We start from the raw sequence: 72,089 nt of genomic DNA on the forward strand, positions 1-72,089 counted from the left end.
GCAAATGTCTAATCCAAATGAGTGTGTTTGCCTTATTGGCCAGCACATTAATGTAGACAGCGAGAAGCAGAGAGTAGGACACTGTTTTGGAGCACCAGAAGTAACGTATTTTATAATTAGTTAATCACTTGTAATTAGAGTAAGATCCTTGTTACCACCAATCAAAATTACGTGCTGCCAGAAAAATGCAGAGAACCAAGTCTTTCTTGTCTGGCGCGCACTGCAGAGAGTTACTTTTCAGACAGGTGGCTCATTCAGACAGTCAGAACTGTGCGCTGCCAGAAATCTAGAGAGGCAGACTTTTCCGGCAGGCGACGTGATGGGCAGGTTTCATTTCGGAGACTAGACGCCTCATGCAGCTGACCTGAAGTTATATGTAGACGCAAGATGTTGGTACATAGCCAATGAATGATTTTGCAACCATGTTAGCGGCCACTTGTAGATTACGGGTTTGGTGAGATCGAGCCGCAACAGCGACTCGAACTTTAGAGACAGAGGAGGCATTTTTAACGATATTCACTACTTTCACTTTTGATTCAGAAGACGTTTCTGCCGTAAGAGGTACAACATGTGTCCAACTCCGGCCATAGATGCAAAACGGATAGGCTGTTGTAGTACTTCATTTCTTTATAACGCAAACTTCGGCAATCACAGTATCACTTATCTTGATATGCGTTCACCTGAACCACATTCCAGATGCCTTGTCCAGGGCAAGACATTAGCTTATTATTGTCAGTGATTCATAAACCTTTTTTTTTTTTTTTTTTTTTTTTTTTGCACTTTCGTGTAATAAACTGAGTTCACTGAAACCCGTCTTTAATTAAGTAGTAGCGATTTACTTATGTCATATATACGGGGCCACATTAATAAATTCAGTTAAAGGTTCAAGTTAAAGCAGCTCCACCCCCACCCCACTCTCCCCACAAGCGGTAACCTACAGGAGCTTCAACACAGCAGAATGATGGGATCCCCTCACAGATATACTGGGTAACTCCGGAAAGGAAGGCCAGGGTTGGGTTGTTTGGGAAAGGAGACCAGACAGCGAGGTCATCGGTCTCATCTGATTAGGGAAGGAAGTCGGCCGTGCCCTTTCAAAGGAACCATTCCGGCATTTGCCTGGAGCGATTTAGGGAAATCACGGAAAACCTAAATCAGGACGGCTGGACGCGGGATTGAACCATCGTCCTCCCGAATGCGAGTCCAGTGTCTAACCACTGCGCCACCTCGCTCGGTGGAAGGCCAGTGTCAGCTCTTTTGCGTGCCTGGTGCTGTCGTCTGAGGACTGGGCGATGCTCTACCGGCGTGTATCGGGCACAACAAGTGCAGCCGTCTGCAAATCGTGGCTCACGCGAGCACGACTTGACGCCTTCCATCTGTGTAGTGGCTTACACGGTTCTTACACGAAACTGGCTCAATTCGTGAAGACAGGAGGACGTGCACTAGAGCTGGAAGTTGAGCCTATCGGTTTGCATAATCGTTTGTGGAACGGACCGCGGGGCTCATCTTTCGTGTAGTTTTACCATCTTTATCGGATGCAGAAATATTGGACGCCTCGTAATAGGTCACGCTGCTGTAACACCACAGTACTTGTCTTGGTAAATGTGTGTTTTTTAAACCTCGCCAAATGCGTGGAATATTATGTTCTGATATCGGAAAGAGGATGTCGTTGGGGTTGGAACCCAACAGGTTAGCCGAGAGCGCTAATGCGCTGCTTCCTGAACTCGGGTAGGCGCGCCGGCAGCGGGTCGAATCCGCCCGGCGGTTTACCGGCGGCGGCCGGTGTGTCGGCCATCCTGGATGTGGTTTTTAGGCGGTTTTTCACATCCCGCTAGGTGCATACCAGGCTGGTCCCCACGTTCCGCCTCAGTTACACGACTCGCCGACATCTGAACACGTTCGCACTATTCCATGGATTACACCAGCCGCAGACAGTTGGGGTACACTAATTCCGTCCTGGGGGGTACGGGGTGGCGGCAGGAAGGGCATTCTGCCACCCCTTAAAACTAACCTTGCCAAATCGATTCCTAGCCGTGCCGACCCTGCGGAACCGCCTTACAAGACACCAGCAAAAGAAAGAAAGAAAGACGTCGTTGGAGTTGGATTGGGTAGTTTGGGGGAAGAGACCAAACAGCGAGCACCTGTCTCATCGGATTGGGGAAGGAAGTCGGCCGTTCCCTATCAAAGGAATCATCCCGGCATTTGCTTGGAGCGATTTAGGGAAATCACGAAAACCTAAATGAGGATGGCCAGACGCAGGATTGAATCGTCGTCCTCCCGAATGGGAGTCCAGTGTGCTGAATACGTCGTCTTCGTCATTAATTACAGGTTGCAGTGTTCCTCATGTAAGAGTGGAGTACGGAAATGTAAATACAGTTTCAGTTACTGCAGAGATGTCCATGGACATACACTCCTTGAAATGGAAAAAAGAACACATTGACACCGGTGTGTCAGACCCACCATACTTGCTCCGGACACTGCGAGAGGGCTGTACAAGCAATGATCATACGCACGGCACAGCGGACACACCAGGAACGGCGGTGTTGGCCGTAGAATGGCGCTAGCTGCGCAGCATTTGTGCACCGCCGCCGTCAGTGTCAGCCAGTTTGCCGTGGCATACGGAGCTCCATCGCAGTCTTTAACACTGGTAGCATGCCGCGACAGCGTGGACGTGAACTGTATGTGCAGCTGACAGACTTTCAGCGAGGGCGTATAGTGGGCATGCGGGAGGCCGGGTGGACGTACCGCCGAATTGCTCATTACGTGGGGCGTGAGGTCTCCACAGTACATCGATGTTGTCGCCAGTGGTCGGCGGAAGGTGCACGTGCCCGTCGACCTGGGACCGGACCGCAGCGACGCACGGATGCACGCCAAGACCGTAGGATCCTACGCAGTGCCGTAGGGGACTGCACCGCCACTTCCCAGCAAATTAGGAACACTGTTGCTCCTGGGGTATCGGCGAGGACCATTCGCAACCGTCTCCATGAAGCTGGGCTACGGTCCCGCACACCGTTAGGCCGCCTTCCGCTCACGCCCCAACATCGTGCAGACCGCCTCCAGTGGTGTCGCGACAGGCGTGAATGGAGGGACGAATGGAGACGTGTCGTCTTCAGCGATGAGAGTCGCTTCTGCCTTGGTGCCAATGATGGTCGTATGCGTGTTTGGCGTAGTGCAGGTGAGCGCCACAATCAGGACTGCATACGACCGAGGCACACAGGGCCAACACCCGGCATCATGGTGTGGGGAGCGATCTCCTACACTGGCCGTACACCACTGGTGATCGTCGAGGGGACACTGAATAGTCCACGGTACATCCAAACCGTCATCGAACCCATCGTTCTACCATTCCTAGACCGGCAAGGGAACTTGCTGTTCCAACAGGACAATGCACGTCCGCATGTATCCCGTGCCACCCAACGTGCTCTAGAGGGTGTAAGTCAACTACCCTGGCCAGCAAGATCTCCGGATCTGTCCCCCATTGAGCATGTTTGGGACTGGATGAAGCGTCGTCTCACGCGGTCTGCACGTCCAGCACGAGCGCTGGTCCAACTGAGGCGCCAGGTGGAAATGGCATGGCAAGCCGTTCCACAGGACTACATCCAGCATCTCTACGATCGTTTCCATGGGATAATAGCAGCCTGCATTGCTGCGTAAGGTGGATATACACTGTACTAGTGCCGACATTGTGCATGCTCTGTTGCCTGTGTCTATGTGTCTGTGGTTCTGTCAGTGTGATCATGTGATGTATCTGACCCCAGGAATGTGTCAATAAAGTTTCCCCTTCCTGGGACAATGAATTCACGGTGTTCTTATTTCAATTTCCAGGAGTGTATTCTCTCAGATAAAAGGCAGTAATGTTAACATAGTCCTAGGAACTGAGTGCTGGTAGTCTCCAGAAATTAAAATCAACTGGACTGTATACCACAAAGACTGATTACGCCACATATTGGAGGCATATTTATAGCCAGAAATAAAAATACTGAGGGTAGTACAGATTCCGAAGAACAAATTTTCAGGCAAAGATCGGTGGTAAGTTGGGCGAAACTAAGTAATCGGGTGTTTCTATAAAACCTATGCTACAAGAGGCTTTGTGCTCAAAACTTCGACAACATCACGTGTGAATCTGCTGGTCATGTTTTAGTAGGGGGAGCCGGCAGTCGACTAGTAGGCTGAAGTGATTAAGTTGGTTAATAAATACATGGCTATCTATATATTGTTTTAAACGCTTTATGCGAGAAGAACGCTGCAGGTAACTACGGGCCGATCAATGTACAAAGCAACTGGGATGAACCGCCTTGTCTCAACAGCGCGTTCTAAAGCAAAGAGAGGTACACCACGTAGCCGAACTTCGCAGACAGAAACTGAACGGATCAGTATGAGCTTAATGAATGGTAGAAAGGTATCTGTCCCATCACTCGGAGGCCAAACTGGCACCGAAACGGAGGATGACATACAGAAGTCGGTAATAACAAATTCTGTTTTCTGAAATGATTTTTCTGAGAAAGATCGTGCAGCGGTTTCTATTTTCAATCGTCGCATGGACACGAAAATGACATCCACCGCGAAAAGTGACTGCTGTACTAAAATAGCTCAACAGAAGAAAAGCGACTGCATCCTAAAGAACATCGGCAGATTCTACGTAGAGTATGCTACACAGTGTGATTCCTATTAAAGCTTAAAAACCCCGAAGCAACGTGGATAATTGTAGGATAAGTAATTTAATATGAGGCACACGGGTTCGCAAATGTCGGGAAATACCTCAAAAGTGGATGAAAAATGTTTAACATGTGACGTTACCAGACGCTCATCGCACATGCAGCGGTTGGGCTTGACGCTCTTACTCTCGCTGGTAGGGGGCCGTGCTACACGTTGCTCCGCTAGAATTCTCTGTACTCGTTCTTGCTTTATCTGATGTTATGCCTTACTACTCGCGGTAGTGGTAATCCGGTGCTACAACGGATCTGTTTGCATTTATGAAAACAGAGTAGCCTAGAGAAGTTAGGCGTAGGAGTGCCACCTACCAGCGAGAGAACGATCGGCAAGGCCTCCAATGCATGGGCAATGAGGTACGTCATCTGGTGATGTCACATGTTTTTGGGTATTTTCAGACCTATGCGGCCCCATGAGGCTTACATTAAATTACGTCTCTCGGCGTCATCTACGTCGTTTCGGGTATTTTTAAACGTTAGTAAGAATCACCCTATACCACTTGGTGGTCTGTATAATGTAGATGGATTCCGTGTGACTGCGAAAATGTGTAGGTTATCTCTCTTTTGAAGAAGGGTCGTTGAACAGATGGACACCACTTAGATCTACAGTGCTGACGACAATATGTTGTAGTATGTTGGAATATGCTTTACTCTTCTTTATAGTGACTCTTCTGGATAACCAGAAACTTCTCTTCAGGAATCAACGAGGATTCCACAAACAGCAAGAGTGTTGTATCAGATTGTTCTGTACGTACACAGATACAGAAGATAGTACTTCCATTCCCTTAGGTTTATCCCGTGTTCCTTGACTTCTGGAAGACTTTAGAAATTCGATGTTCCGCACCGTTGTCTAGAACACAAAATACGATCGCATGGAACATCATAACAGTCTTTATAACCGCATTCATAAGATCCTCGAAACACAACAGGGCATTTCATTTTGTACGTAGGAAAGTGATTAGACATAAATCTAACTTCATGTGTACCCTTAGGATGTGTTATTGGACTATTACTGTTTATAGTCATAGTAAATGACCTACTGCAAATGATTCACGGCCGATTCTGTAGTATTCAGCATCCTTAAGCGCTAGAAAATTGTAACGGGATGTTGAAGATCCCCTGGGCATCCACTCTTGATGCAAGGATTAATGGATCACCTTCAATACAAAGATATGAAGTTACTGTGCCAAAATGAGCAATAGGAAGCGTCAGTGTTCGATTGCGCGGTTAGTGATCAGTCACTGCAAACAGTCTCATGCGTATAGTCATCAGTATGCTAATGGGGAGACTTCAGTAAGATTATTTTGTATTAATCACAATTCTATTACATTTTTATCTTCGGACGAAGGCTCTCTTGGTTACAAGCCTTTTATATATTTTTTAATAGCATATGGAGACTGAAGGATATGGTGATCTCATTAACCGACGGTGTTATAAAATAAAGGAAAAATTTAGCGATCAAAGCCTTGCTTGATTCTCACAAATAGCTGAGTGGCGCCAAAGCAGCTAACCGATAGCAAATTGAAATATTTACCCAAACTACAGGAATTTCTTTGCGGAACAGCTAATTCATAGAAAAAATTATTTAAAAAATTGTACTGTTCGTTGATTACAATAATTACAAGCTTTTTTATGTTATTAAACTAAGTGGTGTGATGTCTTACGTTAACTCCTTTGCGAACGGATGGACTGCAGAAATATTTACTTAATATGTATGTCAATAATCGGTTAACTGATTTGTTCCACGTCATTGCGATCTATGGTATAAGGCCTGACTCTTTCCTTGTTGCACTCACACACGCAAGCACATGGGCAAAAAACAGTGAAAAGCACGCAAGTGTGTATGTACCTTCCCGTGTCCACATGTTGCCTCACTGCGCTAGCAGTCTGCTATGCATCCAATTCTTTGCTCGTGTGTTTGTACTGCACTTGTTGAGATGAAAAGGCGATAGGAAAAGAAAATTTTGAATAATGAAGAAACCGAGAACAAAAAAACTCAAAGGCGACTATGAGTAAAAAATTATCTAAATAACATGTATTAGAAATACCAAGTGAAGGCGACGTTTTGTTTCGAAATATCAGGATGAAGTCTCAACCGTACAACTGCGTGAGGAATTGCAGCGGTAGAGGTGATAATAGCATTTCGTTGCCTGGTAACCGGCGACTTGTATAACAGTTTTAACTAATTATTTTGGATTTTAAAACGTAGCAGTTGCATTATTAGTCCTGAAACTGAGAAATACTTAACGGAGGTTTTTGGCCTTTACTTGATCGTTAATCAACTTTCAGTACGTCATTTGTATTTTACTTCACAAAATATTTATTTACTCAATTTTAATCATAGAAGATGATATACATTATGATATCTTCAGACTTGGCAAATTCAGGATGCCGCAGATCCAAGAATCCACTAGAGTTGAGGTCACTTTTCAAATTTTGAACTTTTTGTATCACCAGTGTTGTTGATCTTAGATTCAAGTTGTTTGTCGAGTAGCTACAGACGCCCGCTCAGTGTCCTTTTTTTTCCAGATGTCAGACTCATCAGTTGCTGCAGGTACATTTACACTGGTGCATCTTGCGGCTAATCGCCGTGTGTCTGTGCTTGCCATTGCAAGAAGAGGCACGTGTCCGTATCCCCGTGCGGTATGGGGTCGCGCCAGCGCCTGCGAACTGTGTCCTGTGCGCACAGTTCAAATGCATGTGTGACTTTGTACCGGTGGATGAGCCTCCTTGCCTGTTTGTACAACGGCTAGGCGCGTCTAACGATCATGGAAAGCCGCACAGGTGTAAACGCACCTTACGTCACCATAGCACCAGTGTTCTTCCAGAGTTTTCATACACTCGTTTCATAAATGCCCCATCTTCTAAATTTTCTACTTCGAGACTTGTAGTATTCTTTACGGTAATGTGATCGGTACCTTACAATATTTAACGCTCAGGGCATCACATCTCAAGATTTTATTCAAATAATCTTCAGATGCAGCTTTGCTAATTAATGGCTTCTCTTTGTCTGTAATCTTCTATAAATTCCAGGGACATAATTGCACATAAATCACGTTAAAGCATTACCTCAACATATTACACAACAAAACATAAAGAGGACCGAGTTGCCTGTCGCCTGATAAACAGCGCAACAATTACCGACAACAGTCAGAGAATTAATGCGTAATTTCGCACGGCCTCCTTTCAGAGGAAACTGTGCGCCACGATAAACACTCTAGATAAATACCCTGATGCCAAATCGACCACAGACGTCGGACGAATAGCAGCGACCGATGTAAAAAAGAATACACAGGGAAATGATAATCGACAGTAATAGCATCGTTCTGAAATTACTTCCTACATTCAGATAGAGAAAACTTTACTACAGATAATGGAACTGCTAATGCGCCGGTCAGCTATGGCAAGGGGAAGTACAATTCTCGTATTTTAGCACAAGAACATTAAAAAGGTAACTCTTGCTGACCACAATGTGGGCTGTACGACATGTAAGAACCTGACAAGAGAGAGGAATGAGCGACACAAGGAGTATCCATTGAGGAGCAAATATTTGGTGTACTCTCGAGTTGTGGGGAACTGCAAAGCGCACGAATTATACTTTCTTTCAGGAAGTTGACTGAAACCTATAGTAAAAATGAACTGCTCAGAGATACTGGAAAAGCTACTGAAGCAGCAAAAACTTTGGCCCTACGAGTTATTGGAAGCTTTTTGTAAATTTTGTCTCTCTTGTTTAAATTAGTTTGTTTGGATATTTTCTGTATTCTGATGCCTTGAACAATAAAAAGAAACAATAGTTTAGTTGTGTCTACAACCACTTCATTTCTTTCTTGATGCAAACATTTGCCGAATTGGATTAAAATTTCCATTTATTTTGCAATCGCTATTGTGCTGTTTCATGCGATTCTGCTGTATAATCCAAGTACGGCAGTTTGATTGGTTATGCTACACAATGTCTTAAAAATGCCTACACAGCCGAAACTGTACAATAATAAATATAATATAAAAGATATTTTTAATCCAGTTTTACACAAATTTGTCATTCTTATAAAAAGAAGCAGATCGTGAGAAGTTAGTTAAGTCAATGTTGAGTAACAGATACGAGTATACTATTTAAAGCGCGTTTCTCGTAACAGAGAAAACGACACGTTGACAGGTGTACTGTGGGCAGAGGACACGCGATTTACGGATTGGATGTATTTCCAACTTCTTACTTGTTCCGCTAGCTGGTGCGCGGTAATCAACACATCACTCAGCGGTGAAAACAAGGCAAACATGAAGAACAGTTTAATCAAGAAAAGTCACGCCACGCCGACGAAAGTGGATGACTGCAGGATTTACGGCTGTCGACCAGACAGGCAGACACACTCCCCCCCCCCCCCCCCCCCCCCCCACACGCACACACAAACACACACACAACAACACACACACACAGTAGCAGTGTGAAACAGTGCGCCATGTCAGTCTAAAATTGATTTAGAGTAATTTCTAATAAAAGAAAACGTTTCCTTCCAACTGTTGACACTCACTTTCAAGCAGTACTGTTACTACATTCCATTTAAACCCTTGCCGGCCAATGGCATTTGAGTAACATTAGACTGTTTGCCCTGGTACTAGTGGAATAATAAGAATTTTTAATGTGTCGCAAAAAGACAGGTACAGAGCCGCAACTAACATGGATGTTTATTTAGTTGGTGGCTGGTTTGAGAACGGTCACAGCCCGAAACTAGCCACCGACTAATTAAGCATCTATTTTAGTTGCAACTTTGGATGTTTCTTTTAGAATCTAAATTAGCTGCTGCCGCCTTTTTCCAGCACCGGTGGAACTATGAGAAAATTTTATCTGTTTAGTACTATGAAATAAGGACTTTGCATATGAGAACAGACGCATCCATGGTTCATTTTATTGTGTCACACTTTTCATTTCCTGTCTGTACCCACCAATGAGATTTTGATTGCTTGAAGTTTGAATGAAATGGGATACAAAAAGGTGAGGCACTGACCAAAGATAGTGGATGTCAGGTGGATACAGGCAGTAAGAGGCCTTCCCCTGCAAGTAGTTTGAGCAAAGAGATGTTCTCTCTGGAAGTCCGCCAATTTTCGACACTGTTAGGCTGATCTGGGGTATGGACGCTCTTCTGGAGCTCTTATCGGTATGGCGAAAAAAGAGGTGTAAAAATGAGTTGTACCATCGTCAATAATATTTGTATTGTGGCCTCCAGAGTTAATCTAATTGGGGAATTGTTAGAAAACGGCTAAACTCTCATACTTTTGATGATATATGGGTAATGGACCAAACCGTGGTTGTGACCTTCCGGACTGGCTGTTGGCCATCAGCTCTTCACTCTATTTTCTGAATAATTGCCGTGAAATTTGTTCATTTGAGAGAACGTGTGAGACTGTCGCATTTTAAATATAGTTTTAGTAGTCAAAATTTGCATTTGATGCAAGTTTCTTTGTAACGTGGCCCTGAGCACACGTTTGAACCAATTCTCGGAGTACAACTGAAGTTTCGCGTTTCTTCAATCAGTTAAATGTTGGCTGAAATAAACGGAAGCGATGCCAGAACATCATTATTCACTTACTTTATGCATTTAGTTTCCTTTCATTGTGAGTTTCACTGGATCTACAGAGCTCACCACGTGTGCATGTGAATCTGCTTTAGTGTCTTCTAAAAGTGATCGAGAGAAATATGAAACCCCTTTTGTGAGAATTTTAGTTTAAGCTTAAATTGTTTCTTTGTAAGATCTGACAATGTGTACGGCAGTATTGGTAACAAAATCGAAATCAACTCAGATGTTGTTTACCTTGTAGCGCCGTATGCGTGATTTTCACGCGCTTGCGCGAAGAGTAGTTTTGTGCAGTGACGGTGCAGTGTCGTGTATGTATAGCAAATGAATCGCTATCGAGTTGTTCCGCGCCTGGCCACCAGGAACGCACATGTTATTGGTTTCTCTATGAGCTCGTTTACTCTTAGAGTCAGATTCTTTTCTATAGTTGTTCTATTGAACTACTCTCTGACACCGTGCTACGAAGTTTTCCAGCGTCCTTTGTGATAAAAAATTGTGATTATGTAAAGAGACTAACGCTTCAGTTGAGTTATTTTTGGTTTCAACTGGAGAGCAACCTTACGTATTGGAATTGATAAAATCTGTTCTTCCCTCGTTGAATCTATTCCCGTCAGTGCAGTAAACGTCCAGCAAGAGTCGAAATGGTTCAAATGGCTCTGAGCACTATGGGACTTAACATCTGAGGTCATCAGTACCCTAGACTTAGAACTACTTAAACCTAACTAACCTAAGCACGTCACTCACATCCATTCCCGAGGCAGGATTCGAACCTGCGACCATAGCAGCAGCGCGGTTCGGGACTGAAGCACCTAGAACGGCTTGGCCACAGCGGCCGGCAAGCAAGAGTCGGGCAGCTCTTCTCCTGAAAGTCCCGACAAATTTCTTGAAACTCGAAATAATGATTTTTATAACCTTCTGCACGTTTTAGGGAATAATGTGATGATTTTCGGCGATTTTTGTGAATGCTAATGGACTCCTTATGTTATCACCATTGTTTTACTTCCCGCATGCTTGTTCATGTAGTGTGCTTCAATCTTGTAGCATGAAGTAATGACCAGTCAAAGTCAAATTCATTAATGTAATTCAGATTTTAAGTTTCGCATTACATTTTATTTGTTGAGTCTATCCGTACCAGCTTCCTTTGCGAGATACGGCGGCCCATCGTTATAGTCCGATCATTTTGTATCTGCCCATTCGTCTAATATAGAGTGTCTAGGAAGCTGCTTTGTCGGATCACTAGACAACAATTCAAGCAAATCGAATTGATGGAGTTTATTGCGTATTCACAAAGGTGTGTCGCTAGCAGATGGCGACCTGCTAATAATCAGTGTCCTTCGGGATACACAATTTCATTGCAGGCAAAAAATTCAGTTCATAAGACACTGAAATAGTGCTTGCCTGATGGCTCGTTCAGTCCGGCCGCGGCTAGGTGGCACGGCGCTTTTATTGTCTACTCATGTAGATACCGCTCAAGTCTTGGTGGCGTCCTAGTCATTGTACTACTGGCTTACATCGTCTCAAAGCCCCCTCTGGTCTTCCTTTCTTGCTCGTTGTGCCAGGGCTTGTCGTTACGCCAGAACAAAACATAATTTGGGTATTCGTCAATGTGCAGATCCATATGTTCCCCAGGAATCCCTATGTCGATCCTTTTCCGATAGTGTAAGCTGGCGCAGTTGGAATATCAAGCACGCTCAGCCCCCCCCCCCCCCCCCCGCCCGACCCCCCTCCACCGCTCTTGTAGTTTTCACGTATTCATGTGTGAATGTTATGCAGCGTACTGATACGATGCACAATGTGGAATTTAATTCATGCAGCTATCGTAGTGTGGTACTGAGGTCTTTTTTTGTACGTATGAGAGCAAATGAGGAAAAGGTCTTAACTGTTTCCATTATTTTAAACATGGTCCCATGCCATTTGTAAGGTATCAAACAAATAACACACCTTACATTGAATTCCCGAAACAGTTCTGGTTAAATTGATGTCTCATACGACATGGTTACATGAAAATGTATGAATCTTATTGACATGCAACTCAAATAAGGAAGTGATTATAAAACACAAACACTCACACCAGTAATTGCATGCAAGTAATTTTCCAGACCCGAGCTACGAGATGCAGCTCTGAGGGAAGGAGAATTCTATGACAGCAACGCCTGTCCCAGTGTTAGGCCGAAACCATCACAGTGGAACATCTATCGGACACAATGAGACGCCGGAGCCACTGCACAGGTGGTCAGCAAGCCACGCTTGTCCCTGCTTTTGACGACGACCCTTCGGAAACCACTTCTAAAGGAACACGGCTGGAGATGGCAGACAAACGTCTGGACAAATCCAACTCAAAACACTGATGACTCATTGTAGCCACCTGCGTAAAAACCCGCATGTAAAGAAGCTGTCTATCTCAGTGTTATCAGTCTGAAGTGAAAGCCGGACCTACGAAAGAAACGACGCCTGCGACAGGCTACAGAAACTCTAGTGGGTGGAGTTATAACAAGTACGAATGCCCTGATTGGCCGGAAAAATAAAGCGTGGTCACTAGCTGTGATATAGGCAAATTGCAGTGTTTGAGTATGGTGAGTCGCGCTGCACTAAGACGATTGCGAGAGTAATTATGTGAACACTTGGTCACAAGCTCGTCTGATCTCTTAAGGAATTGAACTGCAAGGTCTCCTAGTATGAAGAATCGTACAGAGCACTGACAGTTGACGCTTGTGAGCGATTTGAGGGCAACGACGAATGTACCATTCCAGCCAAATAGTGTATACCATGCCAATTAACTTAGCTAGAGAATAACTAGGAGTATTGGCTTCACCGAAGAAGTGGGAAATGCATCAGACTGGTGTTTAACAGTCAAGAGAGATTTAGAACAGACTCTCAGGTTCACGGCTCACACCGACAGCAGTCACTGCCGCCGACGACGAAAGGTAAACACGCCCATCGCGCTGTGCCAGCAAGTGATATTCATTTGACACTCAGAACTGGCAATGTCTCCATTTTTCCTATTTTTTATTTTTTTGTACTTTCAGCCATGACCTGCAGTAAAACAGATTCACAATTTTCGGCATTAATGCAGAAACGCGAGATATCCAAACTAACGGAAAGAATTGATCACCCATTGTAGAGTCCTTTATACCCTGAAGTTATGAAATTGTTTTAATTGCGTACTTCTTTCTGATTGCTCTTTACCGACCATCATCCATTAATTGGTCATTTTAACTGTGCAATTTTAGAGTAATTGATATATCTGGCCGCAACTGCATTTAATTTGTTTGTATTTTATCGAACCCTGCATGGTCATCTACCATCATACTATTGAAACGTCCCCTTTGGAAACTTACGTATTACTGCGCTGTTATACCTCTTACGTTATTTGTTTTTCAAACAGCTGAGCAAAACTGAACGTACTCAAACATTTCTCTCTTTACTTATTCTGACCATCACTAAACTGACACGTAATATTTTTAGCGCAACGCAGTCTGACTTTCGATAATCCCCAGAAATGGATGACCCTGACTAGCATTAACCTATACCTTTCACGAATCACTTACCTCACAAAAATCTTCGTTACTCGAACTACTGCAATACAGCGAGCGCCAATACTGCCAGCTAAATGAAAGATTCTAACTACTGAAGGCACTAACTGCTGATAGGCATAGTTAACAAATGAAAGATTTTGATAGAGAACAGACAATGTATTTACCTTAATAGTGTTCAAAAATCATACATATATATATATATATATATATATATATATATATATCAATTCATGTCATCCATCTTTACAAATTTCCTTTTTCTAGCGGAAAAACGTCCAGATCGTCCGTTCTCAAAACTCTGGCACCTCTCTCTCCACATCTACCACTGCTGGCCGCTCACCTCCAACTGCCCAACGCTACGTGCTGTTCACATCCAACTGCTCAACACTACACAAGCGAATATTTCAACAATGACAACCAGCCACAGACTGCACACAGCACAATTAGTGACTTTCATACAAAGTGATACGTGGCGTTACCAACATAAAAACCTTAACGGCCTACTTACACTATTAGAGAACCTTAGAACAGTTAGGAACTTCGCTTCACAGTTGTGAACACCCAATGTCAATATTTTACCATACTGTACGTATTATAATTATGTTTATGGAGTCATTCTTAGAGTAAAAACAAATCTTAATAACGAAAATCTAACACTTTTATTTGTTCTATCATATAGATACGCCTGAACAGCTACACTAATTTCGGTTAACGATAACGTTTCCTTTACAGGGAGTGTAGTTGAACCAACATTGAGATCATTGATTATATTGCTGTCTGTACTGCTGCACTCTTCTGAACTCTGCATGCGTGAGATGGTATCTCCCCATCTTGCAGGCTGTAGGTTCAACAAAACTTCCTAAGACACTCACAGGGTATCCTTGCACAACTGTGGTACGAAGACAGATCAGAGCCAGTCTCTCACTTATTAGACATTGTAGCTGTGTTTGCCATATCAACAATATGTTTTATAGAACCCAATATTGAAAGTTATTTACCCAACAATAAAAAGAGATAACTCCAAAGAATCACGTATTGCAGTCAATGTAATCAAATTTCCGGTGCCCTTTCTCATTCAATGCACATTGTGTTCTGAATACATCTAACAGTGTCAGAATAGTAGGAAGTGATCGTAAGCAGATAATCAAATACAAAACTTTCAAAAGCTTTCTATATATTGTTTCAATTTCACCTAACATTTTTTAACCAAGTGGTGACCAGTTTCATCAGCTTAACTATCATCTCCAGATCACATTATTACAAATGCACTTGGAGTGTACAACACCGGTCCATCGTGCCTAACATTCTTATTTTAAATCTTCATGTAAAATGTGGTATTTTCAGCCACGCTGTGACAGCAATTGAAAGGAAAAGCCTGTACAGCGCCATAATTTTTGTTTGTACTTTCAAACGTCCACAAAATTATTATCGTTGTGATCAACAACTGCAAACAGAGATTTACGATGTAAGCTCTACTTATGATCTTGCAAGTTAGCCAGAAATACATACACATGGAGGGAATTGCTCTGCAGCTTGCAGGGAGAGAGGGAAAACGAAATGTGATATTGTTGAAATCTGATGTTTGTTGTGAGGGGGGAAAGGCGGAGAAAGACGATGCAGGTAGAGATGTAGAGTGAGTGAGAGAGAGGGAGAAATGTAAGAGAGAAGAAACAGCAGTACATCATGCGAATCTGGAGGCCCAGAAGACCAGCAAGTTGGAGCAGAATTATTTTGAAACCGAAAACGGGTCGCTGAGCACAGGATTCGCTGAGGGTTGCTCTCCGAGCGACACTGTACAGACGTTGCGCGAGATGGTGTTGCAGTAGGAGTGGAGGGCGAGGCGGGTTCTGGAAGGAGATGTCTGGCGCGGAGGCGCGCAGAACGTCTGCGGTAGTGGATTCCCTACTAGGCTGTGGGGTGGGGTGGGGTGGGGCCGAAATTGTAAAGCTCTGCGGGTGACGGCTGATGCTCGCCTGGATATGACAAATCGCCGAGGCGGACACCGGCGCACAATGGGCGCGGTGCGCCCGTAGAATACGGCCCGGGCTGGCTACTGCCTCGCCGACCGCGTCCTCTCCCGGACGATCCGCGGGGTCGTCTCGTCCCTCTTCTGCGGCTGCTGGCCACTCGCCTGTCATCCGTACACTCGCTGCTGCTTCTGGTTGACCACTTGCTCTCTGATAACGCTGCCAGAACAAACCAATTGCACACAAGTACGCTGTTAATAGTAAAGCAGTTCATTACATGGTTCTCCCTGTACTGGGGTCTACACTGTGTCATAGGGGCTACCTGTCCGTTTATATACTATCCGATCAAAAGTGTTCGTACACATAAGGTAGTATATATCAGTATAAAGGCAGGGTTCCAACGAAAGTAATGTACCATGTCCGATGCATACACTCATCGAATTTATTACGATAGTACTAGATACACGTAAGACCTAAACAGTCATGATGGAAATACATAGGTTCTTTCACGACACACGTAACAAAATAAGAAATAGATCTGTTAAGGGGGGTAGGACGTCAAACGGGCCGACTTGGAGCAGGAGAGGCACCACACGACATTTTAATTTCCACTGTCTATGCTTTTACAAATAAATTCATAAAACTTTGTCAACACAACCAGGAAGGATTCAGGGTTCAAACTCATAGCAATATAAGTTCAGAAGTATAACAAAATAAATCTTTTTTAGGTGTGAAACTTCATAATTTTAGCACTTACTATTGGCTGCATTTGTTGCTATAGGTACACTTTTCTTCACAAGTAAGAGAGATTCTTCGATGAATTTTGCACAGCATACAAACCATACTTACAGGTGTATGAAACTCTAGAATTTATTTAATTAATGAAAAACTGAATGAGCTGTTAGCGTTTTAAATTTCGTGTTTAGAAAAAACTCAAATTTTATGGTTAATTATCTAAATTTTTAGCACAGTTTTTAATAGATTTGGAAAATTCTAGAGTTTCAGACACCTGTAAGTATAGTTTGTATGCTGTGCAAAATTCATAAAAGAATTTCCCTTACTTATGAGGAAAAGTGTACCCATAGCAACGAATGCAGCCAATAGTAAGCGAAAAAATGATGACATTTCACATGTAAAAAAAATATATTTTTTTATATTTTCGAGCTTCCACTGCCATGAGCGTGAATACTGAATCCTTCCTGGTCATGCTGACAAAGTTTTATGAATTTATTTGTAAAAGCACAGTGGAAATTAAAATGTCCTGCGGTGCCTCTTCTGCTCCAAGTCGGCCAGTTTGACGTCCGACCCCCCCTTAAAAAGGAATTGCACTGTTAGTATTTTGTCCAACATCCATTCTTTCTGATTATCTCACAAATTCTCTTCCATATTGATTATATTAGTGTTTGTTATTCTTGCAGTGATATTGTCGTTCACCTTTCTCGTAACACTCTTTTCGGCTCACATACAGCCTCAAATTTCATTCGGTTGTCATAAACAGGCGTTTCAATTATTCTTCAAAGGGTTTCCACGGGGTGCAGATGCGGGTTATGTGCAGGCTAGGGGAAGACATCGGTCTCTTTATCTTCAAACCACTTTTTTGTTTTTCAGAAACCTGCACGAATGCATTATCTTGTTGAAGCATTACACTTGCGACCCCTAGGTCCTCAAACAGTGTAATCCATTCGTCTCTAGCATCTCAGTATAGTTATTAGGGTTCATTGTAGTGTTCATCCAAGCAATGTGTGATTCACCGTTAGTGCAGAACGCTTTCCGAATCACAACATTTCCATCATCAAAACATCTGTTCGTTCTTACGTGTCGCTCTGTTCTAATATCATGCCAATCGTACTGAAATCCACCCGGCCCATCTAAACTTAACGTCTTCTCGTCACTGAAGATCACTTTATCCCATTCTCAAGTCCATGACATATATTTTCAGGAAAATCCAGTCTAGCCTCCATATGTTTGTGTGTTTGAGCAGGCTTCTTCAGTTGTTTCTTGAATGCAGGATGTTTCATTTCAATAAATTTATCGTGCACGTCTGGCATTTACTGGCAGCCGCAAATCAGCAACAAGTTGAGAAGGACAACGTTTTCTGTCCTTAGCATTGCGCAAAAATGACCGTTTCGATGCCTCAGATCACTTTCTACTTTTCTCATATATTCCGTTCTGTCCACATCGTGCGCCTAAACTAACGAAATTATAAACGACTGTATTTGAACAGTTCAACGTCTTGGTGATTTGACTATCAGAGAGTCCCATTCACTTCTATGCACTGATTTTTGCTTCTTCATCACATGATAACTGTTTGCCATGTGGCTGTGTGACAATGGTGGTTTATGTGCACAATACGCAGTTTCACTAATGGTGTCCCTTTCCTATCTGCAGGAAAGGCACCTATACACACACTAACGCGGTACAGATCCGACTGCCTCAATGCCGTGTTCCATCATCTACCACCTGAATCGTTAATGTATTGTTATATATTGTACTGCTGACATCAATTCTGATAGCATTTAACTGCCTCTGTCAGTGTAGAGGGCGTCATACAACTGCATGTACACCGTGCAGAACTATACCAATGGACAATGTTAAATTTACTACAGATATCCATGCCATTACACTGATTTGCACTACTGTAGTACTGGAGAGGTGTATGTCTACCTCTAGCACTGAACATCCTCGGCATGAACACTACTGGGAACATTAGGTATCTAAATCTGTGTCGAGTAATGACGGCACTCCTGTTCAACAGGCGAAACCAGAGGAAGAAGTGATGATTGACATTGAGATGTGGATCGAGGTCGATGTTCTATCTTCTCTCATCGGTGGTTCACTGGTTTCAGGTCAGGACTATGTAGGCCACTCCATTTTAGAGATGTGGAAAGACGACCAGTTAAAACCGACACCGGCGCTGGTCTCTGCTATAACAGGTGTGTTTTTATTTTTTACAGATAACTGAGTAAAAAGACCAAAATATCCATTAACTATGGCACAGTGCTAAGATGTTTGGTTTCTATCTCTATACATAAAATTTTCATTCCTTTGAAATTCTGCGTTGTTATAGAAAATGGGAAAAGATTTCAACGCTATTTTAACAACAATGCCAACGGAAAAAAGCAACGAACACATGGCATAAGAATTGGAATGGCATCGCTGATACACATGATACCCCATTATTGCACTCGATTTGTAAAGAAAGACATTCCAGCACTGTGACCTTCCAGTGCCTTTTTTTTAATTGGGAATTTTTTAAATTTTATTTGAATGCTTTTCTTAGTATTATAAAAGTGTGAATGTAACATTTATATTACATCTCTTAAGCCATAGGAAAAGTTCTAACACGCCAAATTTCAAAATCTATGGTTCAGATTTCTTTTTGTTCAGAGGTACCAATGTGGTCTATTGGTGCATACCATGACAAGTGAAGCACTGCCTGTTATCATGTTGCATGACCAACTGGCTTTCTCATGTACGTACAGAGTACGAGATTTGCCCCGTCTGGTCTATGTGGTAGCTTTCTCGCTGATGCCATTGGACATTAGCTGTGTTGCAGGATGGTAACATTCTCAGTCTGGAAGTATTTTACATAGTACAAGGAGATTATTGTAGTAGGTTCTGGCCCCCTTGACGCAGTTCTGACAAACACCAAAACTGAGCCAAGCTACCCAAAAACCTACAAAGTATTCTATCATGACCCCATTTTCAAGTCTAACCCATCTATTTTCTTATCAGTTTATTATAAAAATGTCTTCTTTCATAAATGGTGAATGTAACAAAATTATTTGTTTTTACAAAAAGGTGAATGTAAGGAAATAAAATTCAATATTTCTGGAAAAAAGGTGAGTAAGAAAATAAGTAAATGAATTATGGTGAACATAAAAAGTATATAAATAAATATATTAATTATCAAAAAGTTCAAAAACCTTCAGCGCCATTTAAAGGAAATCCACAGAGGGAATTTTTCAACTTCTCTTTTTCCTGGTCTCTTCATTCTTCAGGGGTTGTTTTACAAGCCCTTCTCAGTGGCCCTCTAGCAGCTGCTGTACTTCTGTATACGTCACCCATCCTCTTTAATTGAGGGGATAGAGCTTCTTCAGGAGCTTCTAGATGTCAAATGATGCTCACTGCTTGGGTGGCCAGCCCAAACCCATCCTGGGCAACTAGGACTACAGGCAGTCATTTGCAGTTTGTATATACACACTGTATTCGACAGAAAAAGTTGGTTCAAATTTTGTCATCTTTGTATACTTATTTTGGATGTATATAAATTATTTTTGCCATATTTATGTAATTTATTTCGATGGGAAAAATGTACATTACATGTAATAACAATTATAATATTCAAATTAAGATTAGAAAAAATTATTCATGTTTAAAGTCAAGAATGTTCCCCAGTTAATTTAAATGGAATGAATACAAGTATCATCTGCTGACAGATTTTGTAGCTAATGTGCAGTCTGCCACATGAAAAATGAATTAACTGTCAACTTTGACACACATAATATATAACAGTTTTACAGTTAACACACGTAAAATGGGGCACCATACTCGATATCATTATAACTATTTTATTTTTACAGATAATTGAGTTGTGATTGCAATTTTGGATCAGACCATTACCTCTGAGAAACAACTATACACGATACACAGAAGTATGTAAGGTTGCATAACTCACAAGGGCAAAGGGCAAAAGTTTTTTGTTAATATCTCAACTAAATATTAATCAATTTCAAAAATTCAAAATGCTAACATAATCTAGATTAAAAATGCTATTCAGAAAATATATAATGAAGTAAACTGGATTTCATTTACTAACCGATGTAGTAAATTTTTCGGTTTTCATTTCCTCTGTCTTTCTGAAAATACTTTAAAATGAATTGCAAATATAACATTCAGATATCTATAACTTTTCTGATTATTTATTCATTTACATTATTTTAAATATTCAGTAAGTCTCCTGTGTTGTATATCACAACTTAAATTTGTTTTACCTTACATAACTATGTAAGAAGTGTATCATCTGTAAGCTTATTGTTGAAAGCTGCACAAAGTTTCATAGTCGTTTTCTGTTAAGTTATAACATTCTTTCTACAAGTCATGTCAGTCAAATAGATCAGATAATCAGTTATGAAGTTATATGGAGTAATATCTACATCTCTTTTTAGTAGTATAAGTCGTTTAAAATCTAGAGATGCATCATATGCTCTGAGAAATTTAGTTTGTAGCTTCATATTCCACATCTCCTGTGGGAAAATTTCGTTTCTTACACTTTTAAAGCATATATTCTTTAGAATAAAGTGGTCGAATAATGAAGCATCAAGTAATTAATTAATTCAACTATTTGTCTGAAAGGTAACAAATACAAATTATGACATATAAAATTCTGCATATTATAAAAATTTGTGATATGTAGTTCGAAAGTTTTCCTGCCACTCAATCCTGCAACTTCCACTGTTTATTGTTCATAAAAAAATATTGGAACTTTTTGATTATTCATTATACTGTCTCATTGTTGTAACTCGTAAGTAGCTTCATATTTAACGATTGGTACACAAATTTATATCGATTCTATTATAATTTTTCCCTCCTTAGGAAGTGTATCTCTAATTTCAACTCCAGCATATCAGGCCATCTCAGAATTGTATCCCCAGAACTAGAATACCTTGTTAAAATTACAGTTAAATCTTCCTCCCACATAATTTGTTTAGAACATTTGAGAAATCTATGAAGTAGTCCAAGTGGATATAGTACCTCGTTTTCCTTACTCCTTATTTATCCATTATAAAGAATATGTGATTCCAAGCGTAAGTTATGAGCATCAGATGAAGTAAAATATAACACAGTTATTGGTAAAATGAAAGGATGATCGATTCTAGATAAAACATTATCCCCTTTCTTTCTGGTCACAAAACCAAACAGTTTTGCCACATATTTATCGATTAATTTTTTATTGGATTCCTGTTATATGCTGGATAATCTGGCTTCTGATCTATGTGGATCAGCTATAACAGTTCTGAGGCTCATGTATAACTGAGCATGATTTGGATGAATCTCTGTGAACCATCTGGGTGCACTTAAATTGATTTTTGTTTCCTCATTCACAGGGTATGAGTGAAACTGATAACCCTCGAATTTGTTATTGATTTATTGAGGATAAAATGTATGAAGACTTTTTAAAACAACTGTTACACAAGCACCAGTAAAATCATTTAGATTGTCACTTTCATGAGTTATAGTAATCTATAAAACTAGAATTACACCAAAAATAGGAATGGGTTTCATAAAATATTGTTTCCAAATTCAGCATTTTGTTTACATGAAGCAATGATATTAGTTTCTCTATGACAATGATGTTCAATAAACATTCCATCAGCTAGATTAAAATTTACATTTATTAATTTGGCCACTATAATTTTAGAAACATCATTACCAAAAGTCTTTTTACTACCTTCAATAATTCGATTATTGAATCATAGCACACATTTAATATCATCTTCTTTGAGATCCACATACAACTCAACATCACTCTCAAAATGTAATTATTTCAAATTTCATCACTTTAATTTCAATATATGGATTTTTCAAACATTTTAAAACTGTACAGACCCATAGGAATTTCTGTTGCTCTCCCATCATAGTATAGTTTATTATTTTTCGATTTAATATTTGGATTACAAAAAGTTTCATCAAAACCAATTAATGTAACTTTTATATAAGTTTCTCTTATTGCAACAGTTAACGTTTTTTTTCATAAGAACAGAGTCTTATAATTTAGTTGAAGTATTTTACCCATTTAAAGAAATAAAAATTTATTTAAATAAATGATAGATTGGGAAGCAAAAACAAGAATTCCAGGAAGGAAATAAAAAATTAACATATTAACTTTACCAAATTCTATTTGATAGGCAATCATAATACACAGTGGTTGTGGAAGAACTATATTAGACATCAACATTTATATTGTAGGTCCAGGATGGTTGAAATGGCATAAAGTTAATAATTTTTTCCTTTTGTCCTAGAAGTATACTTCAAACACAATATCAAGAATTTATGAAAGAATGTAAAAACTATTGAAGACAGGTACAATGAAAAAGTTACAGTGTCTACTGGAAACAATGATGAATTTATTCTATTAGATTAATGTTAGATAATTCAATAGTAGTATTTGATGTCTTCATTCTTGAAAATCAGAATATAGTTAGAGAGTACTTTAATAGGGCAAGACATAAAGGAGTAGATGGTTTTTCTTAGCTCCAACTTATTCAAAAATACCACAACAGTCAGTCAGAGATAATATTAATTTTTGAATATTTTCTAACAAAATGACACAAAATTACATTGTATGTATAGTGGGTTTGTTGGAGGTGATTTAAAATTTGATGATTTTAAAGAAATCTGTAGTAAATGTTGGAATGATCAATTTGCATTTTTTACAACAAACATCACTAGAAAACACTATGATAGTAAGTTCAGAAATAAAATATGGAATTTCATAATTACATAAAAGTTAAACATAAACATTAAATAGAAACATAAACACAAATGTTTAGTAACTTTTTTCATTTCTAATACATATTTACAAAATAAGATACAGAAGTTGTTAACAATTTAAATGAGATAGAAAGGGAGCTGAAGAACTGAAAGAAAAATTCAGACTTAAAAAAAACCACTAACAGAAATTGAAAAATTTAAAAACAAGACCAACACTATTGAACATGTTGAACAATGAATCAAAGGAGTATATGATAAGCAGTCTTTTGGTTGTTTTGTTGTCACATGTGTTAAAAGCTACTGAAGAAAATAGATAGTCTTAAACAAATGGATTACTAAACCTTAAAGACAGTTATGATGATATTTTACCTATTCCATCAACAATAGCATCACTTTTATTTGAGAAAAGCTTATTTCTTACTGAAGGTCTGTCACCATAAAGACAAAAAAGTCTTGGAGAAATGTTGGAAAAGGTAGAAGTAAATGAGAAAGATAAACAAATTTTACCTAAAACTACCTATATTCATCATGCAGTAGTTCCGTGTATTGGTGCTCGTAATGACAAAGTTTTTCGCTTCTGTTTTGAAAATGGTAAATATTATACTGGGAATTTAGAAGTGAAATTTAACAATGATGACATTTTTATCACAGATAAAAGTCACACAGCAAGCGATGATTTATTTAAACTATTGACTAACAGAGAGATTGTTTGATAAATATGAAGAAATATTAATATCAACACATGCTTATTTTTAAATAATGATCCTAGTACTAAAAAACCTAAATCTAGTAGAGGTTATAAATATGATAGATTAATCAAACCAATATCACAGAAAATTGAAAAAATAACAACAGGCAGAAAGAAAGTTAGTGAAACTTTAGTAAAGATATATTAAGAAAAGTCCATCCAAAAAATCTGGATGAGACATGTTAAAGTTTTAACGACAGATTAACAGTAATTCACTGAGGAGAATTACCTGGAAATAGCAATTATCATCAGGAATAAGTTGCAATCATATAGATATAGTTATATTACAGATAAAGTGAGTATATTATTTATAATCCTATGGAAATTCCATATTTGATTAGACTTTGGGTAATTTACCACATAAAAATAGGAAAAGTGAAAACTGTGAAAATCATTTAGTAGAAACTTTGATTAAGAAATTTTCATTGGAAATGCATCTACCTGATTATAATTACTGTGAAACAGATGAAAGGTTAACTAGAGGTGATCCAGGAATTAATCCATTTGATGAAGCTTGTAAAAAACGTGATTAAGCCCCTAGAAAAAATTAAAATTTAAAATGAAGCACACAAAGAACTTTACTTACCTTCCAAAAGGAAGAATCGCTGCAAGAGATGCTTGTTGATGTTGTCGTGGTCTTCAGTCCACAGACTTGTTTGATGCTGCTCCCCATGCTACCCTATCCTGTGCAAGCTTCTGCATTTCAAAGTACTTACTGCAACCTACATCCTTTCTGAATCTGCTTAGTGTATTCATCTCTTGGTCTCCCTCTACGATTTTTATCCTCCACACTGCACTCCAACTCTAAATTTGTGATCCCTTGATGCCTCAGAACATGTCCTACAAACTGGTCCCTTCTTCTGGTCAAGTTGTGCCCCAAACTCCAATTCTATTCAATACCTCCTCATTAGTTATGCGATCTACCCCTCTATTCTTCAGTATTCTTCTGTAGCATCACATTTCAAATGCTTCTATTCTTGTCTAAACTATTTATCGTCCATGTTTCTCTTCCATAAATGGCTACACTCCATACAAATACTTCCAGAAACGACTTCTTGACACTTAAATCTATACTCGATGTTAACTAATTTCTCTTCTTCAGAAACGCTTTCCTTGCCATTGCCAATCTACATTTTATATCCTCTCTACTTCGACCATCATCATTTATTTTGCTCCCCAAATAGCAAAACTCCTTTACTACTTTAAGTGTTTCATTTCTTATCTAATTCCCTCAGCATCACCTGACTTAATTCGACTACATTCCATTATCATCGTTTTGCTTTTGTTGATGTTCATCTTGTATCCTTCTTTGAAGACACTGTCCATTCCGTTCAACTGCTCTTCCAAGTCTTTTGCTGTCTCTGACAGAACTACAATATCATCGGCGAACCTCAACGTTTTTATTTCTTCTCCATGGACTTTAATACCTACTACGAATTTTTCTTTTCTTTCCTTTACTGATTGCCCAATATACAGATTGAATATCATCGGGGAGAGGATACAACCCTGTCTCATTCCCTTCCCAATCGCTGCTTCCCTTTCACGCCCCTCAACTCTTATAACTGCCGTCTTGTATCTGTACAAATTGTAAATAGCCTTTCACTTCCTGTATTTTACGCTGCCACCTTTAGAATTTGAATGAGAGTATTCCAGTCGACATTGTCAAAAGCTTTCTCTAGGTCCATAAATGCTAGAAATGAAAGTTTGCCTTTCCTTAATCTATTTTCCAAGATAAGTCATAGGGTCAGTATTGCCACCCGTGTTCCAACATTTCTGCGGAATCCAAACTGATCCTCGCCGAGGCCGGCTTCTACCAGTTTTTCCATTCGTCTGTAAAAAATTCGCATTAGTATTTTGCAGCTGTGACTTATTAAACTGATAGTTTGGTAATTTTCAGATCTGTCAACACTTGCTTTCTTTGGGATTGGAATTATTATATTCTTCTGGAAGTCTGAGGGTATTTCGCCTGTCTCATACATCTTGTTCACCAGATGGTAGAGTTTTGTCAGGACTGGCACTACCAAGGTCGTCAGAAGTTCCAATGGAATGTTGTCTACTCCCAGGGCCTTGTTTCGACTCAGGTCATTCAGTGCCCTGTCAAACTCTTCATGCAGTATCGCATCTCCCATTTCATCTTCATCAACATCCTCTTCCATTTCCATAGTATTGTCCTCAAGTACATCGCCCTTGCATAGACCCTCTATATACTCCTTCTGCTTTCCCTTCTTTGCTTAGAACTGGGTTTCCATCTGAGCTCTTGATATTCATACAAGTGGTTTTCTTTTCTCCAAAGGTCTCTTTAATTTTCCTGTATGCAGTATCTATCTTACCCCTAGTGAGATAAGCCTCTAAATCCTGACATTATTCCTCTAGCCATCCTTGCTTAGCCATTTTGCACTTACTGTCGATCTCATTTTTGAGACGTTTGTATTCTTTTTTGCCTGCTTCATTTACTGCATTTTTGTATTTTCTCCTTTCATCAATTCAATATTTTTTCTGTTACCCAAGGATTTCTATTAGCCCTCGTCTTTTTACCTACTTGATCCTCTGCTGCCTTCACTACTTCATCCCTCAGAGCTACCCATTCTTCCTCTACTGTATTTCTTTCCCCCATTCCTGACAATTGTTCCCTTATGCTCTCCCTGAAACTCTGTAAAACCTCTGCTTTAGTGAGTTTATCCAGGTCCCATCTTCTTAAATTCCCACCTTTTTGCAGTTTCTTCAGTTTTAATCTACAGTTCATAACCAACAGATTGTGGTCAGAGTCCACATCTGCCCCTGGAAATGTCTTACAATTTAAAACCTGGTTCCTAAATCTGTGTCTTATCATTATGTAATGTATCTGATACCTTCCAGTATCTCCAGGATTCTTCCATGTATACAACCTCCATTTATGATTCTTGAACCAAGTGTTAGTTATGCTTTGTGCAAAATTCTACCAGACGGCTTCCTCTTTCATTTCTCTCCCCCAATCCATATTCACCCACTATGTTTCCTTCTCTCCCTTTTCCTACTCTCGATGTCCAGTCGCCCATGACTATTAAATTATCGTCTCCCTTCACAACCTGAATAATTTCTTTTATCTCATCATACATTTCTTCAATTTCTTCGTCATCTGCAGAGCTAATTGGCATATAAACTTGTACTACTGTGGTAGGTGTAGTCTTCGTGTCTATCTTGCCCACAATAATGCTTTCACTATGCTGTTAGTAGTAGCTTACCCACATATCTATTTTCCTATACATTATTAAACCTACTCCTGCATTACCCCTATTTGATTTTGTATTTATAACCATGTATTCACCTGACCAAAAGTCTTGTTCCTCCTGCCACCGAACTTCACTAATTCCTACTATATCTAACTTCAACCTAAAATTTCTAACCTACCTGCCCGATTAAGGGATCTGACACTCCATGCTTCTATCTGTAGGACGCCAGTTTCCTTTCTCCTGATGACGACGTCCTCTTGAGTAGTCCCTGCCCGGAGATCCGAATGGGGGAGTATTTTACCTCTGGAATATTTTACCCAAGGGGACGCCATCATCATTTAACTATACAGTAAAGCTGCATGGCCTTGGGAAAAATTACGGCTGTAGTTTCCCCTTCCTTTCAGCCATTTGCAGTACTAGCACAGCAAGGCCGTTTTGGTTAGTGTTGCAAGGCCAGTTCAGCCAATCATCCCGACTGTTGTCCCTGCAACTACTGAAGAGGCTGCTGCCCCTCTTCAGAAACCACACGTTTCTCTGGCCTCTCAACAGGTACCCCTTCATTACGGTTGCACCTACGGTATAGTTATCTGCATCTCTGAGGCACGCAAGCCTCCCCAACCAATGGCAAGGTCCATGGTTCATGGGGGTATGGAGATACATGTAAATCTATTTTATTACAAAGATGAGGGTAATTATTGTATAAGAAATTTACCCAAGCTTGTTTCAAATCAAACATGAAGAAGTTTTTTACCATTTTACTAGTAAAGAAAAATTTTATGATAACACTTCTAACCATTTAGATAATAAACTAGTATAAGTAGAAAATAAAGGTTGATGGGTTCATTTTAAAGATTATTAATACACAGAAATATTTCATTTGTATTAATGCTACTTCAGAATGTTTCCTATTAAAGATAGACAACTGTCAACCAAATCTAGAAAATTTGTATACTATGAATTATAAAAAACATAGAACAAGTGGACTCCATTATTATATTAAATATATAATTCAACGTTAGAAAGATCCTGTTGTTTGTAGAGGTCCAAATTAACATATGAAATTCACTGAATGAATTAAAAAAGAGTTTTGAAGAAACTGGAACAATTATTCTGATGTTGAAGAAAAGAAACCATTTACTCCAAAGGAACAATCAAGACATCATAAAACCAAAGATTGTACACTGTCTAATTGTCATTACTCAAATGAAAATAAAATGTTTGTCATCACACACATTTGATTGGAAATTATATAGATCCGGTATCTAATAATTGTAATTAAAAACTTAAACATCTCAGTATTGTACAAATTTATTTCTGTATTTTATCATGATATAATTCTCATTTATTTGTAAGGGAAGTTCAGTATGTTAAAAAGGAAATAGATGTAATACGAAATAATGGAGATAGATATTTTAGTTTTGGTAAGAAGACAAAACATTAGAAACTGTGGTTTATTGACATATTTAAAACTTTTAGGTTTACCACTTGCTAAACCTCCAAAAATTAAAAAAAATATCAAGAGAAAAATAATAAAAAGTTTTTCTCAGGAGTGGTACTCAATTTATTGATGAGAGAAGGTGATTACCCATATGACTACATGGATTGTTGAAAGGTATTTGAAGAAAAAGAAGAGTTTTGATAAGACAGTTGGTAAGACAAATATTAGAAGTATAGTGGATATATGATTATTGTAAGATGGGGAATAGTGTGATAAATTTATAGGTAAGCCAAACTGTGAACAAAGACATGTATTTAATGAAAATTTTGTTACCATTCATGTGAATAAGACAATAATAATATTTAGTAAGGCCATCTATGTTGGATTGAATATGCCTGATTTATCTAAAGATCTGATGTATGTTTTTCACTATAGAATACAGAAATAGAATTATGGAGGAAATACTGAATTTTGATATCAAGGTATGGACAGGATTCACAATATACAGACTGACGATGGTTATGAGCATATGAAATCGATTATTGTTCAATTTGATACCCTGAAAATAGTATTTATGGAATTCCACAAGTTAGCAAGAAAGTTTTAGAAAAAAGAAAGTAAAATGTAATGGAGAACTCTGTGGTTTACAGCAAAAGTGTGTGTTTATTAAGTTGGTGATAAAGAAGAGAAAAAGTAAAAGTTTTAAGGAATGTCTTGTTAAATATAAAATAAGTTTAGAAGATTACAAAAATTGTTTAACAATATAGAACAATACAGAATAAGAAATTTGTTTAGAAGTCAGAGACATGAACCCGACACAGTTGAATTAAGCAAAAAAACATTGAGCTCTAATGATAACGAAATATATGTATTAAGAAATAAAATAGATACATTAAATTATGGTCATTACTCATTATTGACATAGCCCCATTTTAAAATATATCTACTGTTAAAATAGTGTTAATAAATGAATGTAAAAACAGAAGAATTACTACCTGTTTTACTGAGTGCCTCCAATTTCTTAAACTATTGTTTAAGAGAAATAAATAATTACATCTTTGTTAACAAATTTTCTGAGCACATGGAGACTGTAATCAAGAAGCTGAACAATGCAAATGTCTGAAAAGAAATTACAAAAATTGTGTGTTAGAGATAAATGCTTCATACAATGTTACTGGGTGTGAATATTTTATTGCTAGATATTGAGAGAACATTTGTATGGAATTTATTAACAACTTTAAAATTATTAGGCCAGATAGATATACAAAATTAATTACGGACTTGAATTTTCAGTTAGCTGCAGAAGGTCAAATGAAATTGAGATATAAGGGAATGAAGAATATAATTCACAATGTGATTTCTTATTTTTTCCTTACATTCATCTTTCATAATTAAACACACTGGAATAGTCAGCCAGTAAATTTTTAGAATGTTTTATTTTTTCACTATTAACCATAATTCATTTGCTTATTTTCTTACCCTCATCTTTTTTCCAAAAGTATTGAATATTGTTTTCTTACTTTTACCTTTTTGTAAAAACATGTACTTTTATTTTCTTATGTTCACCATTTTTACCATAAATTAATAATAACAAAGGTGAATTAGATCTGAAAAATGGGGTTATAGTAGAATATTTCAGTAGGTTTTAGGTAACTTGGCTCAGTTTTGGAATAAGCCAGAACTATGCCTATTGGGCCGACAGAACCTAGTAAAATACTCTGCTCTTGTGATGTCATATAAGGAGAAAACTGAAACTAATTCTAAAGTTCATCGGCGAAAAGACGCAACCAATACCTTCACTGAATGATAACAGTGATGATGCTATTGATGACAGTGTCACTAAAGCAGAATTACTAAACTCAGTTTTCCGAAATTCCTTCGCCAAAGAACATGACGTAAATATTCCAGTATTCGAATCAAGAACAACTGCCAACATGGACAACTCAGAGGCATGTATCCTCAGTGTAGGTAAACAGTTTAAGTTGCTGAATATATTTAAGCTGCCTGTCTGTTTTGTATTTTTTGAGTAGGGAGAGTATGGTAAGTTCAGGACAGTGCACCTCTGAACACTTGATGTTTTGTGGTCAGAGTTAGAATCCTGTAACCGACTTTAGAATGGCATAATGGGCGCGCACTAAAATTCGCTATTAGCAATTTCCTGATTTTTTTTTACACTTTCTGTTGGTGTGAGACATGAGGCTGTGTTTTCTGCAGCTATTGTAGGTATTTTGGGTGCTACTTGTTTAACTGCTGAATAAAACTGAACGAAAAAATTCCAACACATAGAAATAATCAATGTAGAGTGATGAAATTTCCAGAATACATTTGTTCAGGTAACATATTTAAGTGGTTAACATTGAAAAGATCACAAGTTAATGTAAGCACTAGAAAAGTCATCGCAAATGTGAGATGCCAGTACACTAATAATGCTGAATGCAGGCATGCAGATGTGGAAGATTTGTGTCGCACATGTGCCAGATGTCAGTCTGTGAGATGGAAATCCATGTCTGTTGCACTTGGCTGGTCGGTACAGGGACGGTTAATGATCGTTGTGGATGATGGTGAAGTTGTCCGATGATGTCCCATACGTCTTCGATTTGAGAAATATCGGATGATCAAGCAGGCGATGGCAACATGTGGACACTATGTGGACCATGTTGGATTACAACAGTGGTACGTGGCAAAATTCATCCTGTTGGAAAACACTCTCTGGCATGCTGTTCACGAATGACAGCACAACATGTCGAACCACCAGACTGGGTTACAAATTTGCAGTTAGAATGCGTGAGATAACAGCGAGAGCGCTCCTTCTGTCATAGAAATCGCACCCCAGTTTATAATTGCAGGCATCGGTCCAGTGTGTCTAGGAGACAGGCAAGCTGGTTTCAGGCGCTCATTTTGCCTTCTTATAACCAAGAAACGGCTGTCACTGGCACTGAGGTGGAACCGGCATTCATCAGAAAATCTATCGGACCTCCAAACCGACCTCCAATGAGATCCTGCTTAACACCAATGAAGTCGAAAAGGGCGTTGGTCTGGGGTCAGTGGAATACGCGCTTCAGGACGCATGTATAGGAGCTGTTCTTCATACAACCGATTTGTAAGATTTCACTTTGTCACTGTTGTGCCAAACGCTGCCCAAATGCTGTTGTAGACTCTGTACCATGCACCAGAGCCATACGCCAAACACAATGGTGTTCTCTCTCGGTAGTGCCGTGGGGCAATCCGGAACCGGTCTTTTTGTGGCTACATTCCCGCGACCATCACTGCCAGAAGTCATGTGGAGTAAGTAGTTACATTCATGCCAATAGTTTCTAGAATATTTCGGATGGATCATCTGGTTATCGTATCCCTGTCACACAACTTGGTTCTAGCTCAGTCAGCTATTGAAAGTGGCGTCTTCGTCATATTAAAGGCATTCTTGACTAACGTCAACTCATTACGTCGAATGTCTAATGTAACTAACCCTCACTATTGGTATACCGCGTGTCCAAAGAAACGTAATTTGCATCCTCACAGTGGCGCTACTAGTGCCACTCTGATGTGACTGGTGCGAAATTTGAACAGGCGTCATCTTACGGATGTAGGAAAACGCCTACTGACTTTCGTTTATCTCGCATAGTTTCTTTTGGTGTTGTAATTTTGTTTTCCGCCAGTGTGTTTTGAAACTATTTTGAGGGTAATGCTAACCTTTCAGTTATAGAGTTTTATCGTATTTTCTTTAGACAGTTAAAACTAATTACATAGCATTTGGGCGGTTTTGCCATACATCCCTATTCCTGCACCATCTTTTACCTTGAAACAAAAGATCTTTCTGTTGTAAAACATATGATATTTGAAAATGAACTGGTACTACATAATGTCTTAACAGTTTTCCCTGCCTCGTTAGGAAAAAATTTGTGGTTGTTCCCGATAGCTTCTATGCAAAAGGTATTTAATTTATGATTACTTTACTATTACACTAATTAATTTGATTTCATTTACAGGTTATAGCAACGAAACAAAGCAACAACGTTGAATATAGACTATTAAATATATTGTTGATAAGCGTTTCTTGGTTGAATTATTTAATTTTTTATCCGTTCCTAGGTAGAGTTTTCTAAATGTAGAAAAACCACACGTTTCCAGAGAGGTTCTTTAATATCAAAAAAAGATTGTAGCAATGTAAAATAAATGATTATATTTCAAAATGGATAGGAAATGTATTAAAGAAGATTATTCTGAAAATAAATTAGATTTCTAGCACAACGCTGGTGACATGACAAAGTCTGAAAAGTGATCCGAGTTATAACTATTTCACTTCATGGATAGAAGATTTTTCTGAATGTGAATTACATAGTATTATCACTCAGCTGCTCTTTTCTTCCTGAACAGCTTTCTAATATAAGTGGGGTGAGATGCTACACGTACACATCCACGATGAAAATACTTTTTACAGAGATCTTTTCTACCGACAGCAACAGTAACAGATTTCGGTATATTTATATTTATATGTAGCGTATGTCGCTACACACATGGTGTACACTTATTATATTATGAAATTATATGGTAAAATACACTGTAAAGTACATAAATAAAGCATACATATTCAGATAAAATATAATACACAAACATAATAAAAAGTAACTTCACAGCAGATATTTTGCGTTACACAAGTCTTCAAATTCTGGTGTCCAGATTGGTGATCCATTCGAGGCAGGATGGTGTGACGTTGAAGAAGTCAGCCCAACTACCCTGGTAGGCTCTTAATTCACAGTCCTGGGCGATGTGCTGCGTTGTTTGATTAGGTGCCTCACAGTCACAGCTAGGACTGGGAAGCTTCCTCACTTGTGAAGATTTTGTGCACATAGTCCATGTCCTGTTCGGATTCTGTTTAGGCTTTTCCATAGCTGTCGTGGAAGTTCAAAGCCCTTAGGTTTCTCTGATGGACAGATAAGTTCACGGTTGTCAGGGGAGGCACTATCACTCAAGCTCTCGTGCCATTTAGTATTCATGCTAAAATTGGCAGCTGACAGTTGTTGGGCCAGTCTTAAAGGGGGATTTCTGGAGTGGAGTAGTGTTCTTTCCAAAGTTGGGACATCTTCATGGATAGGAAGAAGGGGGTTATTCATTATTTCTGTATATTCCATCATCAGAGCTTCCTGTCTTCGCAGGGAGGGTGGAGCTATATGACTACGCGTTGGAAGCCAATATAGTGGGGTAGTCTTTATGCATCCTTTTGTGGCGGTGTTCGTAGCGACAAGCAAATCGCTGTAGAAACGGCTTACGATGTCACCGCCACACTTTTAATAGCGGGCCGACCGGTCCGCTGGAACAGTGAACAGAAAGATGAAAACCCAAACACTCTGATTAAATAAAAGTCGGTACTTATCTTTATTAACGAAGATACAGCAACACAGTAGTGAACTCTGTGTCTACAGAAATCTGTCTAGTTCGAGTCGGAGCGGCTAGGTCAGCGTCGGCTGACGACAAACAACAACTCTGCTGCGATGAACACACAAATGACTAGCAAGTACACAATTCGGTGGCGAGTATACAACTGAGCGGCGAATACAGAACTGTCCTAGCGCTCGCGACTCCAGCGCTTAAGAAGCCCGAAGCCAGCGGTGGCGCGCGCAGACTTGCGGCGATTTCCTGTCTCGTTGGCGCTGCTTATGCGGACGGCGTCCGGACTTTGATGCTGCCAACTTTTTGGCAGCGGGTTCGGGTGGCATTACTGGTTAGGATATAACACATCCAGTTATGGTTCTCATAGCAGTGTTGAACTGTGTGTCCACCTTGTTTACATGCTTGCTGGTTAACCACGCTGGTGCACAGTACTCGGCTGCAGATTACACTAAGGCGAGTGCTGAGGTTTGTAGTGTGTCTGCTGTTGCTCCCCAGTTAGTGCTGCAGAGCCTCTGAATGAGGCTGTTCCTTGAGCTTATTTTATTGGATACATTTTCCAGGTGTCTATTGAAGGATAATGTCCTATCTAGAGTGACCCCAGGTACTTTGGATATGGTTGATATCGCAGTTGACTCTTATTAATATGAACCTTCAGCTCATAACCTGCTATTCTGTTGTTCAAATGAAATCAGCTAACTTCAGTGTTGGTGGGATTTGGTATTAACCTCCATTTGGTGAAATACTCATGCACTTTGATTAGGTCAGTTGTGAGGATGTTTCCAGTGTCTTCAGACTGCTTGCTTTGGAAAGCTAGGGCCATATCATCAGCATAGCTGAACTTCCTTGAGATGGTTTCAGGCAGGTCAGAGATGTAAAGAGCATTGGTGCTAAAACGGATCCTTTAGGCTGAAACCAAATAAACTATCAGATAAAGCCGAAAGTTAACGCCTTATCGCTCTTCTCAGCTGCTTCAGTATCTTGATTGTAATTAATTTATTATTAATTGGCAAAGGCTTGATGTTTTCGCTTGGACACAGCTACCTAAACAAGGTTCTACATTCAGACAATTTTAATAGTTTTCTTTTTGAGAGTGCATAACGTTCCGATACTAAAACTTCTTACTCCCCCCGTGAACCATGGACCTTGCTGTTAGTGGGGAGGCTTGCGTACCTCAGTGATACAGATAGCTATACCATAGGTGCAACCACAGTGGAGGGGTATCTGTTGAGAGGCCAGACAAACATGTGGTTCCTGAAGAGAGGCAGCATTTTTTTCAGTAGTTGCAGGGGCAACAGTCTGGATGATTGACTGATCTGGCCTTGTAACACTAACCAAAATGGCCTTCCTGTGCTGGGACTGCAAACCACAGAAAGCAAGGTGAAACTACGGCCGTAATTTTTCCCAAGGGCATGCAGATTTACTGTGTGGATAAATGATGATGGCGTCCTCTTGGGTAAAATATTTCGGAGGTACAATAGTCCACCATTCGGATCTCCGGGCAGGGACTACTCAAGAGGACGTCGTTATCAGGAGAAAGGAAACTGGCGTTCTACAGATAGGAGCATGGAGTGTTAGATCCCTTAATCGGGCAGGTAGGTTAGAAAATTTAGGTTGAAGTTAGATATAGTGGGAATTAGTGAAGTTCGGTGGCAGGAGGAACAAGACTTTTGGTCACGTGAATACAGGGTTGAAAATACAATATCAAATAGGTATAATGCAGGAGTAGGTTTAATAATGAATGAAAAAAACAGGAATGCGGGTAAGCTACTACAAACAGCATATTGAACTCATTATTGTGGGGAAGATAGATACGAAGCACACGCCTACCACATTAGCACAAGTTTATATGCCAGCTAGCTCTGCAGATGACGAGGCGTTTGATGAAATGTATGATGAGATAAAAAAATCGTTCAGATAGTGAAGCGAGACGAAATATTAATAGTCATGGGTGACTGGAACTTGACAGTAGGAAAAGGAAGAGAAGGAGACGTAGTAGGTGAAAATGGAATGGGAGTAAGGAATTAACGAGGAAGGGGCCTGGTAGAATTTTGCACAGAGCACAACTTAATCATATCTAACACTTAGTTCAAGAATCATGAAAGAAGGTTCTAAACATGGAAGAAGCCTGGAGATACTGTAAGGTATCAGATAGATTATATAATGGGAAGACAGAGATTCAGGAACCAGGTTTTAAGTTGTAAGACACTTCCAGGGGCAGATGTGGACTCTGACCACAATCTATTGGTTATGAACTGTAGATTGAAACTGAAGAAACTGCAAAAAATGTTAAATTGAGGAGATGAAGCCTGGCTAAACTGAAAGAACCAGAAGTTGTTGAGAGCTTCAGGGAGAGCATTAGGGAACGATTGCAAAGAAAGAGGGAAAGAAATACAGTAGAAGAAGAATGGGTAGCTTTGAGAGACGAAAATACACTATAGCAGAGGATCAAGTAGGTATAAAGACGAGGGCTAGTAGAAACCCTTGCGTTACAGAAGAGCTATTGAATTTATTAGATGATAGGAGAAAATACAAAAATGCAGTAAATGAAGCAGGCAAAAAAGAATACAAACGTCTCAAAAATGAGATCGACAGTAAGTGCAAAATGGCTAAGCAGGGATGGCTAGAGGACAAATGTAAGGATGTAGAGGCCCATATCAGTAGGGGTAGGATAGATACTGCCTACAAGAATATTAAAGAGACCTTTGGAGAAAGGAGAAACACTTGTATGAATATCAAGAGCTCTAATGGAAATCCAGTAATATTCAAAGAAGGGAAAGCAGAAAGGTTGAAGGAGTATATGGAGGTCTATACAATGGCGATGTTCTTGAAGATAACATTACAGAAATGAAAGAGAATGTAGATGAAGATGAAATGGGAGATACGATACTGCTTGAAGAGTTTGACGGAGCACTGAAAGACCTAAGTCGAAACAAGTCTCCGGGAGTAGACAACATCCCATTAGAACTAATGACAGCCTTGGGAGAGCCAGGCCTGACAAAACTCTACCAACTAGTGAGCAAGATGTATGCGAAAGGCGAAATACCCTCAGACTTCAAAAAGAATATAATAATTACAATCCCAAAGAAAGCAGGTGTTGACAGATGTGAAAATTACCGAACTATCAGTTTAATAAGCCACGGATGCAAAATAATAACGCGAATTCATTACAGATGAATTGAAAAAATGGTAGAAGCCGGGCTCGGGGTAGATCGGTTTAGATTCCGTAGAAATCTTGGAACACGTGAGGCAATACTGACTCTACCACTTATCTTCGAAGATAGATTAAGTAAAGGCGAACCTACGTTTCTAGCATCTGTAGGCTTAGAGAAGTCTCTTGAAAATATTGACTGGAATACTCTCTTGCAAACTCTGAAGGTGGCAGGGGTGAAACACAGGGGGCGTAAGGTTATTTACAATTTGTATAGAAACCAGATGGCAGTTGAAAGAGACGAGGGGCATGAGAGGGAAGCAGTGGTGGGGAAGGGAGTCAGACAGGGTTGTAGCCTATCTCCAATGTTATTCAATCTGTATATTGAGCAAGCAGTAAAGGAAACAAAAGAAAAATTCGGAGCAGGAATAAAAATCCATGGAGAAGAAATAAAAGCTCTGAGTTTCGCCGATGACTTTGCAATTCTATCAGAGACAGCAAAGGAGCTGGAAGAGCAGCTGAACGGAATGGACAGTGTCTTGAAAGGAGGATATAAGATGAACATCAAAAGAAGCAAAACGAAGATAATGGAATGTAGACGAATTAAACCGGATGATACTACGGGAATTAGATTAGGAAATGATTTTTGCTATTTGGGGAGCAAAATAACTAATGATGGTCTAAGCAGAGAGGTTATAAAATGTAGACTGGCAGTGGCAAGGAAAGCGTTTCTGAAGAAGAGAAATTGGTTAACATCGAGTATAGATTTAAGTGTCAGGAAGTCGTTTCTGAAAGTATTTGTATGGAGTGTAGCCTTGTATAGAAGTGATATGTGGACGATGAATAGTTTGGACAAGAAGAGAATAGGCGCTTTCGAAATGGGGTACTACGGAGGAATGGTGAAGATTAGATGGGCAGAACGCATAACTAATGAGGAGGTAATGAATACAATTGGGGAGAAGAAATTGGTGCACAACTTGGCTATAAGAAGGGATCGGTTGGAAGAACATGTTCTAGGGCATCAAGGGATCACCAGTTTAGTACTGGAGGGCAGCGTGTATGGTAAAAATCGTAGAGGGAGACCAGGAGATGAATACACTGAACAGAATCAGAAGGATGTAGGTTCCAGTAGGTACCGTGAGATGAAGAACCTTGCATAGGATAGAGTAGCATGGGGAGCTGCATCAAACCAGTCTCTGGACTGAAGACCACAACAACAACAACAACTCCTTCATATTTACTAACTCGAGAAGTCTGATGCATGTCTAGAGTTAAGTCTGATGTAAAACGGAACTAACATGTTGCTTGTTCTGTATCTACTGACAGGACTGTATGAGTACACAACGCGATCTTACTTCTCTCACTCACACCCATTAACGACAGTTTATTCGTGAGTAAGTGAAAACCGCTAACTGCAAAAATAGTGGCCACATGAAAAAAAGAAATGCAAGACATTCTATTTTGTAACTAAGGCAGCCGCAGCTACATATTCATAATGTACTTGTAAGGGTTGTAAAGGTACACACCACATAACAGGAATCAGTGTCTACATTGGTTATTTAAATGAGTCCCTTTGTCACAATCATTTTAAAAATTCTGAACTGTAATATACTGTCGAGTGAGGTACATTGAAATCCTGAATAATATTTTTCTTGGCTTGTGACCGAAAATCAGTATGCAAGACTATCATCGTTTCGGTCACTGTTACATCTGCGATCGTAACGTCGCTAGTTTTACATATTGACAATGCGATCACAACTCAGTAAAAATTTTAATGACTGTGACGATGGTCACGGAAGCCTACGTTTATATGTACTGAAATAATTGACAGCCATCTATAAATGGTTATAAACTAAAAATTTTTAGAATACACGTATATCAAGAACTGTGTTTCCAACATACACTACTGGCCATCAAAACTGCTACACCAAGAAGAAATGCAGATGACAAACGGGTATTCATTGGACAAATATATTTTATTAGGACTGACATGTGATTACATTTTCACGCAATTTAGGTGCATAGATCTTGAGAAATCAGTACCCAGAACAACCACCTCTGGCCCTAACAACGGTCTTGATACGCCTGGGCATTGAGTCAAACAAAACTTGGATGGCGCGTACAGGTACAGCGGCCCATGCAGTTTCAACACGATACCACAGTTCATCAAGAGTAGTCACTGGTGCATTGTGACGAGCCAGTTGCTCGGCCACCATTGATCAGACGTTTTCAATTGGTGAGAGATCTGGAGAATGTGCTGGCTAGTACGGCAGTCAAACATTTTCTGTATCCAGAAAGGCCCGTACAGGACCTGCAACATGCGGTCGTGCATTATCCTGCTGAAATGTAGGGTTTAGCAGGGATCGAATGAATGGTAGAGCCAAGGGTCGTAACACATCTGAAATGTAACGTCGACCGTTCAAATTGCGGTCAATGCGAACAACAGGTGACCGAGACGTGTAACCAATGGCACCCCATGCCATCACGCCGGGTGATACGCCAGTATGGCAATGACGATTACACGCTTCCAATGTGCGTTCACCGCGATGTCGCCAAACACGGATGTGACCATCAATATGCTGTAAACAGAACCTGGATTCATCCGAAATAATGACAATTTGCCATTCTTGCACCCAGGTTCGTCATTGAGTACACCATCGCAGGCGCTCCTGTCTGTGATGCAGCGTCAAGGGTAACCGCAGCCATGGTCTCCGAGCTGATAGTCCATGCTGCTGCAAACGTTATCGAACTGTTGGTGCACATGGCTTTTGTCTTGCAAACGTCCCCATTTGTTGACTCACGGATCTAGACGTGGCTGCACGATCCGTTACAGCCATGCGGATAAGATGCCTGCCATCTCGACTGGTAGTGATATGAGGCCGTTGGGATCCAGCACGGCATTCCGTATTACCCTCCTGAACCCACCGATTCCATATTCTGCTAACAGTCATTGGATCTCGACCAACGCTAGCAGCAATGTCGCTATACGATAAACCGCAATCGCGATAGGCTACAATCCGACCTTTATCAATGTCGGAAACGTGATGGTACGCATTTCTCCTCCTTGCACGGGGCTTCACTACAACGTTTCACCAGGCAACGCCGGTCAACTGCTGTTTGTGTATGAGAAATCGTTTGGAAACTTTCCTTAAGTCAGCACGTTGTAGGTGTCGCCACCGGCGCCAACCTTGTGTGAATGCTGTGAAAAGCATAACATTTGCATATCACAGCATCTTCTTCCTTTGGTTTAAATGTCGCGTCTGTAGCACGTCATCTTCGTGGTGTAGCAATTTTAATGGCCAGTAGTGTATGTATACGCTATGCACCATTTCACTGTGCGGTACAACATATACGTCGTACTGGGGCAAAAAAAAAGACATTTTGTCTGTTGACAGTGTCGGAAGTACCTATACAGCTGACAGCTAGGGAGGAGGAGGAGGATATTAGTGTTTAACGCCCCGTTGACAATGAGTTCATTAGAGACGGAGTGCAATCTCAGATTATAGAAGGAATATTGAGGAAAACCGGCCGGCTCCTTTAAAAGGAACCATCCCAGTATTTGCCTGAACCGATTTAGGGAACGCACGAAAAACCTAAATCTGGATACCTGGACAGGGGTTTGAACTGTCTTCCTCCCGAATTCGAATTCATTGTACTAATCACTGCGCCACCCCGCTCAGTGCTGACAGGTATAGGCAGACTGGCCGGTACTCTGTACATCGACTTTGTTTCACTGAAGCTGCCGTCAAGTGGCAGTTCAGTAAACGTACAGAAACAATGAAAAATAACAAAAAAATTAAGTAATGCAAAAATTACGACGTTTTATGAGTAAAAATCTGAGTGTTGCACAGATAGAGCAATTTGATCGTGCAGGTGGTAAAGAAATGACATTCCGATAGTGCAATACATATGGCTGTATAAAAATAATTTAACCTACGACGTGAGACACTTCATCCTACAGTAGTGTGTTTAAAATTATAAACCTGATATGTAACTCGCTATAACAAAAATGTTTAATATTGTTTATAATGAACAATCGCTACACAAGTAGCGGACGTTTGATGCATTCGTGGTGTAAATTATATAAGAAAAACTAATTTTGATTGTCATTCAGTGCACTTGAAGACGTATTCAGTTATCAGCTACACTTAAGAATAAATCAGTGTATTTGTCTGAATAACAGCAAAATATTTACAGTACTGAAGGTTCTGACCGTAGCCTGATACATATGTCGTGCGCAATTAGAAATGGTATATAAAAACTCCACACAAGTACATATAATAGCACGAGTATCGTAAGTGCATTTAGTGCAGTGCAATGTGCAGTGAAGAAAACTAAAGTACTAGCTTACATGTAACCAATGTAAGTGAACACTGCGTAACATTTTAACATGTTCCATATGATATTCAGGGTGAAAGTTAACAAAATCGATAAACTGCAGGTATGGATTCCTGGTTGGAAGTGTAGGAAAAAACGTCCTATGAACATGTGTCCGGAAATCCGTCGTTAACACGGTTGATGATGCTGACGAATGACAGTACCTCTGACCACATGGTGTGTTTCCTCGTGTCTTGCAGGCTGAGTGATTGATGCAGTGTACTGTAAGCAGAAGAATAATCAGGTATTCATGTCGGAAACAAGCCGAGATTGTGTTTATATACTGCGAAGCAGGTGGAAACGGTCGAGAGGCAGCACGGCTGTACCAAAAAAAGTACCTTCACATACACCAACTATATCACATAACGTTTCAAACCTTTTTGGGCGTTTGTGTGATCTTGAGTCCTTCTAGACAGACAAACGTGGAGTAAGGTGGCGGACTGTGCGTATACAAGATTTGGAGGACAGAGCTCTACAGGATTTTGAGACGAACCCTAGTACAAGCTCCACGCAAGTGGGCCACCAACATGGTGCAAGCGACAGTACGGTTATATGCATTCTACGTGACAACCACTGTTATCCCTGCCACTTGCAGTTATATAGAGGCCACACTGAACATCTGTTGTGACGTTGATTCGATGCAGCTCTGTACTGTGTTGCGGGACAATTTGTTGTCATTGCACGCACACGGTCCATTTCCGGACACATGTCCACGGGACTTTTTTCGTCCATTTCGAGTCAAGAATCCGTCCCTACAGTTTGTCGGTTTCACTAATGTTCACCCTATATATGCGCTACTGTAACAATATGGCACTCATAACAATATCTCAATAGTGTTTTATAAGGATAATAATTACGGTGTCTCCAGTTTATTAAACCGTAGGATTGAGTCATGCTGCGGCTCGTGTTGGTGCTGCTTGTAGATTTCTGCATTCTGTTGCAGACCAGACGGTATCGTGTAGTTGGCATGGTTGCGGTTGTTTGTCTTCTTCTCGTGCTGACTGGCGTCACTCGGGTTGGCAAACCTTGCCTGTTCCTAGTGGCAGCAGCGGCGGTTATCGATATGTAGTAACTGTTGCCCTATTTGTGGGGCGACGTCGTTGTTTTTCCGTGTCGTGTGAGCGGGTCAGTTCGGTTGGGGACTCAGGAGGAGCCAGGTCCGCACAGTGCCAGAACACGCTGGAACCGCTGTCGGCGCGCTCGGACTGCCGGATGGAAGGGCTGAAGTCACGAGGGTGCACGACCTCGTAAACCGGCTCCAGCAAGCTTTAAGAGGAGTACATTTCAATCCAAGTAGAGAAACCTCCTCCATTGTGATACCTCGTGATTCTCCAGTGACTTGGGTTCGTGTTGCTGCTCGTGGTGTCAGCGAGGCGAAGAGCAGCGAGTGGAGTGCTTGGGGAGGCACATCTGATTCGCTTTCCTTGGGTTCTTATTACTATTTAATGCTGTCCGGTAATGGGTGTAGTTTGGACAGCTTTCTTGATTGTAGGCAGGTTGGTGATTCTTCTACTCTGATGGCAGTGATTCCTTTTTATTTCAGGGCGCTCTAAACACATTATTCTGGGGACCCGTGGTCTAGGGGTAGCGTCTTTGATTCATAATCAAAACGTCTTCGGTCCCGGGTTCGATCCCCGCCACTGCCTCAATTTTGATAAATAATCAGCATTGGCGGCCGAAGACTTCCGGCATAAGAAGTCAGCCTCATTCTGCCAACGGCCTTGTCAAAGAGGGCGGAGGAGCGGATAGAGGTTCAGGGCACTCTCTTGTCCTAGGGGTGGGAAATTGCCCCTAAAGGCGGAAGAATCAGCAATGATCAACGACATGAGGATGCAGAAGGCAATGGAAACCACTGCATTAAAGACACGTAACGTGTATCCACACGACATGTGGCATGTAATTGAAGAAGTGTCATTATGATCTCTCCATTGGCAAAAGATTCCGGAATAGCCCCCCATTCGGATCTCCGGTAGGGGACTGCCAAGGGGGAGGTTACCATGAGAAAAAGATTGAATAATCATCGAAAGGATAACGTTCTACGAGTCGGGGCGTGGAATGTCAGAAGCTTGACCGTGGTAAGGAAACTAGAAAATCCAAAAAGGGAAATGCAAAGGCTCAATGTAGATATAGTAGGGGTCAGTGAAGTGAAGTGGAAAGAAGACAAGGATTTCTGGTCAGATGAGTATCGGGTAATATCAACAGCAGCAGAAAATGGTATAACAGGTGTAGGATTCGTTATGAATAGGAAGGTAGGGCAGAGGGTGTGTTACTGTGAACAGTACAGTGACCGGGTTGTTCTAATCAGAATCGACAGCAGACCAACACCGACAACGATATTTCTGGTATACATGCCGACGTCGCAAGCTGAAAATGAACAGATAGAGAAAGTGTATGAGGATATTGGAAGGGTAATGCTGTATGTAAAGGGGGACGAAAATCTAATAGTCATGGGCGACTGGAATGCAGTTGTAGGGGAAGGAGTAGAAGAAACGGTTACAGGAGAATAGGGGCATGGGACAAGGAATGAAAGAGGAGAAAGACTAATTGAGTTCTGTAACAAGTTTCAGCTAGTAATAGCGAATACCCTGTTCAAGAATCACAAGAGGAGGAGGTATACTTGGAAAAGGCCGGGAGGTACGGGAAGATTTCAATGAGATTACATCATGGTCAGACAGAGATTCCGAAATCAGATACTGGATTGTAAGGCGTACCCAGGAGCACATATAGACTCAGATCACAATATAGTAGTGATGAAGAGTAGGCTGAAGTTCAAGACATTAGTCAGGAAGAATCAATAAGCAAAGAAGTGGGATACGGAAGTACTAAGGAATGACGAGATACGTTTGAAGTTCTCTAACGCTATAGATACAGCAATAAGGAATAGCGCAGTAGGCAGTACAGTTGAAGAGGAATGGACATCTCTAAAAAGGGCCATCACAGAAGTTGAGAAGGAAAACATAGGTAGAAAGAAGGTAGCTGCCAAGAAACCATGGATAGAAGAGCAAACACTTCAGTTGATTGATGAAAGGAGGAAGTACAAACATGTTCTGGGAAAATCAGGAATACAGAAATACAAGTCGCTGAGGAATGAAATAAATAGGAAGTGCAGGGAAGCTAAGACGAAATGGCTGCAGGAAAAATGTGAAGACATCGAGAAAGATATGATTGTCGGAAGGATAGACTCAACATACAGGAAAGTCAAAACAACCTTTGGTGACATTAAAAGTAACGGTGGTAACATATAGAGTGCAACGGGAATTCTACTGTTAAATGTAGAGGAGAGAGCAGATAGGTGAAAAGAATACATTGAAAGCCTCTATGAGGGTGAAGATTTGTCTGATGTGATAGAAGAAGAAACAGTGGTCGATTTAGACGAGATGGGGGATCCAGTACTAGAATCGGAATTTAAAAGAGCTTTGGAGGACTTACGGTCAAATAAGGCAGAAGGGATAGATAACATTCCATCAGAATTTCTAAAATCATTGGGGGAAGTGGCAACAAAACGACTATTCACGTTGGTGTGTAGAATATATGAGCCTGGCGATGTACCATCTGACTTTCGGAAAAGCATCATCCACACAATTCCGAAGACGGCAAGAGCTGACAAGTGCGAGAATTATCGCACATTCAGCCTAACAGCTCATGCATCGAAGTTGCTTACAAGAATAATATACAGAAGAATGGAAAACAATATTGAGAATGCGCTAGGTGACGATCAGTTTGGCTTTGGGAAAAGTAAAGGGACAAGAGAGGCAATTCTGACGTTACGGCTAGTAATGGAAGCAAAGCTAAAGAAAAATCAAGACACTTTCATTGGATTTGTCGACCGGGAAAAAGCGTTCGACAATATAAAATGGTGCAAGCTGTTCGAGATTCTGAAAAAAGTAGGGGTAAGCTATAGGGAGAGACGGGTCATATACAATATGTACAAAAAACAAGAGGGAATAATAAGAGTGGACGATCAAGAACGAAGTGCTCGTATTAAGAAGGGTGTAAGACAAGGCTGTAGCCTTTCGCCCCTACTCTTCAATTTGTACATCGAGGAAGCAATGATGGAAATAAAAGAAAGGTTCAGGAGTGGAATTAAAATACAAGGTGAAAGGATATCAATGATACGATTCGCTGATGACATTGCTATCCTGAGTGAAAGTGAAGAAGAATTAAATGATCTGCTGAACGGAATGAACAGTATAATGAGTACACAGTATGGTTTGAGAGTAAATCGGAGAAAGACGAAGCAAATGAGAAGTAGTAGAAAAGAGAACAGCGAGAAACTTAACATTAGGATTGATGGTCACGAAATCAATGAAGTTAAGGAATTCTGCTACCTAGGCAGTAAAATAACCAATGACGTACGGAGCAAGAAGGACATCAAAAGCAGACTCGCTATGGCAAAAAAGGCATTTCTGGCCAAGAGAAGTCTACTAATATCAAATACCGGCCTTAATTTGGGGAAGAAATTTCTGAGGATGTACGTCTGGAGTACAGCATTGTATGGTAGTGAAACATGGACTGTGGGAAAACCGGAACAGAAGAGAATCGAAGCATTTGAAATGTGGTGCTATAGACGAATGTTGAGAATTAGGTGGACTGATAAGGTAAGGAATGAGGAGGTTCTACGCAGAATCGGAGAGGAATGGAATATGTGGAAAACACTGATAATGAGAAGGGACTGGATGATAGGACATCTGCTAAGACATGAGGGAATGACTTCCTTCGTACTAGAGGGAGCTGTAGAGGGCAAAAACTGTTGAGGAAGACAGAGATTGGAATACGTCAAGCAAATTATTGAGGACGTAGGTAGCAAGTGCTACTCTGAGATGAAGATGTTAGCACAGGAAAGGAATTCGTGGCGGGCCGCATCAAACCAGTCAGTAGACTGATGACAAAAAAAAAAAAGTGCAGACCGCCTGTTCCGGATTTGGCGTATTGTACATCGTTGCATTTCTTTTATCTGACGCCGGGTAGCTTCAGCAGGATTTTCGTTAGTCATTTGTTAGAATGCCACTAGCTGAGTAACCATCCTCTGAACTGAAAGCAACTCTTGGCTGCCAATCTCATCGCTCGCGAATATTTTTGTTGCTAGACCTTCTCAGAGGTCGATTGCTGGAGAATCGTCTGTGTCCTCTTGGATCTTGTAAGACATGTGTGTTCTAAAAGGAGGTCTGATGGCCAGTAGTTCAGTGTAACGCTCCTTGAGCCCGCGACTTCTGCGGGTATAATCTGCCTCAGTACCCTTTAAGGAACTTATGAACTGGTCCTTGTGTTTCATTATTGTATAATTAATTACGATACCTTGTAATGCCAACATTAAAAGTTATAAGTGTCTAGTTAATAGTTCTGGTCGCCTTCTGGAACAAATCTAGTAGTGTAGTGTTCAGTGGATTTTAAGGGTTGTGTTACAAAGTTTACCATCATCTTATTTCATACGTTTGCTGATCGGTTGCTTGTTTGTTTAACTAACTTTTGCTATTGTATTTGTTGTTTTACAGCAGCTTTGTAATTTTTTTATATTATTGTCGTACCTGGTGTGTAATTCGGAGTAGGTATTAAAATTCATGGAGAAGAAGTAAAAACTTTGAGGTTCGCCGATGACTTTGTAATTCTGTCAGAGACAGCAAAGGATTTGGAAGAGCAGTTGAACGGAATGGACAGTGTCTTGAAAGGAGGATATAAGATGAACATCAACAAAAGCAAAACGAGGATAATGGAATGTAGTCGAATTAAGCAGGGTGATGCCAAGGGAATTAGATTAGGAAATGAGACACTTAAAGTAATAAAGGAGTTTTGCTATTTAGGGAGTAAAATAACCGATGATGGTCGAAGTAGAGCGGATATAAAACGTAGACTGGCAATGGCAAGGAAAGCGTTTATCAAGAAGAGAAATTTGTTAACATCGAGTATACATTTAAGTGTCAAGAAGTCGTTTCTGAAAGTATTTGTATGGAGTGTAGCCATTTATGGAAGTGAAACATGGACGATAACTAGTTTGGACAAGAAGAGAATAGAAGCTTTCGAAATGTGGTGCTACAGAAGAATGCTGAAGATAAGGTGGGTAGATCACGTAACTAATGAGGAGGTATTGAATAGGATTGGGGAGAAGAGAAGTTTGTGGCACAACTTGACTAGAAGAAGGGATAGGTTGGTAGGACATGTTTTGAGGCATCAAGGAATCACAAATTTAGCATTGGAGGGCACCGTTGAGAGTAAAAATAGTAGAGGGAGACCAAGAGATGAATACACTAAGCAGATTCAGAAGGATGTAGGTTGCAGTAGGTGCTGGGAGATGAAGAAGCTTGCACAGGATAGAGTAGCGTGGAGAGCTGCATCAAACCAGTCTCAGGACTGAAGACCACAACAACAACAACAACCTGGTGTGTAAGGCCTTCAGCCTTGATCGTGGTCAATTGCCTCAAAATTCTAATTTGGTTTTTGTGTTTTAGCAGTAAGCCTTAAAACCTTATTTACTGCCATTCATGGTATCTCATGCCTTCTGCTGTGTTTGAGGCGCCTTGCCTTTAATATTTCAATACCTGTAATTTGTAAGCTGCAGCGAGTTTTAAACAGTTCTTATTTTATTGCCATTGTTGGCGTGTAAGGCCTTCTGTCCAGGTAACAGAGGTTTTCTTTTAAAACATGATCTGCTGTACCTGTAGTTAATGGTGATTTGCTAAATTGTAACTCACTGAAAATACTATTATTTACACAGTTGTTTATTCCTTCATTAATAACGTGTGGTATTTTTATTTATTGTTGAGTGTGGAATTACTGGTTTAAAATCCACAATCGTAACCGAATCCTGCCTTCCCTTGACTACCATATTTAAAGGATTATAACCGACTTTTACATACAATGCAGAATGCCGTTTATTAATAAAATGAGCGTAGACTGACGTCTACGTTATTATAATTTTGGTTGTAGAATACAAAGGCAATCACATTTAACTACAGAATGTAATGTCAGTACTCTAAGAAACGTGATATACATGTAGGATTGAAAGCTGAGACACAGGGTGACAGCTATTAAATTATATCAAAAATGTAAATTAATTAGGAACCACAGCATGGACGCACTTTACTCAACATCTGAACTTCACAACAGATCTTCGAATTTAGGCTGTCATATTTCTGATAAGTCCGCCATCACTGGCGAAGACGAACAGAAAAATTCACTTTCCTCTGGGTACCCCACAGTCAGAATGCGGCCCTCAAAGTACTTCTCCCGGACATCAAACACTCCAGCTTCGATGTTCAAATGTGTGCGAAATCTTATGGGACTTAACTCCTAAGGTCATCAGTCCCTAAGCTTACACACTATTTAACCTAAAGTATCCTAAGGAGAAACACACAAACCCATGCCCGAGGGAGGACTCGAACCTCCGCCGGGACCAGCCGCACAGTCCATGACTGCAGCGCATGAGACCGCTCAGCTAATCCCGCGCAACTTCGATGTGGTCGATATCCGCCAAGTACGAACCACAACTTATCGAAATCATGGTCACTTCGGATAATGGGGACGAAGTCGACATCCCAAAACCTTCACGTACCGTTCGGTAGTCACCGTGCCATCGGGGAATATCGTACCGATTATTCCGTGACTGGACATTGCACGCCACACAGTCACCTGTTGAGAATGAAGAGATATTCCGTTCGCAAAATGCGGATTCTCATTCCCCCAGATGCGGCAAATTTTCCTTATTGGTGATCCCATCCAAATGAAGGTGGGCTTCGTCGCTAAACCAAGCCATGCCTGCGCATACTAATTCCCATCATGCCCTGCCGCTAGCCGTGCAGTTTGAACGTTCTATCGCAAACTGTTCAGAAGTTAAGACGATTATATTTCATATAGTTCAATAACAGTCACCAAGTAAACACATAATTATAGTTTCATACGTCACAGGCAGAATGAATGATATATGTACAGTACATTGGTACGTAATTCTAGCAAAATTTCAGATTTTTTAATTTTTAATTATAATTATGACTTCTGAAGATGGCCGATTTATAGCCGAAACCATTCACGTTCAAATGCGTGTTACTGTGACAGCTTTTACAGAAAACGCAATAAATGTTCAATTTTATTGTGTGAGTCCAAGAAATCCTCATGAGTTTCACCTCAGCAGTAACGAACACATTTTAGTAGCGGTTTATCTTATTAATTTTTCGTCAGTTGCTGATGTAGGTCGTGTGTACAAACGTGCGCTTCGCAGTCTCCACGTTTCGGTTTTACTTGCCAGTACTTCGCTGCCAGTTCGCACCTTGGGCTCAGTGGGACAATCAGGCGAGCAACTGCGGTCCACGTGTTAATTAGAGCGAGAATTAAAGGAGACCGCTTGGTGTGTCTGTCGTAATGGGTGAGCTGTGTTAGCCTCTAATGGCTCGTGTCGGGGGCCGCCGACTGACGTTGCGGCCGCGGCCAGACTGCTCTGGCGTCTATCGACTATCGACTATCGGTCACCGGCGCCTCTGGAAGGCGTCGACCTTCGCAGCCGGCTGATTGAGTGTTGTTAGAGGCGCGGTCGCGCCAGCTACGAAATGGCTGGCAGCAGCATCATTATTGCACGAGCAACGATCGACAGTGGTAGCTCGGGGCATTTTGTTGAGCAACATGAGCGTAGGAAAGCATGATTCATGTAAAGCTATTCTAATAAGTTTCGAATACGACACTGTTTATGGTAAAGTATACTACTATAATTCTACGAAGTAAAGATTTGTTAAATCGTTTGGGTCTGTCAACAAACAGCTAAAATAGCAGCGATGGAAAAACCGATCGCTTAAAATGGATGCCGTTATTTTAGCTTTGAATAACCGGTATTTTTCGTATTCTTTTGGTATCGATTATTTTAATTTTTTACTAATAACAGGGTAAAAAAGCCGAAAAATCGCTTAGTCATAGAAACAAACTAAAAATTTTCATTTTTAAATAAACCTTTTTTAAAAGTAAGTAATTTTTATTCGTAAAATTTCCACTTTTTTTGAATATTTCGTTATTATAGAAACCAGGAATAGCGATCGGTGCAATTTTGATTATAATGTCGACAGAACGAAGCTAGAAACATGTAGCATAAGAACAGGTACAGCATTTCTGAGACAATAATGTACCTGTTACCACGTGGCGTGGGATATTAGATGGCACGCATGTGCACCCTGACTGATCTACGTGGTAATTTCTCGCTGCTGTCGTCGAACATCAGTTGTATTACAGCATAGCACCATCCCTACTCGGAATTTGTTTGCGAAGTGCAGTATCAGTCATGTACAATGCTCTACTTGCTTTAAAAGATTATATATGTGAGGTACCACACACATTTGCGACATCATATGAGGAGAAAACCTAGAGTTGAACATTTCATTCATAGCTTACAATGAAATTAGATTTTAGCTGATCTGTTGCCTGTGTCTACATAGTATGCCTTTACTTGCTTGTAGACTTCGAAAAAGGACAAATTAACGCTAAAATAGTTTTCCCACCTCTGTTTTCACTCTTTAGCACTGACTACTCGTGATACCCAAACAACGGTATCATCCTCGGTTACAATATGATTTTTGAGCAGAGTTTCAACAAATTAAAATGAATGATAGAATGCTGGTGATTTTTTGTAGTATTCAACGAATTGTCGCTTTTTGAGGAAAACACCGAACGGTGGACGGAATAGGTTTTCTTTTATTAGTCTATTTAATTTAATACTTTGATTCTGTGTATTTTGAGAGTCAAAATATTTCAGTCTTGGTTCGATTTCTACGTTTGTTACGGAAGTAATAAGAATAAGAACCACAAAATCGGTTATTTTAGAAACCGATAGTTTTAGGCGGTTTTAACACTCATGTTAAACTGACGTTGAAAAAATAAACTTACATACCCGAAATCCGAGTGTTTCAGCGATAATCGCCATCCCTAAAAAGTATCCTCTACCATAATGTAAGCTATGGCTCAGCAAACGATATACCCCTGTGAATCTCAGACTAACTTTTACTGGGTTAGCTTACCTATAAACAAATCGCCACTCATTGGATCACGTGAGATTAACTAGAGTTACCATGCAATGGATAACTTAATGAACTGAATTACTTAAACAGCCAGAGCACTTACATGCATGAAACATGGGTGCCGTAACTCACAAAGATAGGGAATCCATCAAAATACTGAATGAAACAACGGTCATTATAAAATCAGTCAAAATAAACTCAAATGCATGACAAGGGTTGTAATGGACTTAAAATATCAACAGCTTGGCGAAGACCTAAAGATTGTTATGAAACGAACACGCTTGCAGAAACAAGTAATTTCGTGGAAGTCGCACAATTGTTGCTAGATGTTAGCCAATGAGAAAAGGAAGAACTACAAAAAGAATCATACATATACCTGCTATCTTAAATGAGAGCATACTTGAATAAAAAATATGGAAGTCTTAATACGAATCACAAATTCTTGTGTTCATCCTATAACTCACATTGCGAATGCTGTAGCTTCTCAGCGTATTTACAGTTACGAATGGCAGTGCAGAGCTGCGATTGCAACTGCAAAACTCCAAGTAATTTTAGACTGCGTTGAATGCTGCTCTCCCTCAGAGAACAGAGTCTAAATTCCTCTCTCGCGTTCTGCCATTGAAGGTATTCAGCACAGAGTCCTTCGGTAAGATGAACAAAAAAGACAGAGGCTGGCACGTACAGTGAAGCAATAATCTATGTGAGACAGTGATTTGTGCATAGCCGTAATCATCAATGACAATGATTTTTCTTAGTCGTGACCAATCAGATCTGTTCTAATATGGCAGCCGTCTTCCTTCCATACTGACTCCTAATGTAGTTAGCCAGTCGTGGAGGTTTTCAACTCTGGAGCTCAGAAATAGGCAACCTCTGACTCCCACTATCTGTCCGATTTCGTATATCAGCTAATAAAACTTTCTCCATATATATAACAGTGAGCTCTGTTCCCCTACTTAAAAATTTATTTATGCCAGTTATGGGTATAAAATAGCGAACTTCTCGCTTTAAAACATTTTATTTCAGAGCATACATATTTATTTATGTCATTCTCAATGTACTCTTCTCCTCTGTCCCTAAAACGCTCCATGCAAATTTTCCTTTGGTGGAAACAGTGCTGGAAGTCCTCCTCTGTGAGCTGCTTGATGACGCATGCTGTTTTTTCTTTCACTGCTTCAACAGACTGAAGTCTTTTCCCTTCTAATGCAGATTTAACGTTGGGGAGTAGGTAAGTCGCTAGGTCAGGCAAATAATGTTGATGGTCTAACACTGAGATGGTGTATTTCGCTAGAAACATGTTAACAGACAATGCAGTTTCAGCCGGTACGTAATCTCGATGCAGGATCCATTATTTGTTCTGTCACAATATAGTTGTTTTTTCTTATTTTCTCTCGGTGTTGAGCAAGAGCATCAAGGTAGCGATATTGCTTAATAATTTGACCGTCAAGTATCTAGTGAAGGTACACAATTCCATGAATATTGAAAACAACAGTCACCATCACTTTGAATCTTGATTTGCTGATTTGACCTTTTTCGCTCTGTGATTATTTTTGTTCTATAGTGAGCATTTTCTGGCAAAAGTTTCCCCACACACTTACGTCATATAAAATTGGTTATGAAGAACTTGCTTTACGGATTCTTTGTTAATTCCTAAAGTTTAAGCAGTTGATCACATACTCAACCGCTGATCAGATAGAATCAAATTACCTAAGTTTTCGATATTTTCATCCGTTTTTGATGTTGAAGGGCGTCCTTTGGTTTGAGTCACCTTCCGCATCTTGTATGTCATCTTGGAAGCGTTTGAACCACTCAAAAACTCGTGCACATAATATGTAGTCTTCGCCATACACTTCTTTTAGCAATAGAAAGGTTTCAGTACCAGTTTTCGCAAGTTATGTGTGGAACTTCACGACAATTCGTTGCTCTATTGTTACACTTACCTCCTTTCCCGCAAAACAAAATAACAGCTATGACACGAAGGCCCCTGCCACAGCAGTTTGTCTACGGACACCAGAGATACTGCATCAAACTCAGAAGGCTTCACGCTTTACAACTATTGGTCTTTTATCTTCGGTATATGTGTACTTATTTTGTAACATTTTCAGTCCCACTATATTATTGCCACACCTCGTATTAGCCAGTGGTAGCTGTTCTTACAGTTTTCTTGCAGAGTCAATAATATTTCTGTCAGCTTGGTACCAATCTTGCTGATGTTATGGCTGAACCGTCCGTGCCCAGCAGTTCCGAGAATAGGAGCTTGCTGCATGGACCCGTGGCACTGTAAGCTCGTGATGTGCCTCCCTTTGGCTGGTGGATATGTTTCATTAAAACCAGTCTTTCATTAAAACGTGTATGGATAAATTTCGTCAGGATCGTAAATTTTCTTTTTCGATTTCCGGTTTCGTCTATTGATGAGCCATCCTCAGATCACTCTAAAATGTGGTTTAGTGTGTGACAATTACACGTCGCAGTAGTCTTAGAGCCTGTCGCTCTAAAATGAAACATCGTAGGTGGTTTTGTAAACTGACAACGTTAATCACTGTTCAGACATTGGCACAGTGGCCGCATTGCCATGCATGTGCACAAAGATCGACAGCAACGACAGTTGCATCACCCATGAGTGGATGTAGGCTGACAGCTATAACACAAACACTTTCTTGTCCTGTTATGAATATTAGAAGTGACATATTGTTTACACCCACTCATAAACAATGTAACTATCATAGCTGTCGATCGTTTGTAAATATATGTGGCAATATGGGACCTGTAACGATGTTTCATCAGTGAATTTTAGGATGATTTTGCTCTATAAATAAGACGATGCGTAATGATTGTCTCACACTGAACAACATTTTAGATTGCTGTAGATGGCTTATCAATCATCCGAAACCGGTAATAAATGAAACATTTGCTGTCTTGACTTAGGATTTGCAACCACACACTTTTAAATTAACAGATCTTTTATCTTCCCATTGCTAATCTCTTTCACTACTCAAATGCTTTCTATCGTTTAAGGTCTAACAAAGATGGCGCGTGTCTGGCGCATTTCAGCCCACATGCATACTGGGCCCAGTGACTTTTCTCTGCTCCTGCCTCTCCGTAGTAGAGGTAGCACTTCTCTTTTGAGGATTACACCCCATGCTGGCCCATACACTCTCTCTCCCCTTTAATGCTGGCCGTAAAATATACAATCAATAGCATTGCCAACTACTCGTTTAAACAATCCTACAGGGTCAGAAATTTATGTGGAATTTTAGTAATTAGATACGGAAATTACTTATGTGAACTTCTAACAGATAATTAATTTATATTAGATGGGTTTATCAGTATCATGGTGATTGATAATGATACATGGCTCTTTCGACAAAATTAGCTGCGTAACAGGTTCCAAAAATTTGTGAATAATCAATAAATACGCTAAGTCTGCTAATAGTAATCAGTTGGTGATAAGATCATACCATTTCCTTTTCCTTTACGTGATCAGTCCTTCCATTGGCTTTTACTGACCTTCTTCTCTTATCTTGGGCTACTTTTTTCGTCTTTTCGCATCGTTGACACATGAAATATTCAATAACGGGTTTAGGGTTTTCTTGGACATTACTTACTGCACCTCCCAATGCCAACTTAACTCACTGTGAACAACATAACGGATGTCACAGTAATCTACTCCTCGTGTAAGGGCTTGGACTAACATCCTCACCTATTCTTTTTAGTATTTTTTTTATTTCTGTCTTTACCAGTCCACTCAAGTTTTTAGAATTCTTTCTCAGCTAGAAGTTATAAAATCTATCTGTTTGTTCTTCGCCAGATTGTCAGTGCACAGCGTTTCTCTTCAATACAATACTGTTCCCAGAGACTAACATTCTGGAAAGTATTTGTCATTTCCATATCAGTGCACAACCTAGAAGATATTTTCTTGGCATAGTAGTGTGCTTAATAGAGCGACTTTAATCAATCGCTCCGAGAAAACCGGAGAGATCGAATATTTTCAAGGGTGCTGAACGAAAAGTTAAAAGAACGTGAGCTAAAAATATCCTCGGAGAAGAAATTTAAGTATCCAGCCAAACAAAGGCCGTTTTGACCACTTGTTTGATACCAGGGGAAAGTTATATTAATGTGACACAGATCCCTACTTTCAGTTTGTTGATTTTTAAAGAAGATTATGATAGTATTAAGAGGCCAGCACTGTAGAAATCACTTTAAACAACTGGCATATATGGCACTCTGAGAATGTTAGCTGGGCTAACAATCGAGGAAATAAGTGTGAAAGAAAAGGGGAACAATAAATTGGAACAGAGTGACGAAGAGCTTTAACTTTGCAGATGAAGTAAAACACGAGATGGTCTCTTCACACTCCTGTTCAACTTATCACTGTATCTGAAAAAAAAGAAAAAAATATTAAGAAACAAAAAATGGAGAGGGCGACAATAATGAGGAAATCCAGTGAGATATGTGCTTATGCGGTTGAGTTGCAATAGTAGCAAGAGCTGTAAACACTCAAAGAAATGTACGAAACAGTGGAAGCAGACGGAACAAAATTTGAACTTAATATCAACGAAAACCGCTAAATACATGGTGATGTCCAATTGCAAAGTTAGAAAGACACCGCATGACCTGAAGAAGCTGTCAGAAGCATTCATTACCTAAGAGTCGTTTTAACCAGCTATACTTCACGGTCCAGTAACTTTAATGTGACCACCGGCTATGTTCAGCACCGACGTGGAATAACCTTGCACAGACTACAGGTCGCAGGAGGGTATATGAAACGTGTGTGGGAGACGCGGGAAACGTGTTTTCACTATCGTAATGAGGAAAAAGAGCGATTTATGTAATGCCCAAAACGTGCATGATCAGTGGTTTTCGGGTCAATGGTGGAAGCATTCCCTAAACGGGTAAGATTTTAAGCTGTTCACGTGACGCTGTGGTTAAAATGTACCAGGTATTGCAAAATGGTGCCACATAAAACCAGCGCCAAGGCAAAAATAGTGGTATCACGAACCATAGGCGACAGGGCTGAACAACAGCCACGGAGATGTGTATGAGCGAATAGACGTTACGGCAAGAAAGGAAGAATGAATCGGTTGTTGGTGTTAATAACGATCATCCTCCTTTACCTCCTCTGCATTACTGCAGATGACGTGTCACTGAGCACATTTGTTCTGTGCATGCTGTTCACGTGAGGCGCCTAGTTGTCTCCACTGCACTGTGTGGGATACGAAGGTTCTGTTATAGTTCACTAGCCTGCTGTCTTCATGTTGATGTCCCCAGCGCAGAAAACAGCACGCGGGTCGTAATTTCTGTATCTTGAGGCTGAAACTGACATTTAGCGACGTTCTGTTCTGAAATAATGTATCATTTCTTTGGGATGCCACTCTGGTATTTTAGTATAGCCACACGAGAAGACTACGTGATATATTTACAACACCTTCTGATACAGCAAAGTACATGATCAAACACAGTGTTTACGAGAATGTATCTTTACACTATTTGTGGCACGTCTCTGTGTCTCATGACTGCCGGAGTGAATCTTTTAATACTGGATACTGGCAAACACATCCTGCGACAGACAGCATGACTGTACATCTCGACTGCCTAATCTAGAGTGACGAATAGGAACTTAAATAAAACTAGGAAACACTTACTACGACAGACAACATGTCTGTTCTTCTCGACTGCCTAATCCAGAGTGACGAACAGCCCGAAACACTTCGCGCGCTATACCAGAAAAGGCGTGACCCGAACGCTTTCAAAATGCTTCTTCTGCAATTTCGTCAGTCTTTTGCTTTTGATTTAAGTTGTTTTTAATAATTCTAAAACGAGTGATTGAAAGTCAACAGTTGAGAGATATTTACGTAAAAAAGTGAAGTCATTCCAGTAAGTAGTTTAACTAATAATAATAACTATACTTTAACGTTTTGGCTCCCTTGCTCCTAACACAGCAGCCAATCACAGAGCAGTAGCATTATGCAAGCGGTCTTTCTTAAGGGAATGGTACCGCATCAAACACCTGTCACACTTCTTGCATCCCCACTGCTCTGGGAACAGCTTCTTGGAGCCTAATATTATGGCTGACTAAGCCAGAAATATTACAACGTGCAACTGTTTAACAGCTGACTACACAGATTAACCAAATGTCTGCCTAGCAACACTGTCTCCTCGACAACTTATAATGAATTCTACTCTGTAAATGATGAAAGTCTATATGAATGCAGCTTGCCGCTAACTTGGTGTAATGTTTTGTCTGTACAGAAGTGTATCTGTCGCCTTTATCGCTCTTTCCCTCTCACACATAAATCGGTACAATAAAGTCAGGGCTTCGTGTTTTCTAGTTAGGCTGATCCGTGAAAAGACAGAGAAACAATTATGCTAATGGAGGATTCTCTCACTCACTCTCTCTCTCTCTCTCTCTCTCTCTCTCTCTCTCTCTCTCTCTCTGTCCTTTATCTGTGTACAGTTTAAATATATTATTTACGTGAAATCAGCCTAGTAGAATCTCTGGTGGAGCCCTTCGTCTTAATATTCAGCGGCTGGCTTGCTAGAAAAGATCTTTACATTTGTTATTATTATTAAGCGCTGCATTCAGTTGGAAAAATCGATCGTTTGAACAATTCGTTCAGTTTACGACAAATCTAAAATTTCAGATGTGGACGAAGCCTTTTTGGACGATTTCAAAAAACTCAGAGATTGCAGGCTCTCTTCGTCACAGCTGAAACTTCCCAATTAATTACAGGGCCCAGACAATCATCAATGGTTCAGACAGAGAACTCATTCGTCATTCACTCTAGAATAAAATGGTCACAAACCTTATTTCTGAGGAAAATTGTATATTGAATCCATTTCCGTACATGTTCCGTTTTCTGTTGTTTCCAAGTCTCATGTAATTTTCTTTTACAGGTTTTTTTTTTCTTTATCTATCACGCTAGCGGCACAAACTTTCCTAGCTCGCTTTAGCGCGAAGAAGAGTCAATAAATCTCTTTTAGCAATCCGAAAATCTTCCAACCGATACTTCCGAAGCTGTTCCTTTCTCCCACTATAATAACCATGGAGCATACATATCTGTACCTCTGTTGTTCCAAAGAATAAACGTACTAGAAAAATACCTTGGCGTCGACGAGCTGTCGGCGCATATATTACTAGAAAATCTGATCAGATACTTTTCAACCGTAAATAAATGTGGATGATTTGATTGACCATTATTAATTATTGCGTGGTAGAGGGTAATTTTCCGTGGGGAGATTACAATGCCCCTCGCATCGAGCGAAGTTTGTGAGCTCAATTTTTATTTACCGAACACACTTCGCGAGCTATCTATTATCGTGGATATCCCGGAAGTGATGATTGTCAGTCCTCCGACTGGAAAAGAATATTATGTTTGCGACAGACGAAGAAAAGAAATGTTGAAGACAGAAGAAATGAAGAGACAGGTACCGCAGCTGTATTGCTTTTACGTGCATCAAGGTGTTATATTTGCTGTGCACAACCAAGGAAGATGATCTTTCATGAACTGATGTCAGGGTCTACCCATTCGGGAACTTTCTTAAGTAGGGAAACCTTGGAAAACCTCTTAAGCCTAGACCCCCAGCCTACGGTACATAGAAGATAGGAAAACCTATAGAAGAAAAAAAAATATGATTTTGAAATAGATCTCTAAAGGAAAAACAGGGATCAATTTGTATCACGATTTGGAGAAGAGTGGTTTGTGCCTCTAGCAAAACAAAACGTTTTACAATGAATAACGTGAATTCTCGTTTTACAATCTTGTTCCTAGTACAATATCTTGCGGTGGTAAACTCCCCCGGGTCTTGCATGTCCCCGACGTCCACATTTGTAGTCGGTCTTCTACGCGGCCCCCTCTGTAGTTGATCTTCTACGCGGCCCACAATGGGAAGAGTAGAAGGAACAGGGATACTCGAATTCACATGCAACATTCATTCCAAAAGAATTAGCAATGAGCAAAAGGGAAACTCTTCCTGTAAGAGAACTGACTAGGTTGCACCGTCCAAGATTCTCCTTTTTGAAAGCAAAATCCTTATGGCTTCATGGATCCTTTTTGTTACGACGTACTTCAAGGAATTCAACCATTAACTAATGATGTTGCCAAAAGCATCATCCGATTTACTCCCTTTTGAATACTCCTTTTGACTTTGCCTCCCCACTTGTGCTTATAAGTCCAAAAGTTCTAACACATTTTCTATCACTGATTTGTTCTTCGTAATTTAAAGGATTCATGTAACTTACTATAGATTTTGGATTCAAATCATCGAATAATGGAAAGTGTAGTTCATTTTATACCAAGACATCATCCATATTTCCTTGATAAGTCATATAATTTAGCTATACTCAAAACTTTTTATTCTAAATACATATATTTCTTCGCTTGAGTGCTGAAATGTAAAAGTTATTAGCATTGAGGAATGCGGATTCGCTTCTTTCAATTACTCTCTGATTCATACGGTGTTCATCCATGCTCATATATGGAAATGGATTTTTCACACAAAATTCCCAAACGAACACGAACCATTAAATTACTACTGAATCTATGAATATTACTTTCTTTAATCATTCATTAATAAATTAAAAACTCTTAACTTCTAATTATGACACCTATTCCTTTTAAAGTTCAACATGAATCAGTTTATCCTCGCGTTTGGTGCGAGTCTCTTACAAAGCATATCTGTGTCGTCTATATCGATTTTAATTCTCGCGCCGACGTCAACTGTTTTGCGCGGGAAATTATCTCTGCGGCGTTAACCGTCACTCACGATTCACTACCACAACACATCCCTTCACGCGTTTACACATGTAAGCGTTCACATGAGATTATATATGAATATTCACTCGGAACCTCTTTTGATTATTCAACGTCATTTACGGGAAACATTTCATTCTTCTTGGCGGTCAGTTAGATCTTTAATCATTCTTAATGACATTAGCAATGCTAAAGTTCTATGTTCACCCAAACCACAGGTGAAGCCTATCTCCACTATCTTCTTTACAACACTTGATATTAATAGTTAGTCACTATTTCTATACTCTATGTCACTGATTAACTATTTCAATTTAAAGGTTTCTATCACTACACACACAGTTTATTGTTATGTTTTTTACGAGCGTTCATTTTGCTTTTGGCACGACCGACAATGGGGAGCAGCATGGGCTTGTGGAGGGTTCGATCAAACCCCATTTCAACATGCGATCTATTTCTTTTTGAACTTGAGCCTTTAACCTCCAGGGAACAGGATAGAAAGTTCTACAATACGTTTCGTGTGGCTTAACGTAGAGATGGCATATGTATCCCTTAATAACTCCTGGCCTTTCGTCAAACACGTTTTCATACACTAGTAATAATTCTTTGAGCTGCTTCTTCTGCTCTTCAATAATGCAGTCGGATTCATTTAACTTCTCATACACTAATTGACCGAAGTCTCCTTTGACTTGGAACTCATTATTTACGTGCTGTTTAGAATTTTGTGCAGTCCTGATTACTTGCACACTGATCGCACTATTATATTTTCTGGTAAGGCTTTCCTTTTTCAACAAGTCCAACTCAATTTCTTGTTTATTTACATTTAACCAAATTTTTCCTGTTTTAAAATCTATTCTGCACCCGTATTGACGTAGGCTGTCGACTCCGATAATGCAGTCTACCACCAAATTTTTCACAACAAGGAATGAGCTTAATATTGCTACATTTCCGACTTCTACACTAAGTAGTGACTGCACTTTTACATTAGCCGATCTAGCCCCAACGGCGCCTATTATTCTGCAATTTTGAACTGGAAAAATTGGTACTCGTCTTATATTTCTGATCTTGTTGAACAGAGCCTCCGAAATAACATTTGTGGTTGCAGCTGTGTCTAAAACCGCCACTACCGGTACAGTCTCTAAAATGACTTGCACTTCGGCTACTGCCACCTGTTCCTTATCCTCATCTTGGGGTTCTAAGTCCTCGGTCAATTCATCTGCCAGTAATCGTCCATCATTATACGTTAGCATTGGTACACATATCCTGTTGCCCCTCAACCAATTGTTGACCGCTCCTCCGGGGCACGAGTGGGTCCTTACAAGTTTGTTGGATTTTGATTCGCCTGGTGGTTGACATCGTCCGTCACTTCGGTAATTACCGGTTGATTCGTAGACGTCCGTCCCCACTGATGTTGGTTATTTGAGTTTATTCCCCCCGGTTGATTCCACTTCCTATTATCGTTATTGTTCCAGGCTTGCGTTCTGAAATTCCTTTCGTTCCCCCATACGGGATTGTATCTTTTCCCATTCCTGTTGTTCCTTGGATAGCCCCTCGCAAGACTATTGCCGGTATTATTGTTGAAATTTTGAGGGGTTTCTCCACTGTTTATCGATCTCTGTGCGTTCCCTTGCCTACCATTTGGCGGAGGTTCTATCTCCCTATATTGGAATCTGTTGTTACGGGCTTTCTGGTTGCTCTCTTCTATAATGTCTATATGATCTAACGTCGTGAGGAACGACTCCAGGTCTTTATCGTTCCCGTAAATTAATTGATTCCGGATATTAGTTGGTAATCTTGCCTTAAGTATGTTTATTATGTCTGGCAAAGGCATAGGTCTGTCCCAATATCTAGTTTTATTTATATATTTTTCAAAATACTTCCTAAGGCTTCCTTTTGAAAAAGAGAATGGCTCTGGGTAGAGCACCTCCTGCCTTGGGCGTTCCTGTACCCCTTCTGACCAGAACTTTGCTAAAAACGCTTTCTCAAAATCGTCATATGTCGAGCATACAGAAGTCATGTCCGAGGCCCAGATCGCCCCCGAACCTTGTATATACCCCGTAATGAAACTGAACTTCTGCCACTCCGACCAATTTCTGGGTAGCACTCCTCTAAAACTTCGAATAAAAACAATCGGATGAACCCCCCTTTTGTCAGTGTTAAAAATCTGAAATTGCCGATGCTTTATCATTTTTCTTCAGCATGGCAAAGACTTTCGTGATCTCCGTCAGATAAAACTTCACGCGAACAACTAGCTCGTGGCAATTTAATATTCGAGTTACTCACACAAGTCGGTACTGTGTGCGAATGTGCAGTAACTGGCTCTATCGTCGCTGCCGACTTCTGCTGCTGGCCTGTATTCATTTGTTCTGAGCCTTGTTGTGAAACGCGTATCGACTCTGCTATCGTTTGTTTCCAATGCTCGAAATCAGCCCCTAACTGCTGTCGCACTTCCTCAAGTCCTTTCGCAAACAAATTCTCTTCCTGTTTGCCGCATAGACTCTGGAATGCTGCTTTAACATTTTGCTCAACGTTTTCACACATTAGCCTTTTGTTTTCTAATGTGATTTCGGATAATTTACCCGTTAATACATTAATTTGGTGGTCTATAACGTCTTGACGTTCGGTCAGATGTTCAACACTTTCCTTTAGGTTCGTCTGCGTACGTGCCAATTCAGGAAGTTGCGCAATTGCACATGACATGGCATCTTGCTTTTGTACTAACTGCGGAACCATTTCCATCTGTTCGCGTACGGTATCTATCTTAATCGCCACATACTCCTTCATTTCTACACGTACGCGGTGAGTAGATTCCTCACATTGAGCTTTCACCAATTCTATTTGTGCAGTTAAATTTCGTTCCGTCTCTTCGGCCTGATCTTTAAGTTCCATTGTCTTCGCCTCTATCCGCTGCTCTAATTCGGAAAAAGTGTCGTGTAACTGCTGCTTAATCTCAGCTTTCAGATTTTCCTGCCCCTCATTAACTGAGGCGAACTTCGCGTTAATGTCAATTTTTAGATTTTCTTGCCCCTCAGTAACTGAGGCTAATTTCGTATTCATATTATTCATGGTCTCAGTTAACATCTGCATCTGCCTCATAATAATGACCAATGGATCTAATCCATGTTGCGTACTTGCTGTTACATCTCCAGCCGTGTCTACAAGGCGTTCTATCGCGCTATCTGTAGCGATCGGTTCTACAACACTTCTTACTGCATCACTATTATCCCTGCTAACAGCTGAGGGCTGTTGCGTGTTGCTCTGCTCTGCTTGACTCATCTTAAACATTGCCCTCGTTAAAACCATATAAATGTTCTATCGTCAATATGTATGTATCTCCCTTCACACAAGAATACTTCTGCGGCTACTTTCTTATTGTATATACAGATAAATGCAAGCAGGGCGGATCAATCAAGCGACGTCTGGCATTAACACAGTTGGTAAATGTTCAAATCTACGTCTGCTTCCTCAATACTAACAAGCTTTAATAATAAGTTATACATCTAGCCTACTTTCTGCGCCCAGCGTGCTGCTTTTATTTGTAGATGCTCTTAATTTGGCTGCGAGTATTTCTTCTCTTTTCCAAGTTAAGTTGTCTCGTCGTAGTTCACATGAAACAGAGAACAAAATTATTTTAACAACGTCCAAAAACGTGTCCTGTCACGGATTGGCCATTATAATGAATTCTACTCTGTAAATGATGAAAGTCTATATGAATGCAGCTTGCCGCTAACTTGGTGTAATGTTTTGTCTGTACAGAAGTGTATCTGTCGCCTTTATCGCTCTTTCCCTCTCACACATAAATCGGTACAATAAAGTCAGGGCTTCGTGTTTTCTAGTTAGGCTGATCCGTGAAAAGACAGAGAAACAATTATGCTAATGGAGGATTCTCTCACTCTCTCTCTCTCTCTCTCTCTCTCTCTCTCTCTCTCTCTCTCTGTCCTTTATCTGTGTACAGTCTAAATATATTATTTACGTGAAATCAGCCTAGTAGAATCTCTGGTGGAGCCCTTCGTCTTAATATTCAGCGGCTGGCTTGCTAGAAAAGATCTTTACGTTTGTTATTATTATTAAGCGCTGCATTCAGTTGGGAAAATCGATCGTTTGAACAATTCGTTCAGTTTACGACAGATCTAAAATTTCAGATGTGGACGAAGCCTTTTTGGACGATTTCAAAAAACTCAGAGATTGCAGGCTCTCTTCGTCACAGCTGAAACTTCCCAATTAATTACAGGGCCCAGACAATCATCAATGGTTCAGACAGAGAACTCATTCGTCATTCACTCTAGAGTAAAATGGTCACAAACCTTATTTCTGAGGAAAATTGTATATTGAATCCATTTCCGTACATGTTCCGTTTTCTGTTGGTTCCAAGTCTCATGTAATTTTCTTTTACAGGTTTTTTTTCTTTATCTATCACGTTAGCGGCACAAACTTTCCTAGCTCGCTTTAGCGCGAAGAAGAGTCAATAAATCTCTTTTAGCAATCCGAAAATCTTCCAACCGATACTTCCGAAGCTGTTCCTTTCTCCCACTATAATAACCATGGAGCATACATATCTGTACCTCTGTTGTTCCAAAGAATAAACGTACTAGAAAAATACCTTGGCGTCGACGAGCTGTCGGCGCATATATTACCAGAAAATCTGATCAGATACTTTTCAACCGTAAATAAATGTGGATGATTTGATTGACCATTATTAATTATTGCGTGGTAGAGGGTAATTTTCCGTGGGGAGATTACAAACTGAGCAACGCTGTCTCGCGTGGGCTTCCGCAGCATGTGCCTCTTGCATGCGTCGTTGCTGACTGCTGTCCATCATCGACAAAGGCTGGAATTAGCACGCAGTACTGGGCGACCACTGAGTGGTGGCCGGTGGCCTGAGTTACGTTTTATGCTACATCGGACAGATGGCCGTTGGAGTGTAAGGTGTGTAACGTCTCAAAGGGAAGGGTCCATGTCGGTGGAGGGAGCATTATGGTCTGGGAAATGTTTTCCTGCCACTCCCTGGTTGATCTCCTCATTCTGGAACACACAATGAACCAACAGAAGTATGCATTATTCACGGGAACCATGTCCATCGTTACACGCAGTTTCTTTCTCGGCGGGATGGCATCTGCCATCAGGAAGTGCAACTTGTTACACCGCTTGCAGTGTACGTGGAGGGTTCGAAGAGCAGGAGACTGAGTTTACCGTAATTTCCTGGCCATCGAACTCCCAGGAATTAAACCCAATCGAGAATACATGGGACCATCTCGATCGGGCTGCTCGCGCCATGGATCCTCAGCCAAGTAACCTAGCACAGCAGTGGGCATAGCTCTAGATCCCTGTTGGTAATTTCACCCTGACATAATGCTTTAGAATCAAATGCCCTTTGCAGTAATGCTCATCCTGACAACTGACTAGCATCAAATCTATACAGTATATACAGAGAAAGTTTTATTAGCTAAAACACGGAATAGGACAGATAGTGCTAGTCAGAGGTTGCCTGTTTATGAGCTCCAGAACTGAAAACCTCCGCGACTGACTAACTACATTAAGAGTTAATATGGGAGGAAGACAGCTGCCTTATTAGAACCGATCTAACTGGTCACGACTAAGAAGAATCACTGTCATTGATGATCGCAGCTATGCACAAATCACTATCTCACATAGAGTATTGCTTCAGTGTATGTGCCAGTCTTTGTCTTTTCTGTTCATCTTACCGAAGGACTCTGTGCTGAATACCTTCAATGGCAGAATACGAGAGCTACAATCGCAACTCTTCACTGCCACTCGTAACTGTAAGTATGCTGAGAAGCCACAGCATTCGCAATGTGAGTTATGGGATGTACACAAGAATTTGTGCTTCATATTACGACTTTCATGTTTTTAATTCAAGTATACTCTCTTTTAAGATAGCAGGTGCACGTATGATCCTTTTTGTAGTTCAATCAGATCAGTGATTCACCCCATCATTACGGATGTGGATATGGTTAACAGTTTTTAAAAAGGAAAAGTTTGTTCATAATCACAAAATCTCTTTACATTTAAATAAATGCATCCAAATCCCACACGAATTCACCTTATTTGCGTGAACATTATTATTAGTGATAGTGTACGCCTATCCATAGAATAACTCTACTTTCCATGAAGTGCAAATGCACGCACGATGTGAACTTCAGCTAGAGGAATGAAGTTCGTCTGAACTATGTACGCAAGCCATAAGACTTCACAAACAGAACGTTTTATTGTGCAGAACCGATAACACAGGTTTCGTACCGATTTTCTTTTGTGAAGTAACCACTGAAAAAGAGATTTGCTAAAAAAAAAAAAAAAAAAGAAAAACCTTCAGTTTCTCATAGTATATCCGGAATATTCGTATGGAAACTCGACATAATGTCATAGATAAAGCGAGTGACCAGTTCAAGTAATAAGGACTAAGGGGAGCAATGATGGAAGCGTTTTGTGACTTTGAAAGAAATTGTTTTTCAATCGATCTAAATAAAAACCCGAAGAGGTTTTGGCCTTACGTCAAATCAGGAAGCGGTTCTAAACCTTCTATTCGGTCACTCAGTGACCATACCGGCACCGAAATGGAAGAGAACAGAGGGAAGGCCGAAATATGAATTTTGTCGTCCGAAATTGTTTCACCGCGGAAGATGTTAATACGATACCTCTTTCAATCATCTGAAAAAGGTCGAAACGGCGGGTACAGAGGTAGCCGATCGCGGAATAGGAAAACAACTGCTATCGCTTTGCGTTGGAAATAAACATCAAGACAAGGTGTGATATGTGTAAGATTCTACAAAAATTATGCCAAAGAAGTTTCTCCCTTCCTAGAAGCAGCTTATCGTAGATCGCTGGAGCAACGAAGGGTATCTAACGATTGGAAGAAAGCGCAGGGCATTCCCGTTTTCGAGAGGGTCGCAGGACAGGAGCACATAATATTAGGCTTAAACTGTAGATGTTAATCTGTTGTACAATAATGGCATATTTTATGCTTAAGAAATGTTACGCTTTTGGAAAACGAAAATCTCTTCTGTGGAATTCAACACAAATTCCGCAAACAGAGGTCTTGCGAAACTGAGTTTGTTCTGATCCAATTTGAGATGCGCAGCGCTATAGAAGACAACGGCCTCAGGTTGGTGCCACATTCTTTCACTTCAGGAAGGTATCTGACACTGCTCTGCACTGCCGTTTAGCGAAAAAGATACCGGCTTACATAGTATTGGGCCAGATTTGCGACGGGGTTCAAGAATTCCTTGCAGGCAGAACTCAACATCTCGCTGTTACCGAAACAATGTCGACAAATGTAAAGGTAATTTCCTGAGTATCCCAAGGAAATTTGGCAGGACAATTCCTGTTTACAAGGTGTATAAATGATGTAAGTAGAAAGCGTTGCAGGCTCTTTATGTTTGTTCGCAGATGATGTGGATGTCGATAAGAAAATAGCAGTTCCAAAAGACATTATAGATTTGTAGTAAGAGTTACAGAGGACTGATGAGTGGTCCAGGCTCTGGCAGCTGATTCCGAAAGTAAATAAATTTAAAAACGTGTTGCGCATACACAGAGAAAGAAATCCACTACCGTACATCTTCACTATTGATGAAAAATTGATGGAAACAGTAACCACTGAGTAATACTTAGCAATAACTATCCAGCGCGACGTTAAATGGAATGAACAAATAAAATAAATAGAAGGAAAAGCAAATTGGTGAGAATAACAATAAGGAGATGTAACACATTCAAAACGAAGGTGCTTGTTCTACCTGTTACTTAGTATTGTTCATAAATCTGGGAAGATGCAACGAAGAGCGGCGCGTCTCGTCACGGGATCATTCGGTCCCAGTGAGAGCTTCACAAAGAAGCTCAACAAACTCCGGTGGCAGAAGGTGCAAGTAAGATATTGTGCACCACGAAGAGATTTACTAATTTAATTTCAGGAGAGTTGTTTCCGGGAAGATTTGAACAACATATTACCTCCTCCCATACACATCTCGCATAATTCCCATGATGGGAAATTTCGAGAAATTAGAGCTATTGCAGAAGCTTACCATCAGTCATTCTTCCCTAGCGTCATTCGCGAGTGTAAAAGGGAAAGGCGGCATCAGTTAATGGTATGAGAAGTACATTGTGCCAAACAATGACAGCTTGCGTATTATTAATGTAGACGTAGATTACAGACTATTTCATTTTCGATTTATTTCTCTTAGAATTCGAAACTTTTCGTTTTAATTGCTGTTTCATTTGTCTGTAATCTGTAAATTTTGCACACTCAGAAATGTTAAGTACTGACCTTCCCATATTCAGTATGGACTTCACATTGAAATTCACAAATCAAACAGACGTTGTGGACGTGATACTAAAAACCGATTCTGAATGTTTCCTTCCTGTACATTGCCTCTAGAGCTCCAACTATATTTTTTCCAAACTAATTTGTTTCGTTTTTCTCGAGTAGACATTAATGAAATAGTTAATCATCATAGTAATTACGCCCAATGTGCATCGAATTCGCAAGTCGGAGCTGTACCTCGTACGTTGTTTCCCACAGAAGTCAAATAAAAACTATTGACACGTAGGTGGCAGCAATTACAGAGCTCCTAGATTGGATTCACAGTGCATGACACACAGCCATGTCATTAATACATCTTTTTACACTGAGGGGACAAAAGCCATGGGATACCTCCCAGTATCGTGTCGGACCTCAGTTTGCTGGACCCAGTGGAGCAGCTCGAAGTGGTATGACCTCAATAACTCCTTGGAAGTCCCTTGCAGAACTATTGAGCCATGCCGCCTCTATAGCCATTCATAAGAAGGTATTTTCCTGTGTTGTTGTTATTCGGAGTGACTGCAGCATTCAGATCGCGTAAACTTTCAATATTCTCACAAATTATCTGTTACTTATATGTAATTAAAAATCATTAAACATCCAGATTCGGTAACGTGATCGAAAATGCTCTGTTAGTGGTTGATGCTTTGGTGACGTCAGAGACGAGGAATAAGACGAAGCCATACGTTTGTTAGAAGAGTGTTAGCCGAAGTTACTAGGTTTTTACATGCTTTGTCCGCAAATAGTTTTGCTATTTGGAGATGGAAAACGTATTGTAACTTTTAAGTAACAGTAGATAAGAATTTTGTGAACGCTGATAGTGGAAACCTCAAGAAAATTGTCGCGCTTATGGCCTACACGTTTAGAGTGGCGTTGCGTACAAGGACGGACATTCTCTTCGCTGCGCCCTGCAACATCATTTACACGTTTAGAGTGGCGTTGCGTACAAGGACGGACACTCTCTTCGCTGCGCCCTGCAACATCATTAAACGTGAGCAAAACCAAGGAATTGTGGATCTTTTGCAAATGGGTTCGTATTTGTAACTAGACTGTCGATTATCACTATGAAATAAGACCCAAAGCACAATAAAGCTACGCTTGGAAAATCTTAGTCTTGATTTCCATTATACAAGACACACGAAAGAGATGTCACCAGAAGCACGCTCTCTGAGGCACAACAGACGGTCCATGTGACCACAGATGAAAAACACTCAGTTTCGAAGTCTGGTAGGCTTATAACATCTTACAAGAAATGTGAAAACAGCGTCAGCAAGAACTTCTCGTAGAAGTTGTTTCGAAATCTGGATGTATTTTATATGTGGACCCATCAGTACAAGGGGTCTAAGTGACGTTTTCTAAAGTTTCCAGATTTATTGAAGTTATGGTAGTTAAAATAATAATCTTTAGAGTGGTAGAGGGGTCTAAGTGGATTTCTTGGCAGTTGCTGCCACCTAGCGGAGAGGCCCTTCAACAACTAAGAGATGCAGTTCATTTCATAGAGCACTAGGGATCTAAGTGTCACTTGGATCCCTTTTTTTCTAACTTGCTTTGTTTCGCTGCTCACGTGTTACAGCTTGCTTCTGAGATTAAGCAGCCCATAGGTATTTAGCCCAGATTTTTTCCAAGCCATTTAAAAGTTTCTCAATAAATGTAATATTTCAGTTTCCATTTAAGGAATAATAACTTTCAGTACTGTCATATTTCAATTGTGAACGAAAACTGGATAACTCAGTGCCTGGTACTTCTAGCGAAAGTACCAATATTGATGACAACCTTTCTGACTCAGGTAAAATAGCTGTACAATTATACTGAAAACTATCGATAGTAAAATTACCTTAGCATCTTAAATCAAAATAATTAGCAATTAAGTATATTAAACAACACTGAAACCACTGTAAAATGAGTTTAAGTGATGTCAACATTTGTTTACTAAGTTTTTAGTTCCACCATACGTTTTGAGAAGTTACTGTGATGATGACAAGGACTATAATACTGGTGAAGAAAGTGTTACAAGCAGCGAATAACTGTCAGGTAATGTGATTTATTTTATCTATCCATTATAGAGTAAAGCTCTCCTCTGCTTCTATTCGATGATCTTCGTGATGATAGTACTGCTCGTCTCAGGGACCTACTTATTTTATAGGTTTTATACCAAAAGTATAATCCCAAAGACTGGAAAACAGCTAGAGCGATATCAGTTTTTTTTTAAAAAAAAGGAGATTAAAGCCGTTGCAGTAATTACAGAGGGATACGTTTACTAGACTCGCGATAGAAGGTGTATGCTAAGATTTTAAATACAAGACTTAAAAACATATCTGAAGCAATACTGCATGAGGAACAGCTGGGTTCTGGGAAAGGACACTCCACAATAGATGCAGTTTTTATTACACTGCAAATAATAGGAAAATGGAGAGAGTATAATAAAGAAACATACAATGATTTTATTGACTTTAAAAAGCTTTGACGATGTCAATCGATAGAAACTTTACGAAATAATGACGAATCACGGATAGCCAAAGTATCTAGTAAATAAGATAAAAAGTTTATATCAAGACACAGATATCACTCTATGTGTCAGTGGTAAAACAACTAATGGGATACCAGCTAACAAAGGGTTACGACAAGGCTACTGCATCTCTCCAACTTTGTTCAACATCTAATGAAATAATACGTATTTGCAAATAAGAATTTCAGAAAGGCATCCACGTAGACAGAAACAATCTTTTAAATGATTCCCAATATGCTGATGATGCTGTGATCCTGGCAGATCAGGAAGATGACCTTCAGAAAGGAATGTACTTGCTAAAACCAATATTTGCAAAATTTAACATGGAAATTTCGAAAGAAAAAACTAAGACCATGGCCTTCATTGGGAAAGAACCAATCAGAACCCAAATAGTGACAGATCATAAGTTTCAGTGCAAGTTAACCATTTCAATTACCCAGTATGTGAAATGACATATGCCTACAGCAGAGGTATTGAAATTAAGCTTTGTAAATTCAGCTGGGTATGTGGAACAACTAACAGAGACCTAAAAACTAAACCAAGAAAGAGACTCAAACTTTACAAAACTGTTGTGTTTCCCGCAATGCTCTATGGAAGTGAGTTCTGGGTGATTACCAAGAAGATAGAAAGCCGGATCCAGGCACACGAAATGAAATTCCTAAGAGGTGTTGTGTTTCCCACAATGCTCTATGGAAGTGAGATCTGGGTGATTACCAAGAAGAAAGAAAGCCGGATTCAGGCACACTAAATGAAATTCCTTAGAGGTGTTGAAGATTGCACAATTGAAAAAGGCTAAGATATCAAGATATTAGAGAAGAACTGCAAATCTTTAGCCTCAATAATAAAATTGGAGATTACAGAAGAAAATGGAACGAACATCTACAAAGAATGGAGAGTGAGAGACTTCCCTTAAAGGCAAGAAATTATAACTGCCATGGGAGACAGACGAAAACCCCGACAGAGATGG

The sequence above is a fragment of the Schistocerca serialis genome, chromosome 5 (assembly GCF_023864345.2).
Source record: "Schistocerca serialis cubense isolate TAMUIC-IGC-003099 chromosome 5, iqSchSeri2.2, whole genome shotgun sequence".
Classification (NCBI taxonomy): domain Eukaryota; kingdom Metazoa; phylum Arthropoda; class Insecta; order Orthoptera; family Acrididae; genus Schistocerca; species Schistocerca serialis.